The 72,089-nt window shown below is 39.1% G+C and overlaps 3 protein-coding genes across 4 annotated transcripts in view; 2 read left to right on the top strand and 1 right to left on the bottom strand.

The window, feature by feature from the left end:
• Positions 1-4,000, top strand: part of LOC143032759 (uncharacterized) — a 17,454-nt gene extending 13,454 nt beyond the window's left edge. For both annotated transcript variants that reach the window (XM_076197748.1, XM_076197749.1), the window contains 4 exons: positions 1-740; positions 1,052-1,199; positions 1,563-1,769; positions 1,922-4,000. The exon at positions 1-740 is cut by the window's left edge and continues 1,763 nt beyond it. In XM_076197748.1, the coding sequence (XP_076053863.1) occupies positions 1-740; positions 1,052-1,199; positions 1,563-1,769; positions 1,922-1,958 (1,132 nt within the window). In that variant the 3' untranslated portion in view covers positions 1,959-4,000. The remainder of the gene's footprint in view (positions 741-1,051; positions 1,200-1,562; positions 1,770-1,921) is intronic.
• Positions 4,001-30,396: 26,396 nt separating this feature from the next.
• On the top strand, positions 30,397-57,251 carry LOC143032758 (transcription and mRNA export factor ENY2-like). Its single transcript, XM_076197746.1, has 3 exons — positions 30,397-30,670; positions 51,912-51,999; positions 56,213-57,251. The coding sequence occupies exons 1-3, from the start codon at positions 30,542-30,544 to the stop codon at positions 56,284-56,286; spliced, it is 291 nt and encodes a 96-aa protein (XP_076053861.1). The 5' UTR covers positions 30,397-30,541; the 3' UTR covers positions 56,287-57,251.
• A 7,487-nt stretch (positions 57,252-64,738) lies between these two features.
• On the bottom strand, positions 64,739-67,784 carry LOC143032757 (uncharacterized). Its single transcript, XM_076197745.1, has 2 exons — positions 67,649-67,784; positions 64,739-65,635 (listed from the first exon to the last, which is right to left on the bottom strand). Exon 2 carries the CDS (start codon positions 65,601-65,603, stop codon positions 65,016-65,018), a length of 588 nt encoding a protein of 195 aa, XP_076053860.1. The 5' UTR covers positions 65,604-65,635; positions 67,649-67,784; the 3' UTR covers positions 64,739-65,015.
• Positions 67,785-72,089: the final 4,305 nt, after the last annotated feature.

Below are 72,089 nucleotides of genomic sequence, written 5' to 3'. Positions count from 1 at the left end.
TTTCCCTCATACTAGCCAGCTAGAGTATCGGGGAGCCCTTGGACTTTGTCAGCGACTGTCCAGTCTCCAGGGCGGGGGTCAAGAATCGTCCTTGAGAGAAATACTGCAGGCACAAGATGGCCGTCTATACAGGTTATGGGATATGTTGCTCATGGCTGTGTGGACATTCCAGCGAAGCGGTCTCCTGTCCGACTACGCTAAAGAGCTCGCGCAACTGGTGGAGAGTTCGCACGATGAGAAAGTGCTTCCTGAGTTCCGAGTAGACGCCTATTTGGAGGCGATGAGTCACAGTGGGATGCATTTGGCCTTCGTTAAACACCTGCAACGTGCGCTACCAAGCATCTTGTGGAACGTCAGCAGATACCATGAGATTTTGCTGGATGTGGAAAGTGAAGTTTTCCCAAAATACCTTAATATTACTTTAGGAAAATGCCCCCGGGATGTAATTGGTTTTGAAAAAGTTTTGAACAAGGTAAAAGACATCAGGTGTGATGTTGATCTCAACCTATATAATTGTTGTTTTAACTTTACCACCTGCTACGGGCAGGGCTGCAGTAAAATCATCAAGCACCTTACGACACCAGATAACGTTTGCAATTTCTGTTCTTGTATGGGGCCCTACAACTCGGACATCACCTTTCCGAAATCCATTAAGAAACTCGTTCTTCGTTTCTACACGCCACATGACATGATTGCCTTCAAGGACCAGGTGCAGAACTACCTCGAACTGAAACGACTAGGTGGGTGACAATAATCTTTTAGTATTGTCGATATCAAAAGATGAAAAATAGGAAATATGAGGCCGAAAAGTCCTTATAGTTGTAAAACTTGCATTTACATATTATACGATGTACTGTATCTGTTTTCCACCCTTGAAGTATGATACCTGAGAAAAACATACCGAAACATTAGAAGATAGTATATAGGAATATTTTAAACACTCCTATTCATCACGATTTTAGGTATCCCAGTCTAGTAAGTTTGTCCTATAAGAAATGAAAGTGCTCCTCGGTGAGTTCCATTACTCTTTAATAAATTAATTTTGCCACAGTTGTGATTGTTCCGGTCCGGTATGACGAAGATATGCCAGTTCCACCACTAACCAAAGAGTTTGAGACAATGTCTCTCATGATTGATGGTGTAGGGGAAGAAGACATCGACTGGACAATACAGTTTACTACAAACTTTCATGTCAGCAGGTAAGCGCTCGCCCATTCCAAAAGGGACTGGCACCACTTGAGTGATCTAGGTGTTAAAAAAATAATAATGATAGTAATAATACTGTACACACATATATAAGTAGCTCCGTGGGATAGTGATCCAAGCGCCACGGGCAGGCAGACCCGGATTTCGTGCTCAACCAGACGACCTAGGCTTCCCGCACCGCTTGGTGGGAGCTGAATTCGTTTCCCTTTACCATAATTAACTCGGAGGGAGATGAAATCGGGGTATGGCTGCCCGTGGCTCTTGGGTCACTCTCTCACGAGGCTACTCGTATGTGAATTTAGTGAGAGGCAGTTCCATTCTTGACTGTTCATGTGTTTGAGTCTTTTCTTTGACAGGAAATATAGACGTTTGTATCTGCGCAATACGACAGTGAGTGTCACTGGCTATGAGAGGATGGTGAGGACCTTAGCTGAGAGTGGCGTTAAGGTCCCGGTTCAAGTCTTGCTTGATGGAGATAATCTCGACAAAATTTCGTTTGAGGAGAGGGTACGGCTGAATTACCTCACCATCCGACTCCTGGGCTGCCCCAGCCTATCTTGGCTGTGAGTATAGAAGTGTTGATGACAAGCGTTTGAAGATACTGTTGTATTCCTTAAGGTTTGATTTCATTGAATCCCATAGGAGGTAAGGTTTTTTATCTGTACACGCGAATAATGACGTATGCTTCTGCTATTTTTTCAATTATCCATTTCAGAGGTGAAGTGGGAAGTGGGAAGTGGATTCGGATTTAGATAGCGTGCTCCAATCGTCTTATTCCACCAACCTCTCATCACTCGTAATTTTCACTAGTCAGGAAATGAAGGTACTTATGCCTACGGAGAGAGACAGACAACTCTTGTCGAAGCTGTCCAAGAAAGAGTTTCAGGAGATCGCAGATTCGCTTCTTGCGATGGTCAAAGACGACGTCGGTAAGGATTAGGTGTGAAAATAAGGAGTGCTATTGGAATGTGGGTAGGACAGAATGATAGAAGGATCTTGGACGTGTCAGCATTTTCATAGCCAGTAGTAGGGTAGTTAATATTAATCTAGTGTGTGATAACGAGACGTGCAGTGTGATTAATCGATCCCATTCCAGCACATTTAACGGTAAATGGTACTCTGTCACTACCACGTCTTGATTAATTAAATCGGTGGCTGAAAAGAGACGGTGATAGTGTGTAGGCCAAGAGCCATATTTTGTACAAGATGTGAAAGCTGAGTGTGACAAGTTACAGTTGCTTTAGTGCTATCCAAGACCGGGTCGACTCTCACAAACAACACTAGACCTCGATTGAACCTGTGCACTTCCGACACCAAGCGGGGAGGTGACCCAAAGACGGCATTAGGAAACCTTGTGATTTGGCCTGTCAGGGCGTGTTCGCCTGCACTGCCAGTCCATGTAACGGAATTCACGATCGTCGACACATACGTCGGTGATGACCCAAATTTTCACCTTTGCCTAAATACTATCTGCTCAGATTTCTTTGGCTTATTCAGCACTGTCAGGCTACGACAAGTTGTAAAACAAATATGTACTCAAAATCGGGAATTATGAGATATGGCTTGAAACTTAAACAAATATAGAAATAAAACTCGTAAATGTTCAGCAACATCAGAAGACTCGTTTTTAGTATTATGTATTTTAACAATGAAATGTGTAAAAAATTAATAATTGTCATACACCTTACAAAAAGTAGTATATCTTGTTTAACCCTATCAAGCCGTATTATTGGAATATTACAATTCAAGAGGTTACAAATTAAATGTGTTTTATCATTTATACAAACAACAAATAGTATTTTGAAGGGTTATATGATAACTCGCATGGAAGATAATCGTACGGAGAGTGACCCGGATTTTAGGGAGTATACATATATTTTTAGTTCAACCGATACTTTACTTTATCCATGTATAATTTATGGATTAAATTTACGTTTTATCATAAATATTCTACATATATAGTATTATAATCTAACGCATTTGCATACATGATTATGTATTGTACTTATAAATCATGATATTTTCATACATACGAGTAAGGTAACTTCAGAATAACATATTTCGCAAGTGGTCTACAAACTTTGTGCAATATTTTTTGTATTTTTCTATTTGTAAAGCAAAAGACTGTCCTTCTTTACAATGTGGAAGGCGAGCTCAAGTCTTAAAAGGTTAGTAGACATTATTTTTAATATTTTGATATAGCGCTTAAGAAAATGTTGGATAGAGATGTTGATCGTGGCTAGGATTGGTCCTGTTGGGTGCAGCCAGTTGTATGTGACTCCGCCCGTAAGTCCAGTACACACTGTTGTCGTGAACAATAGCTCTTAAAAGGCTGGAATAAGGATACTGGTCGTCAAGGACGGGATGGCGTTATCTCTAGAACAAGCGCAGGTAAGAATGATTACTACAGTCATGCAGAAGACGTGATGGCATGGTTGCAATGAAAAGTGGTTTCATGAGGCAAAGACGGAGGCTGCATCCGAAGCCCAGTTGAAACGACGTAAATCGATTTCGTTGTTTAATCATCTCTAAACTTAAAACCCTCTCCCCCTCGACAACGCAAGATAAAAAACACCCTGATATTGAATAATGCATCATCAATATAATTGTTGCAGGCCTATATGTACACGTCGAAAACATGGACGAAGGAAACTCGTCAATACTGTGGGATCAAAGATGTACGAGTACTATGATACATCAACTGTGTGGTGTGTTATGCATATTTTTCCTCTATATTTCTATGTTGTCAGTTTTCCTTGTCATGCTTGCAAATAAAAAAATGTTAAGAAGAACACCTGTTTTTCTGTTCAATTTACTTAAGAAGAGGAATTTTTACGGAAGAAAGAAAGGAATTTTGTAGACTTGAAGTGTATAATGAAATGATGATGTGGGGGTGGAGGAAAATTACAGAACTAACGAAACGAGTGTGTGCGCGTGCAGACCAACTTTGCAAGTGTGCAGTGTGAAATGCATAAATTCCCTATATATTTTCTTAGCTCATAGATTCCTTGTAAAGGATATATATATATATATATATATATATATATATATATATATATATATATATATATATATATCGGGAGGGCACTTATTGTAATCGCACATACATGAGTATGAACGAAACCTCCCACATACACACACACTACAACCAGATAAATAAAATCAGGTACACACACACACACACACACACACACACAAACTCATCTTCCTCCCTACAAAGGACCCGACACCCGCCTCCATTAAAGTTACCCTTTCCCTTCCAAAACATAAATCAACAACCATATTACTCACTGGAAGATCTGCTGTGACAACGATCCACCCCTCAACCCATGACCTTTGACCTATACTTACACCTGTACAACCCCACCAGCCCAAACAGTATCCCACTTTATCCTCCAGTACAACTGTTGAGGACTCGACTCAAACTGGGAAAACTTACTCCTCCACCAACTAGACCCAGCTTCCTCTATCCTTTGTAATGACGTTATTGCAACCCCACAAGACAGATTAACAATCTCTACTTCTCATTCTCTATTTCTCCTTAACACTGAACGACCCACAACCTTCCACCTTCAAACTCTTACATAAACCCCCATTGATCTCCCTCTGTGTACATCTGGCCTCCTTGACTTTGAATGGTCTGCAATACTAGACCTATACTATAGCAACCGCTTCACACTCCTTACATCCCTCACGAACTCTTCCCCCTTAATTCCAACATTCCCTCTCCTGCGCAACAGACTTTGCCTTCCGATACACATCGCAAAGAACATGAGAATGGAAGAGACTACAAGAGACCAGAAGTCCTACACTAGGCAGTTCCATGTCCATTACCACCCATCATCCCTATCCATAAAGCCATTTAATCTTCTCTTTTAAGAGAGCCAATCGTTTCGGCGCTCACTACCAAGCTGGTGACGAAGATGCAGAGGGAAGAACACCCTCAGAAACTACTTGAAGACTATCAAACCATGCCCACGGTCCTCTTTCGCCAGGAGGAATGAGGCTTTGAGACAGCACCGGTACGCTTGAGTTCAAAACATGCTCTTCTTGCCCATAACTGTCCTGTGACTTAGAGTGTCCCTCACTCCCTGCACACCTGCCTCCTGTCCTTGTAGCACTCTCGTTGCCGTGACACACATTTCACTTGAATGGTCCAGCTACACAACTCCTCACAATAAACTCACATTTCTTCACTCTCCTCTCAACCAATGATCACACTACAGCACCTTTCATTTTAGAACAACCAACACCAATCCTTGTACCTTGTCTCCACACTCATCTAAAAGACGAAACTTCTTTTCAAACTACGATTACCTTTTACCACACACATTCTCATGTGACCGCTATCCTCCCTATAGTTTTGAAATATTACAACTTCACATAGACGTGCACTTTGCTAGGTAACCCAGGCTTCTCGCCAAACACCATGAATTAGAAATATTTCTTAGTAACGCTTTGACAGTATCTAAGGCTGAGGTGCTGGGAGTATTGTCTACATGAAAAATACAGTGCACTCCCCACCTTTCTCTCATCATTCACTCTTCTTTTTCTCCGGGTGACACTTACCTGGATAAAGTCTTTCTGTACAGACATTAAGCACTGGAAGTCTTTCTGATAACTTCCATGATATAAGTTGGGAATGTACTGGACTTCCACATCCCTGAAACCAGAGATTCCTCGCACTCTGCCACCGTCATCACTCTGGACCGTTCTGTGGGGAAAAAAAAAATCTATCTATATGTTATCTCTGTATCGAAGGCTTGTTCCCCTTTTTATATCAAGGAGGAAGCCAAAGAAGGCATGCGCCCACCCCAGCCGTCCCCTTCCTGTTTGTCACCCATTTGTTTTCCTCGTGGATGAAAGGTCAAAAGCAATGCAGCAAGACACAGCACACCCACAGCAGGTCCAGCCGCCTCTTCATTACACGGCGACCTTATTTCATCGTCCCCTCGGGGGAGAAAATAGATTCTTATTAATTGGCAGTAAACCTGAATGGGAATTACATCTACTGGTCAGTTGAGGGTCAGTAATGGAAGACTGATACAACTTATGATCAACGAAAATGACCAAAAGTGTAACATTTCACAGATCATATGAATGTCTAATGATGTTTAGTTCTTTCTGTAGGTAACTCTATGATATGATTGCACGTGTACATATTCCAATGCATACAAATATGTGTGCCTACGAACGTCAAGTAAAAAGACGAAACATTATTAGGATACTAAAACAGAACAGATGCAATGGGTCATGGAACATGGAAGAAAAAACAGTATAGCTAGACAGCGTAAGTAAATCTAAAGTTAAGTTTGTTAGGAGGAAACACATGGATGAAATTCCATGAGCATGGTTTTGACCTGCATGTATATCACAATTAAGTAAATGCATGCATATACACGGGCACGCTGGAACAAAGAAGAGAAATAATTCGTGATATGCATCAGTTCTCTTGGGTATATTCCACGTTAATTAGGTTTAGATAACGAAATAGCTTCTTCACAAGAGGAATTTGGCACGTGTGCATCAGTAATATCGGACCTCAGAAAACAATTCTAATGATCAACAGGAGTCAGAAGGTGCAGGTTCTTTGGTAGGAAGCCAAGAAGTGTTTATTCTACACAAATAAAGTCGCCTTTCAAAGAGCTGCAGTGATCAAGTATGTGGACAGGAGACTTTTCAACCCACAGTGAGGTCATATAGGAAAATTACTCACGTGTTTATCAATGAGAAATGTAACTGTATTACATTCATTTGCTTCTCCAGGAAGCTTAACCCATTCAATGACGACGCAGTAGCCAAGACTGTTTCAATCTGTGACAAAGGTGACATGGATGTCACTCTTCCACTTATACTTTATCCTTTTACTCGAGTTAATAATAGGGTTACTTTCCTAAGTTCACAGGTAATATTGCCTTTGAACACCTCCTTTGTGATTTCTTCTCTGGCGATTTTTTTTTTTTTCATCCTTCCTGGAACAACTCGGATTCAGATTCCTTGTCAATCAACCATGTCTTAGTTATTCCTTTCATATAAAGATCTTAATTCATCATGCATGTCTGGACTTGTTCACACCTGGATTTCTTTCCAATAAAACCATCGCCAGTGAGTCCTTTGAATTAGTTGAAACGAGTTGGAAAACATATATGTATATAAATAAATATACATACATACATACATATACCAAGGCTTTTTCCCCCTTCCAAGGGAGGTAGCCAAAAAGGGAAAGGCATAAAAACACTCCCACCCATTTCATCCCTAAATACACTCCACACCCCTCCCACCCTTCCTCTCATCTGAGCACCTCCTGGATGACGGGTCATCCCTGCACCCTGCCCACCGCCCTGGGTCAGAAGCAGTGTCGCAAGACACAGCACATCCACAGCGAGGCCGCTTCATTTAATCGGCGACCCCCCCTCTCCGTCCCCCTTTGCATATAAGGCGAGGACGGGGAGAAATCCCTTCGGGCTGCGTCAAAATTTACTCACACATACTACCCCACCCCCCACCCATTCCTCCTCACGCAGTCACAACATCATCCATATACAACCCTTCTCCACTCACCTCTGTCTTCCGTCCTCTCCCTTCCTTCCTCAACAGACATTCCCCTCTTCCCCAAAGCCCCCTTCACCCCATCCATCCACCTCATCCTAGGACGTCCCCTCATGTTCACTCCCTCCACATCTGCCTTCCATACCTCTTTTACTAGTCTTTCTTCACTCATTCTTTCCATGTGTCCAAACCATCCTAATATTCTTTCATCAACCCTCTCTCCCAAATCCTTTTTCACCCCTGTTCTCCTCCTCACCTCCTCATTTCTCACTCTATCTAGCCTAGTAACCCCCACCATACTTCTCAGACACCTCATCTCAAACACATTCAAACTCCTTCTCTCTTCTTCTCTTATGTTCCACGTTTCTGCCCCATACAGTGCTGTTGGCACAATCACTCCTTCATACAGTCTCCTCTTCGCATCCATTCCCAAATGTCTATTCCTCATTACACTCTTTAAACCACCAAGGCATTTACTCGCTTCTCTCAATCTACATTCTACCTCCACCTTCACTCCACCTTTTCCTGCTACACTTGCACCCAAGTATCTAAAACTATCCACTTCCTCCAGTCGCTCTCCCTTAATGTTCACTTCCAGTCTACTGCCACTTTCACCCCTTGTACATCTCATCACCTTACTTTTACCCACATTTATCTTTAGCTTTCTTCTATCACATACTCTCCCAAACTCTGCCACCAGCTTCCTCAATTCCTCAATAAATAAATATAGGTATACAAATAATATAGAATAAATGGGAAGCATTACAGCGTCTTGTTTAGATGTTTTTCTAAACGAATTTTAAAGCTTTGAACTGCCTCTGCATTGCACTGCCTCTGCAGTAAGTTTATGCCATTCATTAACTACACGGCTGGCGAAGTTGTTTCTACTCACTTTAAAATGAAATAAATTTCCTGATATTTTGAGACCATTAATTCTTGTGTGATTCTCATTCAGTGCGAAACTTTTGTCACTTTTGAATCTTAATGACCTGTATCAAATCACCTCTGAGTCTACGCTTTTTTTTTTTAGACTAAATAGATTTATATTGGGAGATAGGGTTGATGAAAGAGTATTAGGATGGTTTGGACACATGGAAAGAATGAGTGAAGAAAGACTAGTAAAAGAGGTATGGAAGGCAGATGTGGAGGGAGTGAACATGAGGGGACGTCCTAGGATGAGGTGGATGGATGGGGTGAAGGGGGCTTTGGGGAAGAGGGGAATGTCTGTTGAGGAAGGACGGGAAAGGACAGAAGACAGGGGTGAATGGAGAATGGTTGTATATGGATGATATTGTGATGCATGAGGTGGAATGAGCAGGGGGGTGGGGGGTGAGGTAGTATGTGTGAGCAAAATTTGACGCAGCCTGAAGGGATTTCTCCCCGTCTTCTCCTTTTATGCATGGGGGGACGGAGAGGGGGGGGTCGCCGATTTAATGAAGCGACCTTGCTGTAGATGTGCTGTGTCTTGCGACACTGCTTATGACCCAGGGCAGTGGACAAGGTGCAGGGATGACCCGTCATCCAGGAGGTGCTAAGATAAGAGGGAGGGTGGAGGAGTGTGGAGTGTATTCAGGGGTGGAATGGGTGGGAGTTATTTATGCTTTTCCTTTTTGGCTACCTCCCTTGTAAAGGGGAAAAAGCCTTGGTATATGTATGTATGTATGTAGATTTATATATTTTCGTTGATTTGCGGATCGTTTATTATTTATATTAGGAATCTGTTTTGTGGCTCGCCGTTGTACTTTCTCCAATCTGTCAATGTCTTTAATGAAATTTGGTGACCATACGGAAACAGCATAATTCAAATGTGGACGAACTAATGATTTATATAGCTTATTAATTGATAAGAGATGGACTTTTGAAGCCAAAAAATCACGCACTCAGTCTTAGAATGTAGACCACAAATATGCATATGTATTAGAAAAAAATCATACAGGAGTGTGACAGATACAACACACACTTCAAGAACTGAAAATACAGTGATAAAGGCATTTCTCTTTGAGAGGAACTATGATCAACAACCGAAATTAGTAAGCAATGAATACAGACTGAAATAAGGTGTGAATAGTGTCAAGGCAAAGCAAGCGAATAAAACCCCGAGAAACAAGAAGAGCTAATCAAGTCGACCAATGATATCAAAACATCATTTCTTTTTATTAACCCCGACTAAGAATTCCCTTGTCATCGAATGAAGTCGATAACAAAACTGAGTAAGACTAAGCCTCCGTTGCAACGAATCGAACACAAACGTTGACGTGTATGAACCAAAAACTTACTGGGAATTACGAGCGCAGTCCTTATAACAAAATCGACTCCTACAGAATCTTCCATTTCGTTATGAATGCAAAGTGTAGGATGAGTTTTGTTGTTGTTGTTATTATACATAGACCGTAGACCGTAGACCAGCGCCTCTAACAATGTCAATCGTGCTACAGTCGTATGTTATCTTCTATTTCATGTTTGTCATGGGTGTTTCTGTGTGGGTTACTCCAATGTTTGACACAAATTACTCCGTTTACGATGCGCCAAGAATGGTGCACTAAAAATTATCGACACGACATTGTCTGGCATGCCTGTCAGTATAAGTTGTAATCAGTAAGTTGTAATCAGTAAGTTGTAATCAGTAAGTTGTAATCAGTAAAATCAATTGAAATTGTAGGACTGACATTTATATATGAAATATAGTTTAGAATTCACTCGTTTAATGAAATGGTTACATTTTATTTTAATTTTTAGAAATAAAGCGAAAAAATATGTCATTAGGCGTATTCGGTTGCAAATTGCAGTATATATATATATATATATATATATATATATATATATATATATATATATATATATATATATATATATATATGCATGCATTGTTAAAATCGACAGCGTTAGTGAGGTTGTTGATCTTCTTGTGAGTATTCTCCAGTTTTCTAACCAATATTCTGCCATTTAGAGGGTGGGCATATACCAAGTTGCCAAAATGATTCATTTATTTCAACGTTTCGTCTAACAAAGAGACATCTTCAGGAAATTCTGTAACATAGATAATAATGACGTACAGAAATATAGAAAACAACATGTAAATCTAACCAATTATACAAATATAGAAGCAAATATCAATAAATGCGCAAATTCACACAAAATAAACACTATACATGGGCTGATGGGGACCGTTACTTACAATAGTTAAAAGGTCCGATGAAATGACGAAGAAAACCCTTCGCTCGGTGACATATATACGCCCCTAGCCGGCTTGGGTGGAGGTGGAGGGCGGGAGAGGGGGCGGGGTGGTATCTCATTAATACGAGAAGAAGAGGGTTGGGGGAGGGGTTGGGGGGTTAGGGGGTTGCGGGGTCGCTTGGGGGGAGGATGGAAGGAGTGGGTAGGAGGAGGTGGAGGGGGGGGTTTCGGAGAGAGGTCATGCTAGGTAGTAGCTTGGTGCTGCTATACAAAGCGATGACAGAAGTCATGTTGCATTGGATATTAATGATAGGACTACATTCTCTGATAAACATAGCTTCTAGAAGCTTAAGTTTATGTACATCCCTATTACTTGCTATAATCCTAGTGTTTGAAACTAGGTATTCACGGGTGGCTGTTAGGTTATGGTATTTCTTTAAGTGATGTTTTATAGCCCCATTTTGTAAATGCATAGTAATTCTCCTGCTGAGACTACATCTAGTAAAACCAATATATGCTGTATGACGGGCTACACAGTTCCCGGTGCTACAGGTGAATTCATAAACACAATTAGTTTTAGACATAGTCTCAGTATTACTATTTAAGTTATTAGTTATAACCAATGAACTAGTTTTAGGGTTGGAGTAGTATACAACCACCCGGATTTCCTTATCTTTAGATACCGGATGACAGTTCTTAGTGATGATGTCTTTAATTATTTTTTCATCTTTTTTGTAACCCTTGTTGAAGATGTTATGGTAATATATATCAATGAATTGGGGCTTAGGGGATGTTTGTGGGGAAAGGTGGTCACACAACATTTTATTACAAATTACATCAAAATCACTATTAGGGAAACCATTATTCACCAGAATCTGGCGGATGTGCTGCAATTCTGTATGCAGAGCCTGCCAGGAAGAACACACTTTGATAGCCCTCCGGACATACGCTCTAATCACACTGGTTTTATAGCTAGTCGGGCACTCACTTTTGTAGTTCAAACACTTCTCAGAGTTCGTAGGTTTCCTGTACACCTTCGTTGTAAATTCCCCGGAAGAAGAGTCCACTAAAATATCGAGGAAAGGGAGTTTGCCATCCTTATTCATTTCAGTCGTGAAGCTAAGACCAGATTCCTCCTGGAGGCGCAGTCTCAATCCCTGGAGAAGGGCTTCTGACTGTGCGCACACAAAGATGTCGTCTATGTACCTGTAGTATAATGAAGGTTTGGTGACGTCATCTTTAAAGACTGCTTCCTCTACTGCCGACATGAACGCTTGGGCAAAGAGTACTCCCAGGGGGGAACCCATTGCTATCCCGTCGTGCTGGACGTACAACTTTCCCTCTGGACATTTAAAGGGGGCCTCGGTAGTGCAGATTTTCAGCATCTCTTCCATTATGTGCTTCGGGATGGTTGGAGGGGGGAAATCTGCGTGTTCATATACATATTCCAAAATGATGTTAATAGTCCTATGCACAGGGACATTTGAAAATAAACTAGCAGCATCCAACGATGCTATAATGCCATTAGGCTTATTATCTTTTAAGATGTCTATGAATTCATCCCTAGACTTTAAAGAATAAGTATTAGGGATATAAGGAGAAATTATTTCATGAAGAGTTTTAGCTACGCTGTAAGAGGGGGGTAGGAATTTGGGAAATAATAGGTCTGAGGGGGTTTCCTTCCTTATGGGTCTTAACATTACCATAAAAATAACCAGGAGAAAAATCTCCGACTAAGGGTACAAATTTGTTACCTCCTATCACGGCGTTAACAGTGGAAATAAGTTCATTAAGTCTAGATTTAATCTGAACAACAGGGTTACGAGAAATACGCTTAAACTTAGAATCATCTAGGAGGATGTCACGACATTTCTGAAAGTAAGTTTCCCTGTTGAGGATCACATAGCAGGAAGCTTTGTCTGCTCTTCTGATGACAATCCTCTCGTTGTTGCGCAGTTGTTCTGCGGCTTCCTTCAAGCGTGGGGGAAGTTGGCTCTGGTGGTGGCAAGGTCTAAGTAAACAGGTCTAATCGCTGGATGAGTTCTGCGCAGCTTCTGACGTCAATTGGATGCGTCCGTTTTCTCTTTGTGGAACATCGAAGAAAACTGTGAAACGCTAAGGAAGACTGGAATTATTATATTCCCCCCCTCCCATTATCTCTCTCTAGCTCATTGCTATTATCAGTGTGTATTTACCTAGTTGTATTTTATGGGAAGGGGAGCTATGCTCGTGAAGTCCCGTATTCATATCTCATTTTATCTAAACTGTTTTGAAATTCATGTATTGTTTCTACTTTCCATTGTGTTGTTCTTATCTATATTTTAACCTTAATGCTTTTACTGATATTTTCGATTTCCCCTGTGTCGTTAGCAGACCTCTTGTTTATATTTTTCTGCTGTCAGGGGGAGCTCGTTCGTCTCCCTCCTCATTTCCTTCCATTTCCCTCCCCTTCTCCCCTTTCTACACCATGAGCTTTCCCCTTCCCTACTAATACAAAAAGTTATTTCCTCGTAGTTGAAATTCACGAAAACTGCGGGTTTTTTTCCGGCGTTCCAATCTTCGCCGTCAAACCGACGATTGTGTGGGTTTGTGTTATATACCTGTCGCTGCTGGGACTCATAAAAAAAATTGTGATGCATTAGTATGTGCGCGTGGCCAAAAGGGATTTAAGAAATGCAATAGTAGTACCAAACCTCACATATGCAATTGAAACATGGCTTTGGAATAAGAGTCAGGTGTAGAGTGCATGCAGTGGAAATGAGTTAAGTGAGAAGTGCTTGTGGTGTAAGTAGAATGGATAGAATGAGTAATAAAAGTGTGCATGAGATTTTTCCAATGGGTCTCAAAGGCGAGGGGAAGAAATGTTGTGGTTGAAGACAAGGTCTTTTTTTTTTTTATATACAACCTTGGTTGAAGAGATAGAGATCGACGTTAAAGTGGTTTGGCCAAATGGAGTGAATGGAAGAGAGTAGGATGACCAAGAGGGTGTATGTGAGATAGAGGGGGGGGGGGATGTTAAAGGGTGACCTCCAGTAAAACGATGGAGGGATAGGGTGCAGGAGTATGTCAGTGACTGAGAGGTGTGAAAGATCATTGAGAGATCTTGAGCAGGCAAGGAGAGTGTGTTTGGATAGAGATGGAAGCTCTTCTGCCATGGTCATCTCATTGTGGGAGCTCCTGGGAGCAGGCGTCAAAGATGATGATAATGATTAGTGTGTGCTTGTACGTAAACATTCTCTCTCTCTTTCTCTCTCGCACACATACAATGGAATATCAAAACCGAAATGACAGGTAATAACTTTTATTTGACTACAAAGGATTACAAAGGCGGAGCATGCCAACAGGAGACCTTTTGGTCCATATCTAGGTCGGATGCGAAAAAAAATCATAATAATAAATTGATAAATAAAAACTATAATAATGTAAATAACAAATAAGATACATAAATAAATGCTATAGTTAGATGATAAACAAACAGGTAAATAGTAAATAATAATGAATTGAAATATAACTGATAATAAATGAAAATCAAAACAGACAAATGATAACAAAACAAAAACAAATGATATGAAATAAAGTATAATCATTACAGCATCTTGCTTAGGTGTTTATCTAAACAATTCTTAAAGCTTCAAACTGAACTACATTGCACTACCTCAGCAAGAAATTTATTCCATTCATTAACTACATGGTTGGCAAAGTTGTTTCTACCTACTTCCAAATTGAATCTATTTCCGGAGTTTGAGACCATTGTTTCTTGTCTGATTCTCATTCAATGTGAAAATTGTCACTTTTGATGTTGTCAATTCCCTTTAGAATGTTGAAGACCTGTATGAAGTCACCTCTGAGTCTACGCTTTTTTAGGGAAAACAGATTTATATGTTTTAGTCGATTTTCGTATGATTTATTTTTTATAATTGGAATCAGTTTTGTGGCTCACCGTTGTACTTTTTCCAGTCTGTCAATGTTTTTAATGAGATTCGGTGACCATATGGAAACAGCATATTCCAAATGTGGACGAACTAACAATTTATATAGCTTGTTAATGAATGATGGACTTTTGAAATCAAAAGATCGTGCAATCAGTCCTAGAATCTTATTTGCTTTCTCAGAGGCTGAAATACAGTACACTGCTTGGATAGATAGATAGACTTTATTTGGCAATGAATCAATGTACATGAAGTGCAAATAATGACGAGAACACCTAGTTCGAAATAATAAATGTAAATTGCCGAGATAACACAAAAAGCATGTACCCTTATTTCCATTGTGGTCCTCATCAGGTTATTATTCTACACTAAGTCACACGGACAACATACATAGGAGGTTGAGGGGACCAGAGACACTCATGAGTAATACCAGTCAGTACACATATGACACATAAACATTGTTATAGTTTTGCTAATATTACTGAAATGTTTGTACACATAGGAACATTGAGTCCAAAAATTTGAGCACCATCCAAAAGGAACATTGCATTAAGCAAAGGAACAACAAAATAATGTTAAACTGTAACAAAACAGTATGAGTGAGTACTATATTGGGGTAGTATCATTAATAATATACTGCATGAGTAATACCAGTCAGTACATATATGACACAAACATTGTTATAGTTTTGCTAATATTACTGAAATGTTTGTACACATAGGAACATTGAGTCCAAAAATTTGAGCACCATCCAAAAGGAACATCGCATTAACTGCAAAGGAACAACAAAATAATGTTAAACTGTAACAAAACAATATGAGTGAGTACTATATTGGGATAGTACCATTAATAATATACTGCATGAGTAATACCAGTCAGTACACATATGACACATAAACATTGTTATAGTTTTGCTAATATTACTGAAATGTTTGTACACATAGGAACATAGAGTCCAAAAATTTGAGCACCATCCAAAAGGAACATTGCATTAACTGCAAAGGAACAACAAAATAATGTTAAACTGTAACAAAACAATATGAGTGAGTACTATATTGGGATAGTACCATTAATAATATACTGCATGAGTAATACCAGTCAGTACACATATGACACAAACATTGTTATAGTTTGGCTAATATTACTGAAATGTTTGTACACATAGGAACACTGAGTCCAAAAATTTGAGCACCATCCAAAAGGAACATTGCATTAAGCAAAGGAACAACAAAATAATGTTAAACTGTACGAGTGAGTACTATATTGGGGTAGTACCATTAATAATATACTGCATGAGTAATACCAGTCAATACACACATGACACAAACATTGTTATAGTTTTGCTAATATTACTGAAATGTTTGTACACATAGGAACATTGAGTCCAAAAATTAGAGCACCATCCAAAAGGAACATTGCATTAAGCAAAGGAACAACAAAATAATGTTAAACTGTAACAAAACAGTATGAGTGAGTACTATATCGGGGTAGTACCATTAATGATATACTGCATTTTTCTACATCTGTATCAACATGTATGAGTGAGTACTATATCAGAGTAGGACCATTAATAATATACTACAATATTCTACATCTGTAACAACATGTAGTTATAGTGAATCCATCTAGAAGTTTTTCCATTTAAAACAACTCTGTTTTCCATCATTCAACCAATTTCTAGTCCTACATTCATTTTTTGTCCATTTGTTTGGGTTAACTCAACGCACAAAATATCATATGCATCCTGTTTCACTTTCTCTAAAACACTAGTTTAGAATATTTCCTTTTTTCACTCTTGTGAAGCCTTAGATTTCTATTTAGGTTACGCATTCTAAAAAACATGCGTGTCCTTACAAAAAAATGAATAACCTCTTGAGGCAATGTCACATATGTACAGATTTGCGCTGTTAATTTCTCTGTGGAGTTTGTTCCTGGTGTTAGTGATTTCTGGCCATGGTAACATAAGAACATGTGTTCCATTTTCTCAAGATCACACAAAAAACTCTCACTTGGTGTCATTAAACCACCAGACTTCCAACTAGCTATAGCATTCCATGAATTATTGTGTGATGTTACATGTGATCCAAGAAATTCATATTGTGGAAATTTGAAAGCAATGTATCCACCAAAATAGCACAATCCTTCTTTTTTCATTTCACTTCCCAAATATAAAAATGGAATGCTATCATCAGGAAAATCTAGATTTTTTCTCTCAGAAATGTATGGATCATCAATATCATCAATATGCAAGTTAGTTAATATCATTGCTGATAAGCTTAATTCATTTTGCAATGAATCAGTCACACTATTCTCCTGATCAGAATTGCTTATGTCTTTGGTGAATGAATCACTCATCATGGGTACATTATTTTCAGGTATTACGTTGTACTTGCTCCCCATCAATTTGCTATCTTTGCCAAGAAGATGGGCTCTTATTCTATATTTGAAAGCAAGAGGTGATGGATGATCATATGTAGAACCCATTTGCCTGATGTAGCCAAAGAAATGTTCCAGCCCATCTTGGTTTAGCCTGTATGTCAGTATGTATGTAAGACCATACTTTTCTTTGACCATTTCATATAAGTTCTGCAAAGACTGAGATGAGACAACTAGACCTCTCTGAAATTGATAAAGGTGATTTCTTCCAGTGATTTTGATACTCTTTGCAATGGTGATCATTTCCTCCAGTACACTGTCTTGATGAGCAAATTGAATACCATAAGCATTCCTAGAGGGCTTCCTATCATAAAGAAGTCTAGAGTTCATGACATCAAACCATGCATCTACAATTGAAATAAATTTGCTTGTCTCTTTCCAGTCTTTACTTTTCAGAAGCCCTTTACCTCCGAAATACTGTATGGTCTTTGCTGTTGTCTCAGATAAAAGTTGTGTTGCAAGCTTGACGTTCATTCTTTTTACACCCTGTACAGTGATGTGCCTTTCAGATAATTTATGAGCTGTTTTCAAATCACTGATACTTTTAAATATTATTTCCTTGACACAATCACTGGTAACACAGCTTCCATTTGCCAATGTGAAACCAGAATCTAAAAAATTGTTTCTTATTAATTTGACAAGATGAGGTGCATCAGCAAAGACATGGACATTCCGATTAGGGGCAGCTGGATTACAAAAAGAGGAGTTGTCCATACAAATACCTAAATCCTTCCATAACCTTATGTTTGTTGGACTAAGGTCACTGACCATTGCTAAAACAATGAAACCAGCCGCTTCTATATTCTGTATGATATCAAACAAAATTTCTTTGGTTAGACGGCAATCAAAATCATAATAGACAAGCTGCTTCCATTGTTTCACAAGGCCGCGAATCATGACACACATGGCTCTATTCTTAGGATCTATTAATGTATCTGTTTTCTTGTCAAATACCCACTCATATGCAACACTACATTCATCAAAGGACAAAACACATAGTCTGTCCTCTTCACGCATGTCCTTAGCCTCATGCTCTAGTAAATGAAACACTGCCTTCAAAATCCCAGGTTCTGTGTTAAATTTTGATGCCCATCTATTTAGTGTTGTTACAGATGGTAAGGGCAACTGCCACACTTCTTTGAGATACTTATAGGCTTTTGGGCTTAAATTTCTTAATGCAATGGACTTACTAATATCATCATCACTCCAACGTCTAATACAAGTTCCATTTAACAGATGCTCTACTTGAGATGGTGAAAAAAACTTACTAAGGTTATATTTAACCTTAGTATAAACATTTGTCACTTCTCCTCTGAGCACAATTCTTTCCTTACTCCATTCTTCCTTTTCTTTTAGCAATGCATCCCTCTCTTTCTTCACAGCCTCTAACTCTTGTTGCACAGCAATGATGTCACATAACTTTCCCAAGAGATCCTTGCCCTGAGATGACACTGGCTGGGCAGCAACTGCGTTGTTGGGGTTGCCTGCAAATTAACAATCATTAGGGACCATATACAGTCTCTCTCTCTCTCTGCCATCTAGCTAGCTATGTCTAAATTTCATAGTATTTGTACTGTGACATGTATTTCATCTCTATTAGTAATCATATTGCATTGTCAGGATCATCTGTAAAAAATATATATATATGGAGAGAGTGAGTGGTTTGAAGTAAAGGTGGGACTTCGTCAAGGATGCGTAATGTCGCCCTGGCTGTTCAACTTATACATGGATGGGGTGGTGCGAGAGGTGAATGCTAGGGTAGTGGGTCAGGGATTGGAGATGGTTAAAGAAAATGGAGAAAAGTGGGAGGTGAGCCAGCTGTTGTTTGCGGACGACACTGTGCTTGTGGCAGGGTCGGAGGAGGGATTGAGGAAGCTGGTGGCAGAGTTTGGGAGAGTATGTGATAGAAGAAAGCTAAAGATAAATATGGGTAAAAGTAAGGTGATGAGATGTACAAGGGGTGAAAGTGGCAGTAGACTGGAAGTGAACATTAAGGGAGAGCGACTGGAAGAAGTGGATAGTTTTAGATACTTGGGTGCAAGTGTAGCAGGAAAAGGTGGAGTGAAGGTGGAGGTAGAATGTTGATTGAGAGAAGTGAGTAAATGCCTTGGTGAATTAAAGAGTGTAATGAGGAATAGACATTTAGGAATGGATGCGAAGAGGAGACTGTATGAAGGAGTGATTGTGCCAACAGCACTGTATGGGGCAGAAACGTGGAACATAAGAGAAGAAGAGAGAAGGAGTTTGAATGTGTTTGAGATGAGGTGTCTGAGAAGTATGGTGGGGGTTACTAGGCTGGATAGAGTGAGAAATGAGGAGGTGAGGAGGAGAACAGGGGTGAAAAAGGAGCTGGGAGATAGGGTTGATGAAAGAATATTAGGATGGTTTGGACACATGGAAAGAATGAGTGAAGAAAGACTAGTAAAAGAGGTATGGAAGGCAGATGTGGAGGGAGTGAAAATGAGGGGACGTCCTAGGATGAGGTGGATGGATGAGGTGAAGGGGGCTTTGGGGAAGAGGGGAATGTCTGTTGAGGAAGGAAGGGAGAGGACGGAAGACAGAGGTGAGTGGAGAATGGTTGTATATGGATGATGTTGTGATTGCATGAGGAGGAATGGGCAGGGGGGTGGGGGGTGAGGTAGTATGTGTGAGTAAATTTTGACGCAGCCCGAAGGGATTTCTCCCCGTCTTCTCCTTATATGCAAGGGGGGACGGAGAGGGGGGGTTGCCGATTAAATGAAGCAGCCTTGCTGTGGATGTGCTGTGTCTTGCGACACTGCTTCTGACCCAGGGCGGTGGGCAAGGTGCAGGGATGACCCGTCATCCAGGAGGTGCTCAGATGAGAGGGAGGGTGGGAGGGGTGTGGAGTGTATTTAGGGATGAAATGGGTGGGAGTGTTTTTATGCCTTTCCCTTTTTGGCTACCTCTCTTGAAAGGGGGGAAAAACCTTGGTATATGTATGTATGTATGTTAACCCACTATCTGCCACGGTCATTCTTACTTAACCTTCCTGGCTCTCTCCACCTCTCTCTCTCTCTCTCTCTCTGTATTAGTAATCATATTGTATATCATAATTCATAACATATCATATTGTATATAATAAATACTAACATATAATGTATATTATAAATACTAACATGATGAGTTTACCAAATAACACAAGACATACCTTGAATTGGCATTGCTTGCAATGACTGCCTTGCTTCAGTTTCAGGGAGAAGTTCCAGCCTGCCAGGTTCGTTCTCCTTGTTGTGGGACACAGCAGTTGCACTGTCAGGATCATCTGTAAAAAATATATTTCAACCCTCTATCTGCCACAGTCAATCTTACTTAACCGTCCTGACTCTCCACCTCTCTCTCTCTTTCTCTGTATTAGTAATCATATTATATATCATAATTACTAACATATCATATTGTATATAATAAATACTAACATGTAATGTTTATCATAAATACTAACATGTAATGTTTATCATAAATACTAACTTGATGAGTTTACCAAATGATACAAGACATACCTTGAATTGGCATTGCTTGCAATGACTGCCTTGCTTCAGTTTCCGGGAAAAGTTCTAGCCTACTAGGTTCGTTCTCCTTGTTGTGGGACACAGCAGTTGCATTGTCAGGATCATCTGTAAAAAATATATATATTGTTAACCCTCCATCTGCCACGGTCATTCTTACTCAGTGCTTCCACATCAAAAATTTTTGTTACCCTAGACAGTTGTGTCAATTACCCTAAGTTATAACTTTAATATATATATATATATATATATATATATATATATGTATATGTGTGTGTGTGTGCATGCATGCGTGTATACATATGAGAGAGAAATGGTTGGGGAAGGGCAAATGAAGATGTGTTGGGAATAGATATCTCTCTCATTTGTCCGAAATAGTTTTTAAATATATACATGTATATATGTAAATATATATATATATATATATATATAATTATATTATTATCACATTCTTTTGCTGGCAAATAATAGAACTGCATATGTAAAGATCTAGGTATTTCTATAAAAATAACAAGTAAAATACTGAGCGTAATCCAGAAAATAAAGACAGAACTCCTGCTTCCAAATAGGTGCAACATGCTATTCTATGAAGTACTGGAGCTAGGTTCTCCCTTTAGAGCAGCAGATTCTTTGCAAGTAGCACTGCTTTTCATATTTCTAACAGCTTTAAGTAAACTTTCGTCAATAATTAAGGTATTTGTTTTTGCATTGTTGTTCTTCATGTGGTAAATTGCGTGCATGAGCCCACAGATTGTTTCATTTTTCAGACTGTTCCTCTAGGATGTTTTGGTTAAATTTAGTTTGCTAAAAAACCTTTCAACAGATGCATTTGAAAAGGGCAGCGACAGTAAATTACTGATCACATTTTTTAGATTGGGAAAGCATATAATTCCAGCTGCATTTCTTTTGCTGAAAACAGTGGCGGCACCAGGGTGGGGGGGGGCTTTAGCCCCCCCAAAATGTGGCCAGCCCCCCCAACTGAAATGAGCAAATTGAAAATTGAAAACGCTCATTGAAATAATTTTATTAAGTGGAATTTTTAATTGCCAGGGCTAAAGATTTGTAAGCCATCAGTGCTAGCCCTACCATTAACCCCCTCCCCTTTGAAATGAGGATAATATATGTGTATTATCATATTACTATTAGCCCCCCAAAAATTTGCTCAGCCCCCCCCAACTAAAAATTCCTGGCACTGCCGCTGGTTGAAAACCATGTTAAAAGGCCAAGGAGCTACTGGACAGAACATTATCATACCTGTCCATCACATATAATCGTTATTTTAAATATCAATGTCGAAAAAATAAAATATTCTAGATTGGTTGTTCTAAAGGAATGTGAATGTGTCTGATTGACCTAGATTCTCTATTTGTACCCCAAAATTTGCCCAATTACCCTGAAAGAAACATTACCCTAAACTCTACCCCAGCACAAGATCTAAATTTATTTATATCTTGCCCCAGCATAGGCTTGATTACCCTAAAATAGGGTAATTACCCTAAAAGTGGAAGCACTGTTTTTACTTAACTTTCCTGGCTCTGTAGATACGGTTTGCAAGGAAACACATGGGAGAAATAAGGGAAAAATGCAAGGGTAGTTTTGTCCTTTTAAGCCATGAAAATAATTACTAGAGCCCAGCACAAAATTACAGCCAAAGATGTCGGCATTGATGTAGTATATTTGACCAGCATTGTAAGAGTTGTCACACACACACACACAAACTAAGATTTATACTGTCCTCTCTCTCTCTCTCGTGCCAACATGATGATAATAATAACAATAGTGTTGAACTGCAATTTATTTGGCACTTATGAGAGCACCGAATATGACGAACTGCTATAACGGTCAATTTCCATGTTCGTGCTCTCGGTATTTCAAATCCCTCAAACCTCTCAACCCCCCCTCTTCCTCTCTCTCTCTCTGGTCTATATACAACCATTTGATTATCCATACACTAGGTAGTGGTAATTATTATCTTCTTACCTTCGAGTTTTGGTATCCTTCGTGTTGGAAGAGCATCATACTTCAAGACTTTGCGACGCTTAGGCACTGGTAGATCGAGAAGCTCGTATTTGAGTTGCCTTTTATAATCAGGGGATCCAAAATGAAGACTGCAGAGTCGTGCATTTTGAACATTAATAGTGTTCTTGTTTCCACACAGCTCAATCCATCTTTCACACACCTTCTTATTTGCAGGGAAACGATGAAAATGAACATTTGGCTTATTATCTCTTTGGTTTGAGCCACAACCCTTTATGGCACAATTAGCCATATTGTCAAGACCTATATATACCGGTATATATATAGATTTAAATTGCCAGAATATAACCAATTGCGTGGAGCGGTGCGAGCGGAGGCTACAACCTATTTGATGAACGTTTCAATTACAACTAACAGCGATGGTACGAACGAACCCCACTGTGCGCATCCAATTGACGTCATGGACACCCTGCGCCAACACCTTCGAAATTCGGTCGGAAGTGGTTAGACCTGTTTACTTAGACCTTGGGTGGTGGTGACGGCGTTTCGTACTTTCTGCCTGTAGTTGTTCCTGTAGATCTGGATTAACTGAAATAACACCTGTTTTTTGTAACTTACAAATGTTGTCAAAGAGAGTTGCTATTTCTACCTTCTTGTTAACCAGCTTAAATTTAGGCATAGGGGAACAATTAATTCCAAGGTTTAAGAATTCACATTGGGCTTCTGACAGGGGTTCATCGGAAAGATTGATGAAGCTATGTTTATCAGAGAATGTAGTCCTATCATTAATATCCAATGCAACATGACTTCTGTCATCGCTTTGTATAGCAGCACCAAGCTACTACCTAGCATGACCTCTCTCCGAAACCCCCCCCCTCCACCTCCTCCTACCCACTCCTTCCATCCTCCCCCCAACCGACCCCGCAACCCCCTAACCCCCCAACCCCTCCCCCAACCCTCTTCTTCTCATATTAATGAGATACCACCCCCGCCCCCTCTCCCGCCCTCCACCACCACCCAAGCCGGCTAGGGGCGTATATATGTCACCGAGCGAAGGGTTTTCTTCGTCATTTCATCGGACCTTTTAACTATTGTAAGTAACGGTCCCCATCAGCCCATGTATAGTGTTTATTTTGTGTGAATTTGCGCATTTATTGATATTTGCTTCTATATTTGTATAATTGGTTAGATTTACATGTTGTTTTCTATATTTCTGTACGTCATTATTATCTATGTTACAGAATTTCCTGAAGATGTCTCTTTGTTAGACGAAACGTTGAAATAAATGAATCATTTTGGCAACTTGGTATATGCCCACCCTCTAAATGGCAGAATATTGGTTAGAAAACTGGAGAATAGTCACAAGAAGATCAACAACCTCACTAACGCTGTCGATTTTAACAATGCATGCATACAAGAGAATCTGCTCCCCAGATATTCAAATATATATATATATATATATATATATATATATATATATATATATATATATATATATATGTGTGTGTGTGTGTGTGTGTGTGTGTGTGTGTGTGTGTGTGTGTGTGTGTGTGTACATACATACATATACCAAGGCTTTTTCCCCTTTACAAGAGAAGTAGCCAAAAAGGAAAAGGCATAAAATCATTCCCACCCATTCCATCCCTGAATAAACTCCACACCCCTCCGCCCTCCCTCTTATCTTAGCGCCTCCTGGATGATGGGTCATCCCTGCACCTTGTTCACTGCCCTGGATCAGAAGCAGTGTCGCCAGACATAGCACATCCACAGCAAGGCCGCTTCATTAAATCGGCGACCCCTCCCTGTCCGTCCCCCCGTGCATAAAAGGAGAAGACGGGGAGAAATCCCTTCGGGCTGCGTCAAATTTTGCTCACACATACTACCTCACCCCCATCCCCCCGCCCATTCCACCTCATGCATCGCAACATCATCCATATGCAACCATTCTCCATTCACCCCTGTCCTCTCCCGTCCTTCCTCAACAGACTTTCCCCTCTTCTCCAAATCCCCCTTCACTCCATCCATCTACCGCATCCTAGTACGTCCCCTCATGTTCATTTACTCCACATCTTCCTTCTATACCTCTTTTACTAGTCTTTCTTCACTCATTCTTTCCATGTGTCCAAACCATCCTAATACTTTTTCATCAACCCTATCTCCTAATTCCCTTTCCACCCCGGTTCTTCTCCTCACCTCCTCATTCCTCACTCTATCTAGCCTAGTAACCCCCATCATACTTCTCAGACACCTCATCTCAAACACATTTAAACTCCTTCTCTCCTCCTCTCTTATGTTCCATGTTTCTGTCCCATACAGTGCTGTTGGGACAATCACTCCATACAGTCTCCCCTCAGCATCCATTCCCAAATGTCTATTCCTCATTACACTTTTTAATCCACCAAGGCATTTACTCGCTTCTCTCAATCTACATTCTACCTACACCTTCACTCCACCTTTTCCTGCCACATGATATAGACCATGAACTGAAATCTACTGTTTCCAAATTTGCTGATGATACAAAATTGTGCGGAATGGCAAATCATCACTTAAACCAATTAGATATTCAAGAAAATTTAGATAAATTACAGCAATGGTCTGAAAAGTGGCTAATGAAATTTAACCCAAGTAAATGCAAGGTAATGCACATACGTAAAAATAACAGTAAGTACGATTACAAGTTATTTGGAAATTCGTTAACAAAAGTAGATAGTGAAAAAGATCTTGGCATAATTATCAGTAACGACCTCAAATCATCCAAGCAGTGTATTTCAGCCTCTGAGAAAGCAAATAAGATTCTAGGACTGATTGCGCGATCTTTTGATTTCAAAAGTCCATCACTCATTGACAAGCTATATAAATCGTCAGTTCGTCCACATTTGGAATATGCTGTTTCCGTATGGTCACCGAATCTCATTAACCCTTTCCATACGGTGCCGCATACGTAGGCGTCATGAGGAACAAGTGGATATGCGAGGTTGCCATATCGGAGTCTTGATTATACTTATTGTAGTTGCTCCTCCGTAATGACATACTCTCTAAATCTCTGTAATTACATTTTCTATGGTTATCAAAATTCACGGGTGAAAGAGAGAAGACATTGACAGACTGGAGGAATAGACTTTGTAACCATATAGCAAGTACTGAAACCATCTGTTCCTGAAGTTAGATAACTTTATGGATGGGTAATGAACATGGAACTGTCTAGTGTAGGCCTTATGGCCTCTTGTAGTCTTCTTCATTCTTATGCTCTTATAACTAACAACATCCTGGCTCCAAGTCTGTGATCTAAAACTACTATTCCACACAAGATGGGGAGCAGATAGACAACCACTGTGGAATTTATACCAGGGTCACATACAGAGGAAACTTAACTACAGATGTCAAACCTAATCCTTTGTTACACCCACGGCCTTCGGAATGCTATTACACTTGCTCCCCTGGCCTACACCTCAGCATGGGGACCTTTTTCAACACTCCACTAAAATGCTTGTAGACATACAATGGATACACATGCAATACTCCCCCACCCCAATATCCAGAGCGCCTTGGGTTGACACCACTGAAATACCTCTACCACATCAAGCAATGAATCTATTGCCCCAAGTTCCTTTTGCAGGCTGTCATGCACATATTATGAATCTACACAGATTAACAATATTCGTCAAAATATGCAGCACCATAATGAGTTCATGACTGTGCAAACAGATAACGAATCCATTAAACGCGCACACATTATGAACCTAAAAAATTTACAACTCTTCGTAATGTGTGCATATTAAATGAATTCGTTATGAGTCCAATCATGAATTCATTATTGGTGCTGCACATTTTATGAATACTCATAATATGTAAAGATTCCCGAAATGTACTTTAAATTCCTGGGCCTATGCTTATGGCCTAGGCTATTGCCTGCGCTGTTGGCGTAATGCCAAATATTACCATGCAGTTAACAATGCCTCATCCCTAGCCTGTGTAGTTTGTTGAAAGCCTGACTTCTTCGCCTTTTGGTCACTTTGGGGATCGATCCAAGTACTGGCTTGAGGGAAAATACCGTTGGGATCGCATCTGCCGTTAGACGAGGCCGTACAACTCCCGAATATCCAATAGTGATCCGAGCAAAGTTTAGAATGTGCACTGGGCACCCACAACGATCCTTCTTTTCTCCCGGCTCTATTCACCCTCCGCACCCTTCCAGCCTGTCAAGCTGCCTCACTGGTGGCTTGAAAGAAGCTCCGACCGCTACCTTATCCGTTTCTTACAATTTTATACTCGGATTTTTAGGATTTTACAATCAGCAGCTATTCATTATTCCATAATTTATTAATTCTTCTCACAGAAATTCAGTAGAATTAATGTTTAATAATGACATGTAGATAGCGATGTTTGGCTACTAATACATTCCTCTTCCGAAGATTCTTGAAGATATAGTCGAAGGCATTGTTTTCGAAATGCAGACGACTTATACAGATTTGAAAAAAGTGTTTTGTTACCTAAATTCAAGTTTTATAATAACAATAATTAGTAGGAATGGTCGGCAATGGTTCTTTATCTACTCTGCTTGGATTTTTGAAAGGGTATCTTCCGTTTTGCATTCTGACCAGCAGGGAAGTTGTTGGCATTTATGTATTCTCGTAAACGTACTTTGACGGCTATTATTAGGGAAAGGGCAAGCAAAACAGGGTCACCCTCTTTCCCAAGAATGTTGGCACTCGTCTTTAATTCCTTCCAGTCTTTTGAATATAATAGCGATATAGAAGCGTTTAGTTCACAGACATTCAGAAACTGAATAGTAATTGCTGCGTATCGGAATATATTTGTGTTAAAAGACGCGCAGTGATCACACGTGGGGATACAGGTGTTGTCCCATACTAGGTGTGGAGTTTGCTTGTGACAGCACGCTACCTCCGGGATATGAACCCACATCACAACAGTGTAAAGTTAATGTGGGATAGTGGTGGGCAGCTACCGGTAAAGTTACCGGTTTTATCGGTATCAGCCTTGACGGTAGCTTACCGGCAATAATTCTGCTACCGTTAAGGTTCCGTTAACCGATAAGCTATACCAAGGTCTAAGTAAACAGGTCTAACCGCTGGAGCAGTTCTGCGCAGCTTCTGACGTCATTTGGATGCGTCCATTTTCTCTTTGTGATACACTGAAGAAAACTGTGAAACGCCAAGGAAGACAGGAACTATAATATTTTATATATTATATATTCATATATATAGACAGGAACTATAATATTTTATATATATTTATATATATATTTTATATAATATTTGTCAGAATATAACTAATTGAGTGGAGCGGTGCGAGCGAAGGCGACGTCATTTTTGAACGACGGACCAGCTTCAACTGACAGCTATAGGACCCGCTAACCCCACTTTGAACAGCCAGGTGACGTTCACGGGCCCGCTGCGCCAACTCCCTCGAAATTCGGTCGGAAGTGGTTACACCTTATATTCTTAGATCTTGAGCTATACCAAACACTCGTGGAGCGGTAAGCACGTCTCGGCTTGGTGGTACTGAGTGACGGTAGTGGTGGACAGCTACCGATAGTTACGGGTTTTATCGGTAACAACCTTGATGGTAGCTTACCAGCAAAAAATCTGCTACCGTTTAGGCTCCGTTAACCGATAAGCTATCCCATAATACTCAGAGAACGGTAAGCACGTTTCGACTTGGTGGTACTGAGTGACAGTACTGACGGCCCTACGTAGGATGAAAATTAACATGAACGTATTCAACGTGCTAGGTCGTCCTGCTCCCTTCTCGGCCCACAGATGCACAGTACGAAATGTACGTATTCGAATATGAAAATTAACAGACGTGCTAGATCGTTTTGTTCGCATCTCGGCCCGCAGAGGTTCAGTGCAAAATGTACGTATTCGATTAGTCAGCCTATGTGATCTAGAAATGAAGAGGTGGTCAAACTGCTCGAAAACTTTTCAGTCTGCCTGGTTAAAGGATCCCCTGTTTAAAAAATGGTCAGCGGAAGTGAAAGAGGATGGAAATAAGGCACGTTGTAAAGTTTGTAGAACGGACATGAAAGCTCACAGAACGGGGAGATTGGAGAGACACTGTTTCCACACTTACCAGATCTTCATATTTAACTTTATATTTAATGTTTATTAATATATGCATATTTACATAAAGTACGCAGTTGCTCATGAAAGACACCATCTGCATGTTACAATCTATTTGTACTGTACTTGTATTGGAGTTAATCACAAACAAGTTCACAAATACACTTATCAGACTCGCACGAGTGATGACTGACAAGGATATATATATAAGCTATGGGTTGGGGCAGGGAATACAGTATACCACAACAGACTCACGGAAAGCAGAGACAAGAATAAGCGGGCAGAGACGATCAAAGATTCTGGTGGATTAACACTGTGCCCATTGAAGTGGCCTCTACGACGCAAGGTAAAGTGTTATTCAAAAATCATATTTTGTTAGTGATGCGCATGTAATTATTATTCGCGTAGTCTTAAGTAACTAATATTTGCGAGCCTTACCCTAGATTGGTGGAGGTGGCGCGCGCTGACGATTCCGGTGGGCATGTATCCAAATGGATACACAGAATAAAAAATTAAAATAAAATATATGCGTGTGTTTTTTGTCCATTTAAAGGTACTATAATATAAATATAGGTATCGTAGAGTCCTGCTAATTCAAAATTAACGTAATTCCAATATAAAAATGACAACTATGAACAATTGAAAAAAACTTTGACAGAAATTCAAAGGGTTGAAATTGTGTTCCTGAGTCTAATATAAGAGGAACTTGGTAAAAAAAAAAACATTATGAAAATGACCTACACATGTCAATTCATCTCGCACAAAACCTTTAAAACCTCAATTGTACAAAAAAACTTTGTCCTGACTAAATGAAAAATGAGTGATTTTGGAAATGAATTTTTATGTGTAATGTGTAAAAATGATGCATGTAATTATTTTTCTTTTATGAAATTGTGTTTCTATGTGAAAAATATATTCTTTGTATGAAATTGCACTTACATAGAGACTGAAGTGGAGTGTGAGAGGGGGAGGGGGGGATTGGTGCGTAGGCCTATGCACTGAGGGAGAGGAGGTAATGCTGTGACCTTACACGCACCCCCTCCCTACTCCCCGCCCACGAGAGTTGGAGTAACGACTCGGAGCGCAGGATTTTTATAGTGACGACGTTACAAAACTTGTGACTACACACCATAGTAGGATGAAATTTGTTTAGATTTAAATCATAAAGGCGACTCGAACTTGGGACGTCACTACTGCCTCACGAGTCTTTTACCGGTAAATTACCGGTAATTCCGGTAACGGCATTGTTGTTTACCGGTAATTCCGGTATTGAAATTAGCGGTATTTGCCCAGCACTAATGTGAGACATGGATTGTATTTTGGATGCTAGAAAAAAAAATAGCTGGAACCGTACTATCAGATTTATAATTCATGCGTATTAGAGCAGTGATGTATATTTTTCTATGTTTTATATAAATGTATATGTATATGCCTATCATTAGAAAAATAATAAGTTACACAGTATTTATATAAAACTTACTTTAGGAATAAATAAAACAAAAGCGTAACGTCAAAACAAAACTCATCTCCAAGTCAACGCGTCAACAAAGCATCGTTGCTAGTTACACCAGGAACTGTGTGGGAGCAGGGCTAAGCATATTTTTTGTTTTGTATTATACCTTCTGTTGCTAATAATCCTAGATAATCGATATAGTTCAAGATGGCTGACAGAGGAGCACAGTTCAAAACTTCTATCAACCAAAAATTGACGGAAACTGGGGAAAAGGAGCGATTAAAAGAAACCCTAAGGAAAAGATTGACAGACTGTGGTTGGCGTGATCAGCTTAAGGTAAGGTATTGTATTAATGATTTGTATAGCCTACCTGACTTATAAACAAGTTAAGCGGCTACTTAGGCCCTCGAGGCATAGTTAAGTGTAACAGTATTGCTGTAATATTTAGTTTTGATATGGAGGATTAGAAACTTGGTAAATTTAAAAATGCTTGCCAGTCTCAGAATGAGAATGCAATTATTATGTTCATCATTGGATAGCTCTCATCATTCTGAGTATTTTGAACCCCATAAAGAAATACCGCAAGTTAATAGCAACATCAGTAGCGATTTTTAAAAATTTAATGTTTTGTTCTGGCGCAGGCTGCTGTTTAGAGTTTGATTTGATTTTATTTTATTTGTATACAATCATACATACAATAAGTACAATACATATAAGACTCATATTATACATAGTAAATATAATTGTACATCCGAGGATGGCACAGAGAGTCAAAATACTTATTTCCACTGTGGTCCTCATAAAAAAACTAGGAAAAGATTGTCATAGTAAAAGCTAGGTTAGATAGATAGATAGATAGACTTTATTTGGCAATGAATCATGTACATGAAGTGCAAATAATGGCAAGAATACATAGATCGAGATAATAAATGTAAATTGCCGAGGATAACACAAAAAGTATGAACGCTTATTTCCATTGTGGTCCTCATCAGGTTATTAATCTACATTTAGTCACATGGACAAACATACATAGGGGGTTGAGGGGACCAGAGACACTCATGAGTAATACCAATCAGTACACATATGACACATAAACATTGTTATAGTTTTGCTAATATTACAGAAATGTTTGTACATATAGGAACATTGAGTAAAAAAATTAGAGCACCATCCAAAAGGAACATTGCATTAAGCAAAGGAACAACAAAGTAATGTTAAACTGTAACAAAACAGTATGAGTGAGTACTACATCGGAGTAGTACCATTAATAAATATACTGCATTTTTCTACATCTGTGTATGGGTGAGTACATTATCAGAGTAGGACCATTAATGATATACTACAATATTCTACATCTGTAACAACATGTAGTTATAGTGAGTCCTACACTGCAGCTAGGGTCACCTATTAATTAAATCTAACATTTAACCTGAATCTCAGGACGGAGTGGGCAATTTGTATGAGCACCAAGGAGTAGTACATTATAACCTGTAGCACCAGAGGTAGGGACCAGTACTTGAATGAGTAATACAACAAGGAGAATGAGGAAAAAGATCAGATCATAACTGTTCTCGGAACCTACCTGAGACATATACCATATCATGACTGGCAAAACAAAGGTGGAAACCAATTTGTAAACATCAAACATTGTTATGCTGAATTAAACTTCTGAAAAAGGTGGTAGGGGAGGTCAGAACAGTTATGAGTGAATGCAGATATGGTTGGTATTACTCATGGATTCAGGTATCCCTCACTAAGCTAGTAGTACACAGAATCAAGGCTGTTCTCTGTCCATAGTTGAGACATATAGTAACCCTTGACTTTTTTCTTGAAGGTAACCTTGCTATTTGTCTTCTTAATGGACACAGGTAGTGAGTTCCATAGTTGAGCACCTGTGAAGTGAAAACTATTTTTGGTGAAGGGACCTGCATGAGGTACAATAAGAGACTCTTGACTGTTCCGGGTTTGGTTTTCAGCCGATAACGTAAAATTACAGCTCACATATGAGGGAGCAGAATTATGAATGACATTGTAAACCTGGTTTAGTTTCAGCTGCTGGACGCAATATTTTACAGGTAACATTCCTACCTTGCTAAATTCTTCAATACCAATATGACTATGTTGAGGTAGGTTTAGTATGAATCTAATTATCTTATTCTGTGTAACCTGTAGCCGGGACTGGTTTTTTTTGCTCAGACTACTACACCAAGAGCTACAAGCGTAATCAAAGTGATGTTGTAACAAGGCTGAGACCAACAGCTTCTTTGTTTCCAGACCAAGATTTCTGGCTTTTCTGTACAAAAATTTGACTTTATGAGAACACTTGGAAACAATCTTATCTGTTATGGCATTCCCTGAGAGGGACTGATCTAAGAGTATTCCAAGATAGGTTACCTCTTGTTTTGATTCCAAGACATTAACCCCACATCTGACCTGTACATCGCTGCGTTTCCTGAGGTTGGGTTTGGATGCGAAGAGAATACTTTCCATTTTACCGAGGTGTAAGGACAGCCTATTATCTATGAGCCAGTCCTGGACCGATGACAGTTCGACACTCAGTTTCTCCTCTACTTCAACTGGGTCCCTACCTGAGACAATTAGAGCGGAGTCGTCTGCAAATAGTAGTGACTTACAGTTCACCGCACCTGGCATGTCGTTAATATATATCAGGAACAGTAGCGATCCTAGAATTGAACCTTGTGGTACACCACAAGTTATCTCTCTGTCATCTGAGCGGGTTAGGTTATAAGAAGTGTAAATTAGGTTATAAAAAGTGTAAATTAAACATATAAACTATTTTCCTCAGACAGAACAGTGTCTAAAAGATAACATTTAACTGATTTTTTAAAACTACTTTTAGAAACAATTGATTGAATGTTGATCGGTAAAGAGTTCCAAGCAATAGAGTAGTGCATTCGTTTCCAACCTAACTTGGTAATTATAAAGATATTTCCCAGATAAAAGAAAGGGATCTGTCTCTTCACTTTCTATTCGTTGCTTGAAGCATCAAGTCGGAGGTACTTTGTGAGGCTGATGATACGGGTCAGCCCATGGGGGATAGTGCCGTGTTGCCTGGGTGATAAAAGCATGGACGAGTGTTACCTCTTTGTGGGCATTGATGAATAATCTGGCCCTATACTGAATGGGGGATTTGCCTTGTATCCCAGGCAAAGCGCACCTTCATCCACTCCTTAAATATGTCTCAATATGTCTCATTGATTTGTGGGTGTGTTGCTCTACCACAGTCCCTTCCAATATATATATATATATATACATATATATATATATTATATATATATATATACATACATACATACACACACACTTCAATGAACGGACGGCTTAGAAGACGTTCTGAAGAAAATTGAAGTTTTGTGGATCCCAACGCAAAGAGAAGTGCCTATTGTATTTACAGGGTGGGGGGGGAAATTGCTCGTGGGGTAGTAGGAAAGTAGGGAAAGAGGAGAAGGGGAGGGATTGCTGAGGGAAATGGAAGGAAATGAGGAAGGAGTAGACTTGGCCCAGGCAGACAGGCGAAAGGTAAACAAAAGGCCCCCCGATCAGCTGAGCGACGATGAAATGTCTAATAAAAATGTAAAGATTAGAAGTATAGAGAAGAGCAATATAGTAGAAAGTGATGAGAATATTTTCCAGGGATTTAAAGGGGGGGAGACACAACCCCCCCCCCCCCCCCCCCCCCCCCCCCCCCCCCCCCCCCCCCCCCCCCCCCCCCCCCCCCCCCCCCCCCCCCCCCCCCCCCCCCCCCCCCCCCCCCCCCCCCCCCCCCCCCCCCCCCCGCGACTGACAAGACTAGAAGAGAAGGTCGATAAGATGATCGAGGACTTGGAACGTAGGTTCAGTCATGTTAACAACATTCTACAAAGTTGAAAAATTGGAAGAACTAGAGAAGGCGAACAAAAACTTAACTGATGAAATAGAAAACCTGAAAAGACAGTTAAAAGAAGTAAAGGTGGAGAATGAGGAATTGAAGAGGAATAGTAAAGAAAACAGAGAGGGATGGAAGTCGATAAAAGAAAACAGTAAAGTTGCATTTACTGATATAATTAAACAGCAAATGAGAGAACAAACTGAAGACTCAGTTATTAAAGTGATGAGACAGAAGGAGAATATAGTAAGAGACTTAGCTGACAAAAAGAAATGTATAATTATATTAGGAATGGAAGAGAAACATAACCCAGATAGAACCTCAAGAACCAATGAGGAAAATGAAAAGACCAGACCAATTAAGATTAAATTCAGGTCACAAACGACGGCAGAGAATATCTTATCCAAAACAGGGAAACTAGCAACAAGTGAACAATATAAAAAGGTATGGATAAAAAGGGAAATGAATAAAGAGGAAAGAGAGGAAGAAAAGCTGAAAAGACTTGAAGCTAAGAAAAAAAACGAGAGCAGAACGGAGTCAGAGAAAGAGAGATTCTATTGGAGAGTAGTGAATATGAAACTAAGGCAGTTCGACATACAAGAGAAAAACAAAAGGGAAACAGAGAACACAATGGAAGTGACAGAAAACTAAGAGTGTCTTACACAAATATAGATGGATTAATAACAGGATTGAATGAGCTGAATGATTATTTGAAAGAAAAAGAACCGGACATAATGGGAATTGTAGAAACAAAATTAAAAGGCCCACTACCACTCAACAGTGTAGGACATGATGCATATAATTATTGGATTAAAAACAGAGAGAAAAAGCAAGGGGGTGGAGTTATGTTCCTGACTAAAAAGGATATAAACGTGAAGGGTGTCATATATGGAAAGAATACAGTAGAGATGATTATGATAGAAGTGGAAGACAGAGATAAGAAGAGCAGAAAATTTGTGATAAATTATGTGCCTCCGAAAACAGCCTCATGGGAGGAGAGTGAACATAAAAGTATGTTAGAGGACACAAAGATAACATTAAATAAAATAATGGAAGATGGAGGAAGAATAGTTATAATGGGCAACTTTAATTGCAAAGAAATCTGCTGGGAAGAAATGACAGTAAAGGGTGGAGACGGCTCATGGGGAAATGCTCTACTTGAGATGATTACTGACCATACAATGACACAATGGATACAGGAAAACACCAGGTATAGAAATGAAGAAGAACCATTGAGACTAGACTTAATAATTACATCTGAACCTAGAATAGTGGACAAGATTGAATATAAAACACCAATAAGTAAAAGTGACCACATATTGATTGAACTGGAACTTAAAGGTCAGATATCAACAGATATACCATTCACCAAAAATAATCGAAAAAGTACTTTTTAAAAGCATACAAATAAAGTTTTTACCTATTACAGAAGAATTTATTCAGAAAATTCACTTTTAATTGCGCCTCGCATACCACTTTTCCGAAGTCTAGATATTCAGAATAACAATATTGTTTGTTTGGCAACTGTGACGTTACGAACGCGGAATTTCCCATTATGGAAGTCTTGATATCTGACCCAGTGCTGTCGCTATTCTACACTGAGCAATTCTACACGTTTTCTATTTAACAATAGTTAGAGAAAACTAGACTTTAACGAGTAACTTTGGTAAAAAAATATATTTATATCCAATTTCCTTTGAAATAGAAAATAACACTTGGTTAATTAATTTTTAAAGTTTTAATGACAATACGAAATAAAATTTACAATTTATTTATAGAACTATCTGCAAACTGCCAAATGAGCTTCCTTGGGTTTGAATTTTATACACCCCCCTTCTGCCTTCACTGCTTCAGACATCTTAATAAGAGCAGTGAGAGAAGGTATCTGTAGGGAATTTCGTATTTTTGTTTTAGTGTTCCCTACAACCGAAAATAACCTTTCGGCGTCAGCATTCGACGTGGGTAGTGCTAGGACCTGTAAAGCAAACAGTGCCAAATTATAAAATTTCTTCTGGCCTGTATGATCTTCATAATCCAGAAGTCTTAAATAAAATTCTTCCGCATTAAGGTGCTTGCATTCTTCTGGAAGATTTGCAAAATCCAGTTTACGCCATTCTTCATCTAAATTATTTACATTTCCTGTAAAAAGTCTAGGGATAGCTATTGTGAAGTCTACAAGCGTATTCATTTTGTCTCTTGTTTTTTTCCAGGACTTTCTTTGGTGATAGATAAGAAGCCATTCTCCACAATTCATTGTCAATTGGAAACCTTTTTTTTATTTGGACTGCCATTGTGATGAGGAAGTCGCGACACCTTAATTTTACGTCTGTTGTTAATGATGGATGCTTGGTTATACACGGATCTTGAAATATTTGGTGCATTTCTTGGCCCAAGTAAATTTGGTTTATTGGTAGAAATATAGTATTATCTGTTGGATCAATGTCAATTAAGTTGATTTTATGGAAAAATTCTGCTTTGCAGTAAGATCTTAAAATTGTACCGAGCAGTTCTGTTATAGATTCTTGCAGTAAGTGAATAGTTGGTTCAACACTTTGGAACAACAAATTTACTTTTAAAAATTGAGGCAGAATATAATTTAGAAAAGTAAAATAGCACTTTACCGATGGATCTCTCATGTGCTCTAAGATACTTTGTACTGAATGTAATCTTAGTTCACTTTCTTTTTCTATAAAATATAGTTTTAAGGCTTGCCACTGCTCTAAGATTCTAGCCACAGCTTGATATAGAGACAACCATCGTGTTTGGCATGGATGTAGGATTTTATGTGGCTTCACATTGCAAAATTCTTGAAACTCTTTTAGTTCATACCTTCTTTTTGCACTATGGGAGAAGAAGGAATATATATTTCTGACGAGATCTTCACATTTACGGGGCAGAACTTTAGCAGCTTCTGATGCTGCAAGGTGAATGGAGTGGCAGATGCACCGAAATATTGTGATCCCTTTTAAATTTTCCCTGAGGCGGCTTGTTAAGGAATTATTTTCTCCCATGATGTTTGATGCCCCGTCTGCTGCAAACCCTATAAAATTGGACCTTGGGATATTGCAATTGTCGAGAGATTCCATTAATATGTCATACAAGTTTTGTCCAGTTGATCCGACAGAACTGCTGCTATATAGGTTGAATAATGTATAGAAGGATGTGTTTATTTTGCGGTTGGTCAAGTCAAAGAATCTAACAAGAACAGCACATGTTTTAGTACAACTGAGGTCCGTTGTTTCGTCTATTATGACCGAGAACTTGTACATGCGAAGCTTCTTTAGTAGATCTTCATTCATCACATTTGCCATCGCTTTCATGATCTCGGTACATTTGGTCTTGTGCATGTTGATTCCCTGGGCTATTGCAGAATCCGGAAACATTATTTTCATTAAGTCCACTAGATGATCCACGAGAGAAAAGGGGAGATTATGCTCTGCGATGAAAGCCATCAGCAGAGCAACAGCAACCGCAACACCAGCACCAACCTAAAATTAATTTGATTTGTTATTTTGGATATATAGTTATGTATATTGTGAAGCGGCCCTGCTGTGGATGTGCCGTGTCTCGTCACGCTGCATCGGACCCATGTGGTGGGCGGGATACGGGTGTGGCCCTTTGTCCGCAGCAACAAGCTCAGATGAGAGGAGGGATGTGGATGTGTGTGTAGGGGGGAGGGAGGATGGGAAATGTCTCTGTTTTAGCTACCTCCCATGGATGGGGGATGAAGCCAAGGTATGTAGATAGATAGAATTATATATATATATATATATGTATATATATATGTATATATTTATATATATATATTTATATATATATATGTATATATATAATCTTTATCATACATAGATTCAACAATTAACAAATAATGAAATGTGGAATAATCCATAAACCCACCGAAGAATATCCAAGAGAAGGTGAAGGTTCTACATCGGGTAGAGGATCCTGGAATTTCTTTGCATTGTTGATGTGCATTTTCGTCTTCTTGTGCTTTGTTAAGGCGGTCAGATGAGCTCCGAACTCCCTCTTGCAGAAGTTGCAGCTGGCTCTCTCAGGGTCTTCTTTCACAGAAGACAGCCATGGCTGGAACGTCGGGTCAGCCATCCAGACATCCCGAAATTTTCTCTTGGGAGCCATATCAATCTAAAAAAAGAGTAATAATGAAAATTAACCATAATATCCACAAAATATAAGGATAAAAAATATGAAACAAAGATATTCTTAATGTATCAAAGTTAGAGTTGTCAGTGAAAAAGGAAGAACTTACTTGGTCAGTGGACGAGGATGTTGTGACATTCGTGGTGAAGTGTGGTGACGAAGAAAACAAAACCGCGCCAAAAAAATGAAACGTCCTCTATGTCGCCTAACATAAAATGTAATATTTTTTATTGAACAAGACAAGCCTACTAGATAAAAGACACACAACATATATCTATATATATTAGATTCGGTCCGCTACGATCTAATGCGCATTTCAATAAACTCAAATATTTTCAAATTATCATTACACATATACATATTTCTGTGTAAAATGTATTTAATAGTCTAAGGAAAATTTTGTTTTTAATAAATGTTCATGAAATTCACTAAAAAGTGAATAATAACAAGATTCTACATTTATTCTACATATTCCACGGATCGTCGACATTGCGTCATCAGTAGCTTTTGTTTTCTACAATAGCAGACGAATTCTACAAATCGACAGCACTGATCTGACCTTTATAGGTCAGATATCAAGACTTCCATAACTTTTTGTATTTACAGTTTAATGTACATAAAAAAACATACTGACAGTATTCTATATAGTTCCACCATCTACATCTTATCAAATTTGGCAAAAAACAGTTTAGTCTTCATTTCATTGCGTCGTCTCTTATTCGAAACATTCCGCCCGTGCGCTTCGGGAAAGGTTCGGGGAATTCCGCGTTCGTGACGTCACAGTTGCCAAACAAACAATATTGTTATTCTGAATATCTAGACTTCGGAAAAGTGGTATGCGAGGCGCAATTAAAAGTGAATTTTCTGAATAAATTCTTCTGTAATAGGTAAAAACTTTATTTGTATGCTTTTAAAAAGTACTTTTTCGAGCAATACAATGATTTTTAGCGAATGGTATATCTGTTGATATCTGACCTTTGATGAAGAAAAATATATGAAAAGAAATGAGCAATATAGAAAAGGAAGAATGATGTATGAAAAAACAAACTTTGATAAAATAAGAGAATTCTTTCAACAAGAAAACTGGGAAGAAATATACAAAGAAGAAACAACAGTGGAAGAGAAATGGAATATTTTGACAAAAATTTACAAAAAAGGAGTGGAAAAGTATGTCCCAAGACAAAAACAAGAAAAAGAATATGTAAAATGCTGGTACAATAAAAGTTGTAGGGAGTTAAAAGACAAAAGAGACAAAGCCTGGACCAGATGGAAAAAAGACAGAAGACCTGAAAAATGGAAAATATATACCGGTTATAGAAATGAATATGTACAAACATGCAGAGAGGAAAAGAGAAAATATGAAAAAGATGTCATAGAAAAGTGTAAAGATCAACCAAAACTATTCTACAGATTTGTAAACAATAAACTGAAAAACAAACAAGACTTGGAGAAATTAAGACAAGAGGGAGTTGAATACACTGAGGAAATAGAAATGGCGGAAATTATGAACAAACATTTTAAATCAGTGTTTACAAGGGAGAACATACAACCTGAAGAGATTGAATGGAAAGAGAAAGTCCCCCCTATGGAAGAAATAGAAGTAACAAAGAATGAAATATTGACACACTTGAGTAATCTTGATGTCAGAAAATCGCATGGACCAGATGATATAGCAAACTGGATTTTGAAAGAATGCAGGAATGAACTGGCAGACAAAATACATAGCATACTAAACAGTTCCTTGAAAGAAGGAAAAGTTCCAGAAGATTGGAAAAAAGCAAATATAGTACCTATATATAAAGGAGGAAATAAAGAAGAACCTACAAACTATAGACCAGTCTCTCTAACAAGTACAATAGCAAAAATTTGTGAAAGAATTATCAAAAGTAGATGGGTAAAATATTTAGAAAAAAAACAGTGTTAAATCCAAGGCAATTTGGATTCAGACAAGGACGATCATGCGTCACCAATTTAATATGTTTCTATTCAAGGCTAATAGATATAATACAAGAAAGAGATGGATGGGCGGACTGTGCATTTCTAGACCTAAAGAAAGCTTTTGACAAAGTTCCACATAAGAAGTTGCTTAAGAAATTAGAAACTGAAGGAGGAATACAGGGCAAACTACTAAATTGGATGGAAGACTTTTTGCAAGAAAGAAAAATGAGAGTAGTGATAAGAAACCAGCACTCAAAATGGGATGAAGTAATAAGCGAGGTTCCGCAGGGAACAGTTCTGGCCCCAATAATGTTTGCTATATATATTAATGATATGGATAAAGGAATAGAAAGCTATATGAGCTTCTTTGCAGATGATGCAAAACTACTGAAAAGAGTGAAAACTGAAGAAGATTGTGAATCACTACAGAGAGATCTAAATATAGTACAGGAATGGAGTAGGAAGTGGGAGATGGAGTTCAATACAAAAAAGTGTAGTATAATGGAATTTGGAAAAAGCAAAAACAGAATAACAGGAGCATATAAATTGGGAGAAGAAGGAATAAAAAGAGTAGAAAATGAGAAGGACCTGGGAGTCATTGTTATGAATATGTCACCTGAGAAACATATAAATAAGATTTTTGGAGAAACTTATAATCTAATAAGAACAATCAAAGTTGCATTTACATACCTGGATGAAGAAATGGTGAAGAAAATCCTAATCACCCTGATAAGACCAAGATTGAAATATGCAGCAACGATATGGTCACCAAGTACAAAAAAATGTATAAAAAAACTTGAAAGAATACAAAGAGCAATTACAAAACTGGCACCAACACTCTCAAAACTATCATATGAAGAGAGACTAGAAAAACTTGAACTACAGACACTAGAGCAAAGAAGAGAGAGAGGAGATTTGATAGCTATTTACAGAATCATGAAAGGCATAGAAATTACTGACAGAGAGAATCTGATAAAATGGGATGACAGAGATACAAGAGGACACGGAAAGAAAATAAAAAAAGACAGCTATAGAAGAGACTTGAAAAAGAACAGCTTTCCTCACAGAGTAATAAACAGTTGGAACAAGTTAGATGAGAAAGTGGTGTGTGCAAAAACAATACATGAATTTAAAAATAGTTTAGATAAAATGAGATATGAAGACGGGACCCCACGAGCATAGCTCCCCTGCCCGTAAAATACAACTAGGTAAATACACAGAATAAAAAAAAATCACTACTGACATTACTATTGATTTGCAGCATGTTGGTACGAGTCAAATTCTCATGTGCAGCATTAGCTGCCATACATATGATTCATCACACTACTCACATAATGAAATATAAAGTCACTGATGTATTTCTCATTCTCTTTTACTATGAGTAATGATAAACACAGAAAACATGATCAAACCAGTTCACAGAATCTAGTGGTAACTCATGTACAACTACAAAAAAAATATATAATCAAGATGCCGACACTGGCATCCTAATGTACATATTGCACCTCATGATGCCTACATAGGCGTTCTCGTACCAAAGTGGTTAAGGGGTTCAAAATACCTGTGATTCACCTTGGTCTTTGGATCACATGTTGGACTCGTGATCGATAGCTATTTCCCTCCTGGAAGAGAGCTCAGAGCTCATATGACCGATCTATGGGTAATGCTATGACCTTACGTGCACACACACCCCCAACTCCCCGCCCACGAGAGTTGGAGTAACGACTCGAAGTACAGCGATACTGAAATAATTTCAGCCCTGGGCAGGATTTGAACCAGGTGCCATCAGCACCCCCATGCTGACAGTCTGAGACTCTACCAACCGCGCCACCGAGTCGTGTGTGTCTTCACCAGTATGTTGCTACTTTGGAAAAAATATTTATATTTGTCATTGGACCATCTTACATGGTATCTTATCTAGTGGCTCCTCCCAGGCAAAGGAGAGGTAAGCTCAGAATTAGCATAGATATTCCAGTTAGACGTGGAAGAAAAAGATGAAGAGCATAATGGAATTTGGAAAAAGTGAAAATAGAGTATCGGTACAGTATAAAATTGGAAACAAAGAAGTCAAAAAAGTCAATTAAGAAAGGGACCTAGGGGTAATTATCTCAAGCAACTTGACACCTGATGAACATGTTAATAAGTTATTCGGAGAGACTTATAACATATTGAGATCAATTAAAGTGGCCTTTGACTACATAGATGAGGAGATGGTTAAAAAAAAATAGTCGTTACACTGATAAGACCTAAACGAGAATATGCTGCAACACTATAGGCACCTAGCACAAAGAAGAACATAAGAAAATTAGAAAGAATCCAAAAAGCAGTGACAAAAATGGCACCAACACTGTCAAATCTGACATACAAACAAAGATTGGAGAAATTACATCAGTCAACACTGCAACAGAAAAGAGAAAGAGGTGATTTGTTGACCATTTTCAGAATTATGAAAGGGATGGAAATTCTTGATAGAGACGACTTATTAAAGTGGGACAGAAGAGAAACAAGAGGACACGAAATGAAACTAAAGGAAGAGACCTGAAAAAAATAGCTTCCCACACAGAGTGATAAAAGTCTGGAACAAACTGAACAGAGAAACAGTGAATGCCAAAATTATACATGATTTTAAGAATAAACTGGATATGGAAAGATACGAAAATTGGTCACTACGAGCATAGCTCTCGTCCAGTAAAATACAACTAGGTAAATACATAGCTGTGACTGAATCTGTTTGCAATTTAGGGACTGTTGGGGCAAGTTATAGTCACTTCTGGGAATCGGAGAGGAGTGCAGGATTCAAACTCACAAATAATTAAATGCATATTTCCATAGGGTTGCCAAGTGAATTTAATTTTTCTCTAAATCTATACATACATGCAAGTGCACATGCATACACAGAGCTCTGAGCTCTCATTTGGGAGGGTAATAGCAGTCAGTCTTGAGTCCAACATGTGATCCATGACTGTGTTGTATCACACACATGTGCAATGTGGAATTGATTATGATAAAATTTGAAAACAGTGACATGAAAAGTAGAAAATTTGTAGTAGTATATGTGCCCCCAAAAACATTCTTGGGCAGAGAGTGACCACTCTAAAATGCTAGAAGTCACAAAGCATCCATGAAATGAATTGCTAAAAAAAAAAGGAGGAAACATAATAATCATAGATGACTTTAACTCTAGAGAAATATGCTGGGCAGAGAAGACAGTGAGAGGTGGAGAGGACCTATGGGGAAATATACCACTGGATATGACCATTGAATATACAATGATTCAGTAGGTAAAGGAGAATACCAGATGTAGAAACTGAAGAACCATTGAAATTCGACTTAATATTTACAACAGAGCCTGAAATGGAATACAAAACACCAGTTGGGAAGAGTGACCACATATTAATTGAGTTTGAACTAAAAGGGAAAATTTATTTGGGAAGAAATGAGAAACCGAAAAAGTAGACTAATGTAAAACAAAATGGGTTTTGAGAAACTCAGAAAAATCTTTCAAAAAGTGAATTGGGAAAATTTCTTTAAGAAACAAAAAAGAAAAATTGAATATATTTAAAGAAGCAGGAAAGGATGTACATTAATTGTTGGTATAACAAAAAATGTAGTGAGGCAAAAGATAAAAGAGACAAAGCTTGGAAAAAATGGAGAAAGGAAAAAAACAGGTAAGTGGCAAATATATATCAAACTGAGAAAGGAATACTAGAATACGCAGGGATAAAAAAAGAAAACTATGAAAAAGACGTAATAGATAAATGTAAGGATCAACCTAGATTGTTCTACACGTATGTGAATGGTAAATTGAAAAATAAACAAGAAATAGTAAAACTGCATGAAGGAAATAAGGAAGATAGATGTAGAAATGGCGGAGGTGATGAACAAGCATTTTGAGTCTATTCACAATAGAAAATGCACATAATTGGGAAGAAGAAAAGATAGAAAGATCCCCCCAATGAAAGAAATCAATGTAACAAAAAAATGAAAAAATAAATAAAATAAAGGACCAAATGATAAACCTTTATGTCAGATGTAATAGCAAATTGGATACTAAAAGAATGTATAGATGAGCTAGAGGACAAAATATATAAAATAATAGATTGTTCACTCAAGGAAGGAAAGGTACTACAAGATTGGAAAAATGCAAATATTGTACTAATATATAAAGGAGGAGATAAGGAAGACCCAGCAAACTATAGGCTGGTGTTTCTTACAAGCACAATAGCTAAAATATGCGGAAAAGTTATCAAAAGTAGATGGATTAATCAGAAGAAAATAAGATACTGAATCCAAAATAATTTGGCTTTAGACAAGGAAGATCTTGTGCCATCAACTTGATTTCTTTTTATTCAAGGCTAATAGACATAATACAAGAAAGGAACGGATGGATGGATTGTGCTTTTCTAGATTTACAAAAGGCATTTGATAAGGTACCACACAAAAAATTAATAAGGAAACTGAAAACAGGTGTACAGGGAAAATTAATGAAAAGTATAGAAGATTTCTTGAACGGAAGAAAAATGAGGGTGGTAGTTAGAGACAACAACATAACCTGGGAAGAAGTGATAAGTGGAGTCCCACAAGGTTCAGTATTAACTCTGATAATGTTTGCCATATGGATGAAGGTGCTGAATGTTATATGAACTTCTTTGCAGATGATGGAATACTTTTAAAGAAAATAAGTACAGAGAAAGACTGAATTACAGTACTTCAGAGAGATTTGGAAATGGAGCCAAAAGTGGGAAGTGAACTTCAACATCAAGAAATGCAGTATAATGGAGTTTGGTAAAAGTAAGAATAGAATATCAGGGCAATATTGGGTTGATACAAAAGAAGTAAAATGTTAGTTTGGAAAAGGACCTAGGAGTAATTATTAGCAAAGACATGTCATTGTGCCATTGGACAAGCATATAAACAAAATAGTTGGAGAAACCTACAATTTACTAAGAACAATAGAGGTGGCCTTTTGCTACATGAATGAAGAAATGGTAAAGAAAATATTAGTCATGCTGATAAGACCAAGATTGGAGTACACTGTAAAACTATGGACACCTAACACAAAAAAGAATATAAAGAAATTAGAAAAAAATCCAAAGAGCAACTACAAAAATGGCACCAGCACTTTCAAAATTGACTGACAAACAAAGATTGTCCAAACTGGAACTAACAACCCTGGAACAAAGAAGAGAAAGAGAAGATCTATTAACCATCTACAGAATTATGAAAGGGATGGAAGTCCTTGATAGAGATGATTTATTACATACATACATACATATACCAAGGCTTTTTCCCCCTTCCAAGGGAGGTAGCCAAAAAGGGAAAGGCATAAAAACACTCCCACCCATTTCATCCCTAAATACACTCCACACCCCTCCCACCCTTCCTCTCATCTGAGCACCTCCTGGATGACGGGTCATCCCTGCACCCTGCCCACCGCCCTGGGTCAGAAGCAGTGTCGCAGGACACAGTACATCCACAGCAAGGCCACTTCATTTAATCGGCGACCCCCCCTCTCCGTCCCCCTTTGCATATAAGGAGAGGACGGGGAGAAATCCCTTCGGGCTGCGTCAAAATTTACTCACACATACTACCCCACCCCCCACCCCCCCGCCCATTCCTCCTCATGCAGTCACAACATCATCCATATACAACCATTCTCCACTCACCTCTGTCTTCCGTCCTCTCCCTTCCTTCCTCAACAGACATTCCCCTCTTCCCCAAAGCCCCCTTCACCCCATCCATCCACCTCATCCTAGGACGTCCCCTCATGTTCACTCCCTCCACATCTGCCTTCCATACCTCTTTTACTAGTCTTTCTTCACTCATTCTTTCCATGTGTCCAAACCATCCTAATATTCTTTCATCAACCCTCTCTCCCAAATCCTTTTTCACCCCTGTTCTCCTCCTCACCTCCTCATTTCTCACTCTATCTAGCCTAGTAACCCCCACCATACTTCTCAGACACCTCATCTCAAACACATTCAAACTCCTTCTCTCTTCTTCTCTTATGTTCCACGTTTCTGCCCCATACAGTGCTGTTGGCACAATCACTCCTTCATACAGTCTCCTCTTCGCATCCATTCCCAAATGTCTATTTCTCATTACACTCTTTAAACCACCAAGGCATTTACTCGCTTCTCTCAATCTACATTCTACCTCCACCTTCACTCCACCTTTACCTGCTACACTTGCACCCAAGTATCTAAAACTATCCACTTCCTCCAGTCGCTCTCCCTTAATGTTCACTTCCAGTCTACTGCCACTTTCACCCCTTGTACATCTCATCACCTTACTTTTACCCACATTTATCTTTAGCTTTCTTCTATCACATACTCTCCCAAACTCTGCCTCCAGCTTCCTCAATCCCTCCTCTGACCCTGCCACAAGCGCAGTGTCATCCGCAAACAACAGCTGGCTCACCTCCCACTTTTCTCCATTCTCTTTAACCATCTCCAATCCCTGACTCACTACCCTAGCATTCACCTCTCGCACCACCCCATCCACGTACAAGTTGAACAGCCAGGGCGACATAACGCATCCTTGACGAAGTCCCACCTTTACTTCAAACCACCCACTCTCTCCATTTCCAATCCTAACACATGCTCCACTACTCACATAAAAACTCTTGACAGCTCCCAAAAGCTTTCCTCCTATCCCATAAATCTGCATAACCTCCCACAGTGCCTTTCTGTCTACCCTATCACAAGCCCTTTCCAGATCCACAAAAGCCCAAAAAACATCCCTCCCCCTTCCCACAGCTTTCCCACATATCTGTCCCACCACAAAGATCCGATCTACACAACCTCTACCCGTCCCAAATCCACACTGCTCCTCACCAATTACTCCTTCTGTTCCTCTCCTAATCCTCTCAATTAAGATTCTCCCATAAGCCTTCCCTACTACACTCAACAGGCTAATCCCTCTGAAATTACTACATTCACACTTGTCCCCTTTTCCCTTGTAAAGAGGAACTATACAGGCACTACTCCAGTCCTCCAGTACTCTACCCTCTCTCCAGCAAACATTAAATAATCTCACCAACCAGTCCACCATCACTGAACCTCCCTTTTTCAGACATTCTGCATGACATCCATCCAGACCAGGTGCCTTACCTGCTTTCATCATCTTTACAACTGCCTTCACCTCATCCTTCCTTATTTCTCCTCCATTCTCCTCACTCATCACTCTCATTTTCTTCGTATTTCCCACTGCAGCTATCTTTCCTTCCCTATCCTCCTTCACATTCAGCAACTCCCTAAAATATTCTGCCCATCTTCCCCTCACTGCCATCTCTTCCATTATCAACTCTCCATCTGTACCTTTTACCTTTTCTTCCCTACTTGATTCGCCTCCTCTTCCTCTCTTAATTTATTTCCAAAACATCTTTTTATTACTTTCAAAATTTTCTGTCATACTCTTACCCCATTTCACATCTGCTCTCCTCTTTGCCTCCTTTACCTTTTGCTTTACTTCTCTTTTCTTTTCTTTGTACGTCTCATATGACTCCCCTGTCCTCTTTTGTAACCAATCTGTGAATGCTCGCTTCTTCTCTTCTACAACCTTCTTTGTTTCCTCATCCCACCATTCACTACCCTTTCTTCTATTTCCCCCTGTCCTTCTTGTTCCACACACCATCCTTGCACACTTTAAGACTCCCTCCTTGAACCATCCCCATTCCTCCTCCACACCCATCTCTGCTCTATCCTTTACTCCCTCCCACTCCTCCTTCAGCTTCTTTTCGTACTCCTTCTCCTTTTCCTTTTCATTCAAGGAGTTCACTCTAAGAACCTCCCTACCTTTTGTCCCTTTCCTCCTTCTCCATCTATCCTCCACTCTCAACTTACCTTCCACCAAAAAATGATCTGATATTCCCCCACCCTCTCCCCTTAGCACATGTACATCCTTAACTCTTCCTATCATAATCCTATTTACCACTACATAATCCATAAGCGCTCTATCTACCACCCTTCCCTCCACCACCCTCTCCCATGTGTACTTATGCTTGACTTTCTTCCGAAACACTGTATTTGCTATCATCAACTCTCTTTCTAGACACATTTCCACCATCAACTCTCCACTACGATTCTTTCCTGGAACTCCACACTTCCCAACCACTCCATCGATTGGACCATTTCCCACTCTAGCATTAAGATCTCCCAGTACTATTACATTGACATTTCTTCCTAAACCCTCTATGCACTCATTTATATCTATCCAAAAGGCCTCCCTTTCTTCCATGCTCTTCTCACTGCCCGGCCCATATGCACTTACAAAGACCCACATCTCCTTTCCCAGTTTCACCTTCATCCACATTATCCTTGAGGAAACCTCCTTCCACTCCACTATCCCTTTACCTATCTCCTCACTTACTAGAATAGCCACCCCTTCCCTCCCTCGCCCTCTCTTCACTCCTGATAACCTCCCACATACACTCACCCTTCCCTTTCAACTTAGTTTCACTCAAAGCCAACACATCCAACTTTCTTCTCACAAACATACTACCTATCTCTTCCCTTTTACTCTCATCTGTACCACATCCACGCACATTAAAAGACCCAAACCTTAGGGTGCTGGCCCGAGGCCCGCCAGCACCCCTTATGCCTTTTCTTTTTGATTTAGGAAATTGCCCCTTGGGGCTACAGGGAGAAGGATGCCTAGTCCCTCTCCCCGTCCCTTTCTTCTCGCCTCTTACGATCCAAGTGGGAAAACTTGGTGGCAGTATTCTTTTCCCCCACCACAAGTGGGATAAAAGAGGACAACCATATATAGAATTATGAAAGGGATGGAAGTCCTTGATAGAGATGATTTATTAAAGTGGGATAAAAGAGGACATGAAAGAAAAGAAACTTAAAAAGGATTGTTATAGAAGAGATCTGAAAAATAATAGCTTCCCACACAGAGTGGTGGATATATGGAACAAATTGAATGAGGAAACGGTGAGTGCAAAAACTATACAAGAATTTAAGAACAAACTTGATGCTGAAAGATACAAAAATGGGTCACTACGAGCATAGCTCTCTTTCCGTAAAATACATCTAGGGAAATAAGTACACACACACACACACACTACTTGGGTGAGGAAATGATTAAAAAAAAATATTAGTTACGCTGATAAGACCAAAACTGGAGTATGCAGCAACACTATGGACACCCAGTACTAAAAAGAATATAAAGAAATTAGAAAGAATACAAAGAGCAATGACAAAATTGGCACCAACTCTCTCCAAATTTACATACAAACAAAGATTGTCCAAATTGGAATTACCAACTCTGGAACAAAGAAGAGAAAGAGATCATGAAAGGAATGGAAATCCTAGATATGAATGATTTATTAAAATAGGACAATGGAAAAACAAGAGGACATGAAAAGAAACTAAAAAAAGATAACCAGAAGAGATATGAAAAAAAAAATAGCTTCCCACATAGATTACTGGATACCTGGAATAATTTAGATAAAGAAAAAGTGTATGCAAACACTATTCAAGATATAAAGAAAAAACTTGATGCTGAAAGATACAAAGACGGGTCACCACGAGCATAGCTCCCTTCCTGTATAATACAACTAGGTAAATACACACACACAAATATAGATATGGTAATTGGAAATCAAGGATATTAATGAAGTTGGAACTGTACATGAATTTGAGGCTAGATATGATAATTTGGAGAAGAAGACAGGACTCAGTGAGCCATGCTCCTTTCCTGTATACTACAGCAAGGTAAATACAGACAGCCTAGCTTTAGATCTGAAAGGGCATGTGCGTCAAACCTTTTGTGTTGTACTTGAGAGTGACTGATGTGTTGCAAGAGAGTGCCGGGTGGGCTGTGTGCACCTTGATCTAGAGTAGGTTTTGGATAAAGTACCTTAGTCACCTTATGTGGACATAAGAGGTGATGAGAGACTTTTCACAGGTCATGAGACCAAATGGAAGAGGTCAAATATAAAGTATGAAGGAATACAGTTTCCCATAAGGATACATAAATGGTTGGAATAGGAGAGAAAGTGATGTAGTTCAAACTGGGAAAATACATGAATATAGTTCTAAGTATGGTAACTGGAGAATAAGGATATATAATCCAAGCTGGAACTATACATGAATTTAAAGCTACATGTGATCATTGGAGAGTAAAAGACAAGACCCCATAGGTGTTATAATGTATGCTACACTTCTCTATTCCACAAACTTTTGTATCTCATCTGTAACATACAGTGGCAGAATTCTTTTTTCACAGGGGAATCAGGAAAAGGTCATAAGAAGTGGTAGAGGACAGTTTCATAGGAACATCATAAAGGGGGATAGTATTAGTACATATCATTCTGTAAGGATACACCAACATAGTACCTAAAATACCAGTGCAAGGTATGAATATCTAAGTCTAAATAAAAATATTCTAAAAAAAAACGCTGTGGAAGTCGGGGACAGGTGGTGTTATGGTGACACTTTGTCCTAAAAATATTCTTGAAAAAGCGTTTGGGTAAGTCGGGGTCAGGTGGTATTATTCTTCTTCTTCTTCTTCACCTTCTTCTTCTTCTTCCTCCTCGCGTTCTTCTTCGCATTCTACTTTACGTTCTTCTTCACATTCTACTTTGCGTTCTTCTTCGTGTTGGGGTTCCGCCCCGAGGCCGAGGCTGAAGGGGAAAACGAGGGAGTAGAGCGCAGAAAGCTGTGGCCATAGGCTGCTGTTTGTGCAGCCAAGCATCCAGCGAAGCCAGGGAGGGCGAAGCCTGCAGTTTGTTAGTACAACAAAAAAATAACCAAATTAGTTGAATTGTACCGTATTCTGGCACATACATATACCAAAGGCTTTTTCCCCTGTACAAAGGAAGTAGCCAAAAAACAAAGGCATGAAATCCACTCCCATCCACCCACTTCCCTCCCTCTTATCTTGGCTCCTCCTGGATGAGGGATCATCCCTGCATTTCACCTGAAGGGAGGACACAATCACTATTTGTCTGAACAGTCATTGAGGCACCTATCACAGCAGAAGATACATGGTGACCGACTAGCACATAGCCAATGTCTGCTGCATGAAAAGTAACATTTATGGAATAGAAAATATATATGTATTTATAGTTCAAATAATACTATATGTGAATTGAAAAAATAATTTATTTAGCTGATTTGATATTGTGAACTGTATTTTCAATCACAAAATTTATTTCTGAGCATTTTGCACTTTTACACCTGGAGTGGCTAGCATTGTCTCGAGTCCTGTCTCAAGCTCTTACCATACTCTCAAATCAAGTTGGAAATAAAAAATTCATCAGATCTGAATTGCAACTGCTCGCTTGATTCTCATGCAGGTGTGACAGAAACAATCCAGCCCTCACACAACAAAAACTATATTTTCTGAAAAAAAATGTTTGGGAGGACTTGAGGACCATGTTTAGCAGATGTAGGGCTATAGGTTTCTTGTCAAAAGAAACTCAAGGTAACAACTGCTTGAGTGGGTAAAGGTAAAGTCATCATACTTCCAAATAGAATTTTTACAACCTATCACTTAACTGTTGAACCCAGATTTATTGCAGCTTCTTCAAATTTTCGTTATATTCTAAATTTCCTTTAATATAATTCTGAATGTTTCTAATTTCAGGAGCACACAAAAGAAATTGTGAGAAAACAAGGCCTTCATAATGTGACTGTCAATGAACTTGTAACTGAGATAACACCAAGAGGACGAGGTTAGTGACTGTCAGTATTGAATGTGTATGTTTTATATATGTGTTGTATACACATTACACACACACACACACACATGTATAGATATCTCTTCCCAGATATGGTAATTTTGAACTAATCAGATTGGGTTATACGGTATGTTAAGTTGCGTGTGTTTTAACCGTCATGGGGAGAAGGGAAAGGTCTAATTAAAAGTTAGTTAACTTGTATGACTGTATAAAACACACCATGGTCATTTTGAAACCAGCATGTTTTGGAAGAATCTCTCTCTCTCTCTTTCTCTTTCAATCTGTCATATTTCAACATGTAGATATAGAATAACATCACACTACTATTGGGAGGAAAAGGATTTTGCTGTGTTCACAAGCATGTTGTAAATGGAATTAAATGGGATGGAGAGAAGGAACTAGAGGTTTTCCATATTGTATTTTCTGCCTGCAGTCATATTCTTAAAAAAAAAAATCCTAACAAATAATATGCCAAGCACACTGAAACTTATGGCATGTTTATGTTTCAACAATTGCCTCCTAAAACCCATCTCCAAAATATGGAAAAAAATAAGAATCCAGTAAAACACTTATTTCTGATATCATCTCTCATGACAATTGGAACATAGGTCTCTCATATTATTCCATCAGACAGGATTCTGAACTAGCTGTAGCACCACAGATATCTTAATGGAAATGGACAGTAATCTGTATTGCATTTGCCAATGAACAACATGTCTGATTTTTTCTTTTTCTTCCTATTAATTTGAGCAGTGCACACCTTCATATCCTAATTCTTAACTCATAGAACATTGCAAATAGGCATATGAACAATCCTACCCTCACCACATATCTGACAAAGAGTTCCCCAAGGAAGCATCTTGAACATTCATCTTTTCTCATGAACATAACTGCTCGCCTGTATGGTGATGACTTAGCCCTGTTCTGTGTTGAAACCCACCCTACTCATACCATCCACCTGTTCCAAAATGTCATAACCCAAATTAACCAGTGGGCAGAAGACCATGGATATTATTTCTTTACCTCATGATAAGTCACCATGCGTTTCTGTTGTTGTTGTCATTCCTTAGACTGTCTGGCTGAGTGGTCTCTTCTTCCAGAGGAATGCCATGGCTGGGACAGGGTTTTCAAACAAATCTTTTATAGAGTGTATATTGTGTTGTTGGCATGCATGTTTGTGTCCACTGCAATCTTTCATAATGTGTTGTTTAGTATGGCGTGAAGTGTTACATGCTGGACAGTTATCTGTGATGCAATCATCCAGCCTCTTCTGGTAACTTGGAAGGGCTGGATGGTAACTGTATTTCTGTAGATAAGGTTTCTGTAATGATATGCCATCAGTACAACTAGGAAATACTACCCTCTCATTGGTAGAACAAACCCAATTACTGAACCCAATTCCTGAAACTGCTATATCACTCAAGATGGGTAGCAGATAGACACTCGTTGTGGGACTTATACCAGGCTCTCATGCAGAAGAAATTTGTCAATGATTGTCAAGCCATTTATGCATTCCTTTGGCCTACACCTCAGCACAGGTGCCTTTTGCAGTACTTTACTAAAAAGGACATCCCTGGGTATCCACCACACCTTAATATCACTAAAATATCTCTATCAAAGGGAACCACCATATGAGTATAGAACCTCAGTATGACATTTTGCTTTTTAGAACTTTATCAAGTGTATAGTCACAGGAGGGTGCAGGTGGGGGTGGGGAGGAAGGTCATTGGAGCCTAGGAACAGTTAAGAAGGATGGAGGAAATAAGGCGAGGGATCATTTGTCTGCAGTTGCTGGACAAATGTACCAAAGAGGAAATAAAGTGATGAGGGTGACTAGGGATCATTTTCCAAGATTTTGTTTATCATTGGAAGCAAAGAAATTAAATGGGATGAAATGTTAAACATGCCTCTATTTTGTTAGGTCATGTTAGGTCCCTAGATGATGGCTGATTCCAAACATTTTCTCCAGATTTTTTCAAGCTCATGGGTCTTTTTTTTCTTCTTCTTCTCTCTCCAGTCCGTTTGGTGGTTGCTACTGTTCCAGTGTGTAATATGAGCATTGGTCGTGCCATTGTGTCAGATATTATACCGATGTTCTTAAATCCGGGTTTTCAGGTTGCATGCTGTTTCCTCAATGTAGAACTTGTTATACCTTGAGCACAGAATCCTGTAGACACGGGCTTTGTTATTAGGTTTCCATTGGAAAATAACCCTAAAACAGTATGAACAGAGTAGACCTGGCCACAGAATCAAATTTCCCTATACACAATCACCACACAGAACACATCATTCTGCAGTGCCCCATACTAGCGATCAGTTGACAACAACAAAGCATTTCTTCCCTGGGAACCTTGGGTCTCCTGCAAAAGGGACTTGGGGCAATAGATTGATTGATTGATGTGGTAGAGGTATTTTAGTGGTGTCAATCAAAGCATTCTGGATATTGGGGGGGGGGATTGCATGTGTGTCCATTTTATGTTTACAAGCATTTTAGTGGAGTGTTGAAAAAGGTCCCCATGCTGAGGTGTAGGCCAGGGGAGCAAGTGTACTAGCATTCTGAAGGTCGTGGGTGTAACAAAGGAGTAGGTTTGACATCTGTAGTTAAGTTTCCTCTGTAAGAGAACCTGGTATAAATTCCACAGTGGTTGTCTGTCTGCTCCCATCTTGTGTGGAATAGTAGTTTTAGATCACAGACTTGGAGCCAGGATGTTGTTAGTTATAAGAGCATAAGAATGAAGGACACTACAAGAGACCATAAGGCCTACACTAGACAGTTCCATGTTCATTACCCATCCATAAAGTTATCTAACTTCAGCAACAGATGGTTTCAGTACTTGCTACATGGTTACAAAGTCTATTCCATTTGTTGACCACTATTGTTAAACCAGTTCTTGCCTATTTCCTTCTTCAATCTAAATTTGTCCAATTTAACCCCTTCCATACGGTGCCGCACACGTAGGCGTCATGGGGAGCGAGTGTATTCGCGAGGCTGCCATATCGGCGTCTTGATTATATATATTGTAGTCGCCCCTCCATAATGACATTCTTTCTAATTCTTTTGTAATCGCATTTTCTATGGTTATCAGAATTCACGGGTGAAGAGAGAACGATCAATATAAGCGGTGACTATATTTTATGATGCGAGTATTATTACGACACGTCGTACGGCTGGCATTGGCTGCTGCCACCGAGATCTAAGTCCATGACGCCTACGTGTGCGGCACCGTATGGAAGGGGTTAAATCATTTACTGTGAGTCCTACCCTGTTGTCTTGATATGGTGACCTTGTCTGAACTACCCTTGTTAAAGCCCTTGACCCATTTAAACACCTTTGTTAGATCACCCTGCACTCTACATCTTTCCAGATCGTGTAAATTAAGGTGCATAAGCCTGCCTTCATAAGGTCAATTTCTGACCCCATGTAACAGAGAGCAAAACTGTACCGCGTCAGTGATGGATCTAACCAACACCAGATAGAGTTTGATAACTACGTCTGCACTTTTATTTGTAATCGTCCTAGCAATGAATCCAAATGGTCTGTTAGCTCTATTCCTGATGCTAATGCACTGTTTCAAGGATTTAAGATCAGAACTCACTAGCACTCTCAAGGGTCTCTTGCGTTCAGTTTTCCCTAAAAAGGTGATATCGGAGGAGAGGAGTTTAGGCAAGTCTGTTGTCGAAAAGTAGGCTCGGAATTCAGTTCTCTTCTAACACTGGGAGAGTAATTGTTCCTAGTTGTATTGATGATTATTTTTACAGTGATCTCCTTTACAGAAGTGACTGATTTTGAAGTGGAGAAACTAAATCTATGGTCATCTATCCATGGGTTGACAACGAGACTATTAGCTAAATTATGAATATCCCAAACTAAAGTGACATGAAATATAAGCTTGACAACCTTGACCTGGTCAAATGGACATTGTATAGAGATTGCCCCTCATCCATAAGGATCTAAGATGAAAGAGGAGAACAAATGGGTGTTAGATGGGTTAAGAGTGGGTGCATACCTTGGCTGGCTATCTCACTTAAAACAGGAAAGGGTCTTTTAGCATACAGTATGTACTTATGCATGTATTAATTACTATTATTATTATTATTAATATTATTATCATTTAAAATGGGGAAAGGGCCTCTTTGCATTAATATCATCATCATTATCATCTCATTATCACCACAACCACATTCTAATATGTTCTTTCTTTTACAGATCTTGTTCCAGACATAGTGAAACGTGAACTTCTAGCAGAAATAAAGAAAATTTTAGCAAGTCAAGCACAATGAGGACCGTATCTCCAAGACTGGCTCATTGCTCAGTCTAGACAACTATGAATTAAACAAGAAAATCCCCATTGATACTTACATAACCTCCAGCCCACACATCATTGATCTGAGAGTAAGAATCAACAAGATTTATTTAGTTTAATGTCACAAACTCCCACTCTCGGAGAAGGTGATGTCACCTCACAACTTGTACAAACTAAAGTATGAAGAATGATAACAGGATGCAGCAAAACTCCTAACAGTACACCTGCACACACAAACCATAATCCTCTCCATGGAATATGACATGAAAGTGGGAGTTACAGTTTCAGGCAAGCGCCCTGAACCCCACTCACCCATCTCATTACATCACAAGCGCAATCGACTGAAAACAGGAGAAAGCAACTATACCTACAGAATACTACTGAAATATATACAACTTGTGCCACACATTACATTCATACAAAAACATACGATTAGATCATAAAACAAGCTCTTTAAGACTGACCACCAAACACCCAGTTCTATAAAAAATCCCCCACCCCCCTACAGACATCAGCCTCATAGAAAAATCTCTCCCAGCCGAAGCAAGAACCACAGAGGCACACTTGAATTCAGGTCACCATCCAGCTTTAAGTAACAGCACAGAATAGGTCTGGCTACAGAAACAAACTGCCCTAAATGTATCCATCACTCGGAGGACACTGAGCACGTCATTCTACACTGCCCCACCCTAACTACACCAATAACAAAACAAAATTATTTCTGTGGGTGACTTATGTGTCAGTCTAATGGCTGCTGCCTATTGCCTTGGAGTAATGGATCTTCTGCAGGAAAGACTTGGGGGCAAGATTGATTGATTGATGCCTTTCATATTATGTAACTGAAAGGAAACTTGATACAACTTTTTCACAATTTTTTATGTATGTATTGAAAAATTACCAGTGTACTTCTTTTTGATCACAACATATAATGTCTTGAGAGTCTTAATGTTTTTTATTACCCCCACCTCATGTAGATAAAATATTTTTGAGAACTACACTAATTAGACATATATGACATGGTATCCAACATTTAAGGAAATAAACAAAGAATGTATGGAAAGAAATATAGTCAAGTGGTAAGGACCATAGAGGCATTGGAAAGAGAAGTAGTAGGAAAAATGTGTGGATGGAAAGATGCATCGTATCAAGAACTGAAAGAGAAAAAACTTGAATTAATAAAGATCAGAAAGATAGTACCACTGGTAATGGATAATTCAGTTTAGAGAATATTTAATATGTAGTCAGATGAGATAGGCATGGCAGGAGGCAAGAGTTACGGAAAATTAAATTTAAATTGGTCCAAGGACAGTGAGATAGTAAGACAAGGATATTGGTAGATGATAAGAGCTGCAACAGAGGAAGAAATTATTTAAAAAAATTAGATTGTTGAAGATGTTAAGACACTGCAGAGGGATATGGAGCGCCTGGATACATGGAGTGAAAAATGGCTGTTAACATTTAACAGACAAATGTAAATCTATGCATATTGGTCACTGGAATCAACAGGCAGAGTATTGACTTAGGGGTTAGTACTAAATAAAACAACACAAGAGAAGGACCCCTTCAACTGGTTCTTTACTCTAAATACAAGCAACCTAAGGGGTTACTCACTTAAGTTGTCTAAGTGCACACACTGGAAAATGAATTTGAAAGGCAATTGGTTTGCCGTGAGAGTGGTAATCATTTGGAATGCACTCCCAGAGAGTGTAATGACTGCACCCTCTTTAGCCTCTCAAAACTCACTACGACAGACACATTAGATTGATCCAATAACTGGCTAACAAGTCCTAGAGATGGGGATCACGACAAGAAGTTTACTTCTTCTTTCCTCACTGTTTCTTGAGTAGGTAAGCAGTATACAGTGCAGCATTAGAGGTATGCTGACAGAGTCCCATCACTCATTTCCATTGGGCAATCTTAATTTCAAATTCCCAAGTGTTGCCACTTTCAGAGGTCAGGAGTAAAAATGCTTTGGTGCTGTGTAGCAGTAGGTGACAGCATAGTAAGGACATTGTACATTAACTTGCCATGATTCAAAATGTGAATAGTTATTGTCCTTGCCCTCTGTAAGAGTCTGTGATGTTGAACTAAACCAACTTTGAATTTGCTCATGAACATGAAGATATAAGAGTAAAAGAGACTGCAAGAGACCATAAGGCCTACACTATGCAGTTCAATGTTCCTTACTACCTGTCATCCCTATCCATAAAGTTATTTAATCTTATCTTAAAGCAACTTTTGGCGCTCGGTTACGAAATGCTATTTATTCTTCCATAGCATTCCACAAATTGGTGCATTCGTAGGGAAAACTATCTATATATCAAGGGATTTTCCTCACTTATACATGAGGTAGCCAAGTCAAAAGGCATCCAAACACACCCTTGTTTCCCCTTTATTCTACTCCTCGTATGGAAACCTATTTCATAATATCCTTTGAACAATGTCTTTGGCTAATGGGGCAGGTGACAGTCACTGTTGGGAATTGTAGATAAGTGTGGGTTTGAAACTCGCATGTAAGCAACATGCTTTTGATTACATCATTAACGCATACCACAAACTAAAAGAAAATTGATTACTCCACTCCCATATCTGAAAACTGCTATCTTATCACTTCTCCGGTTTATTATTTTCATGTACATTCTGTCAACAAGGCTAAGGAATGTTTCAATTGCTGCTCCTTGTAATATTCTTTATTTAGTACATCTTTGAGAGAGAACCACACTATTGCAGTTGTGGTGAATCAGTTCTTATTTACTTATTTGACTTTAATGTGTGGAAGGCAGATGTGGATGGAGTGAACATGAGGGGACGTCCTAGGATGGGGTGAAGGGGGCTTTGGGGAAGAGGGGAATGTCTGTTGAGGAAGGAAGGGAGAGGACAGAAGACGGGTGAATGGAGAATGGTTGTATATGGATGATGTTGTGATTGCATGAGGTGGAATGGGCAGGTGGATGGGGGGTGAGGTAGTATGTGTGAGCAAAATTTAACGCAGCCCGAAGGGATTTCTCCCTCTCCTCTCATTTTATGCAATGGGGGGACGGAGAGGGGGGGTCGTCGATTTAATGAAGCGACCTTGCTGTGGATGTGCTGTGTCTTGCGACACTGCTTCTGAGTTCTGACCCAGGGCAGTGGACAAGGTGCAGGGATGACCCGTCATCCAGGAGGTGCTAAGATAAGAGGGAGGGTGGAGGGGTGTGGAGTGTATTCAGGGATGGAATGGGTGGGAATGATTTTACGCCTTTTTCTTTTTGGCTACCCCCCTTGTAAGGGGGGAAAAAGCCTTGGTTTATGTATGTATGTATGACTTTAATGTGGTGAAATCTGCTGTTTTGTTTCAAGCAGTTGATAACTTTCCTGCAATCCTTTTTTCAGTGACAAATATTTCATTGTGATAAATAAAGGAGGTAATGGGTCAGGTAGGTACAGCCAGCAACAGTAGAGTTGTCGCTTTTGTAAGCCGGGCTCGGATCGGCAATGCCCTTCTTACCCTGAAAGTGGCTGGCCAATACAAAGGAATTGGCGCCAATGTGCTTGGACTCGCAAATGAGTTAATTCATTTGTAATACAGAATCACAATCCACCATGTTCAACGTGTGAAGTACACATTAAATATTAGACCTACAGTAAATACAATGTAAAATTAAATGGCGAGTGTTTACAGCTCAAGGTCCCTGCTACGCAGTGCTGCCAACTGTGGCAACATGGCTGCCACTACGCATTTGAAAAGTTCCCGTTTTTCTGTGTCCCCCTGTACATTTATGACTGAGAGGGTGAGAGAGAGGTGGCAGGGGAGAGATAGACACAGAGAGAAAGAGAGAGAGAGAGAGATGATGGGTGGGAGGAAGTGAGGCCGAGAGACAGAGAGAAGTATAGTTTTTTTTTTCTTTTTTTTTATCATTTGTCTGTCTGATTTTCATTTATCATTAGTTATATGTCAATTTATTATTTACTATTTACCTGTTTGTTTATTATTTTAACTAAACCTATGCATTTATTTATGTACTATATTTGTTATTTACATTATTATAATTTTTATCTATTATCTTATTATTAATATGATTTTTTTTTTTTTTTTGCATCCGACCTAGATATGGATCAAAAGGTCTCCTGTCGGCATGCTCCGCCTTTGTAATCCTTTGTAAGAAAGTAGAGAGATTTGCGGGCGGGAGAGAGAGAGACGACGACAGGACGCGAAGAAATAAACTCTCAAACACACATCTAAATATGTAGTCTACAAACACACCAAGAGAGACGCGACACATGAATACTTAATCGTAAATACTGATAACACACAGACACGCACACTTTCAACGAACGGACGGCTTGACGAACGCTCTGAAGAAAAGTGCAGATTGTGGATACCAACGCAAAGAGAAGTGCCTTTTTGTATTTGCAGGGGGGGGGGGAATTGCTCGTGAGGTAGTGGGAAAGTAAGGAAAGAGGAGAGGGGGAGGGATTACTGGGGAAATGGAAGGTAATGAGGAGGTGGAGGAAATGGCCCTGACGGGCCGCCGGGTAGACAAAAGACCCCAAGACGAGTTGGATGATGACGACATGTCTAATAGGAATGTGAAGATTAGAGGTATAGATAGGAGCAATATAGCAGAAAGTGATGAGAATATTTTCAAGGGATTTAAAGAGAGTGGGGGGGACTCAAACCCCCCCCGACTGACAAGACTAGAGATGAAGGTTGATAAGGTGATCGAGGACTTGGAGAGTAGGTTAGGTCATATGAACACCATTTTAAAAAGGGTTGAAAGATTGGAAGAACTGGAAAAGGCGAATAAAAACTTAACTGATGAAATAGAAGAACTAAAAAGACAGTTAAGAGAGGTAAAGGGGAGAATGAGGAATTGAAGAAGAATAGTAAAGAAAACAGAGAAACAATAGCTAAAGAAAGTAAAAATTGGAAGCAAACCCAAGAAGGAAATAAGATTTCATTCACTGACATAGTCAAACAGCAATTGAAAGAACATACTGAAGACTCAGTTATTAAAGTGATGAGACAAAAGGAGAATATAGTAAGGGATTTAGCAGACAAGAAGAAATGTATAATTATATTAGGAATGGAAGAGAAACACAACACAGATAGAACCACAAGAATCAAAGAGGAAAATGAAAAAGTAAGCCAATTACTAGAATCAGTTCAGGAAGATGAACCAGGAATTATGAAACAAATCGAAGAGAAATTTAGACTCGGAAAGTATAGCACAGACAAGACCAGACCAATTAAGATTAAATTCAAGTCACAAACAACGGCAGAGAATATCTTATCCAAAACAGGGAAACTAGCAACAAGTGAACAACACAAAAAGATATGGATAAAAAGAGAAATGAATAAAGAGGAAAGAGAGGAAGAAAAGCAGAAAAGACTGGAAGCTAAGACAAAAAACGAGAACAGAACGGAGTCAGAGAAAGAGAGATTCTATTGGAGAGTAGTGAACATGAAACTAAGGAAGTTCGACATACAAAAGAAAAACATAAGGGAAACAGAGAACACAATGGAAGTGGCAGAAAACTAAGAGTGTCTTACACAAATATAGATGGATTAATAACAGGATTGAATGAGCTGAATGATTATTTGAAAGAAAAAGAACCGGACATAATGGGAATTGTAGAAACAAAATTAAAAGGCCCACTACCACCCAACAGTGTAGGACATGATGCATACAATTATTGGATTAGAAACAGAGAGAAAAAGCAAGGGGGTGGAGTTATGTTCCTGACTAAGAAGGATATAAACGTGAAAGGTGTCATATATGGAAAGAATACAGTAGAGATGATTATGATAGAAGTGGAAGACAGAGATAAGAAGAGCAGAAAATTTGTGATCAATTATGTGCCTCCGAAAACAGCCTCATGGGAGGAGAGTGAATATAAAAGTATGTTAGAGGACACAAAGATAGCATTAACTAAAATAATGGAAGACGGAGGAAGAATAGTTATGATGGGCGACTTTAATTGCAAAGAAATCTGCTGGGAAGAAATGACAGCAAAGAGTGGTGATGACTCATGGGGAAATGCTCTACTTGAGATGATTACTGACCATTCAATGACACAATGGATACAAGAGAACACTAGGTATAGAAATGAAGAAGAACCATCGAGGCTAGACTTAATAATTACATCTGAACCTAGAATAGTGGACAAGATTGAATATAAAACACCAATAGGTAAAAGTGACCACATATTGATTGAACTGGAACTTAATGAAGAAAAATATATGAAAAGAAATGAACAATATAGAAAAGGAAGAATGATGTACGAAAAAACAAACTTTGATAAAATAAGAGAATTCTTCCAACAAGAAAACTGGGAAGAAATATACAAAGAAGAAACATCAGTGGAAGAGAAATGGAATATTTTGACAAAAATTTACAAAGAAGGAGTGGAAAAGTATGTCCCAAGACAAAAACAAGAAAAAGAATATGTAAAATGCTGGTACAACAAAAGTTGTAGGGAGTTAAAAGACAAAAGAGACAAAGCCTGGACCGGATGGAAAAAAGACAGAAGACCTGAAAAATGGAAAATATATACTGGTTATAGAAATGAATATGTACAAAAGTGCAGAGAGGAAAAAAGAAAATATGAAAAAGATGTTATAGAAAAGTGTAAAGATCAACCAAAACTATTCTACAGATTTGTAAACAATAAACTGAAAAACAAACAAGACTTGGAGAAATTAAGACAAGGAGGAGTTGAATACACTGAGGAAATGGAAATGGCAGAAATTATGAACAAACATTTTAAATCAGTATTTACAAGGGAAAATATACAACCTGAAGAGATTGAGTGGAAGGAAAAAGTCCCCCCTATGGAAGAAATAGAAGTAACGAAGAATGAAATATTGACACACTTGGGTAATTTTGATGTCAGAAAATCGCATGGGCCAGATGAAATAGCAAACTGGATTCTGAAAGAATGTAGGAATGAACTGGCAGACAAAATACATAGCATAATAAGCAGTTCCTTAAAAGAAGGAAAAGTTCCAGAAGATTGGAAAAAGACAAAGTACCACATAAGAAGTTGCTTAAGAAATTAGAATATGAAGGAGGAATACAAGGTAAATTGCTAAATTGGATGGAAGACTTTTTGCAAGAAAGAAAAATGAGAGTAGTGATAAGAGATCAGCACTCAAAATGGAATGAAGTAATAAGCGGTGTCCCGCAGGGAACAGTTCTGGCCCCAATAATGTTTGCTATATATATTAATGATATGGATGAAGGAATTGAAAGCTATATGAGCTTCTTTGCAGATGATGCAAAACTACTGAAAAGAGTGAAAACTGAAGAAGATTGTGAGATGGAGTTCAATACAAAAAAGTGTAGTATAATGGAATTTGGAAAAAGCAAAAACAGAATAGCAGGATCATATAATTTGGGAGAAGAAGGAATAAAAAAAGTAGAAAATGAGAAGGACCTGGGAGTCATTGTTATGAATAATATGTCACCTGAGAAACATATAAATAAGATTTTTGGAGAAACTTATAATTTAATAAGAACAATCAAAGTGGCATTTACATACCTGGATGAAGAAATGGTGAGGAAAATCCTAATCACCCTGATAAGACCAAGATTGGAATATGCAGCAACGATATGGTCACCAAGTACAAAAAAAATGTATAAAAAAACTTGAAAGGATACAAAGAGCAATTACAAAACTGGCACCAACACTCTCAAAACTATCATATGAAGAGAGACTACAAAAACTTAAACTACAGACACTAGAGCAAAGAAGAGAGAGAGGAGATTTGATAGCTATTTACAGAATCATGAAAGGCATAGAAATTACTGATAGAGAGAATCTGATAAAATGGGATGACAGAAATACAAGAGGACACGGAAAGAAAATAAAAAAAGACAGCTATAGAAGAGATTTGAAAAAGAACAGCTTTCCTCACAGAGCAATAGACAGTTGGAACAAGTTAGATGAGAAAGTGGTGTGTGCAAAAACAATACATGAATTTAAAAATAGTTTAGATAAAATGAGATATGAAGACGGGACCCCCTGGAATAGTTTCAGTATCGCTGCGCTGTGAATCGTTATTCCAACTCTCGTGGACGGGGAGTTGAGTGTGTGTGTGTGTGTGTGCAAGGTCACAGCATTAACCATTGATCGGTCATATATGAGCTCTGAGCTATCTTCTGGGAGGGAAATAGCTGTCGATCACGAGTCCAACACGTGATCCAAGACCATGGTGGCGAATCGCATGCATACAAACGACTTCCGGTCAAAAACGCGCGCACGAATGCAAACACACATTCGCAGACATATACACACGTGCATACATGCAGACATTCACACATACACACACTGGTACAAGTGTCACTAAATGCCCTGTTGTTGTTGCTGAGTGCAGCTGTGCCCCACCACTCTGAGTCGAAACCGCAAACATCAAAAGGGTAAATGAAAATATCAAGTAATTCTTTTTATTATTTTTCTTAGTTTAACGTACATAGTTCTGCCGACGATATGCATTTATATATAAACTCCCACATATGTAAATGTTATATTGATTAATAAAATAGAATTAAGATGGCATAAAAATGTATTTAAGGAAATTCCTGTTTAATTTTTTCATTTGTCATTCGGCCTCATAACGATCGATCTTGAACTCGCATCCCTGGTTGTCGCCTTTCGTATCATTGACACCACAAGTCGTCTCCCTCGTCGCCGGATGGGAGGTGATCTCAGAGTCTCTTCTCGCTACGTCGGACGATCTCCCTGGCGTCCTCGTCCGTGGCCTCGATCAGAAGCTCGAGGATGAGTCTTTGTTTGTTGAAGCCCTCTCCCTTGTACCTGGGCAGTCTTTACGGACTGTGTGAAGGAGAACCTTGTTGGACGCCCAGGGGTTGAAAGGATGGTCGTTGCTGAGTGGGAGGAGACGGGGCCCCTCGATGGTGGCCGTCGGGGCGTACTTCCTGAACAGTTCACCGTAGTCAGTGTTGGCGAGGAGGACCCGGCAGAGAGTGACGGTTGGGTAGCAGATGTTCTCGATGTGGTAGACTCTTTTCCACCGGTCGAGGACCCAGTGGATGTCGAGTGAGAACTCGATGTTGCCGTATTTGCTGTTGGCGTCGGGGTGCTCCTGGGGGCAGAACCAGAGGACCCGGAGTTTCTTACACGGGTGGCCCTTCGGGAAGGCTCTATGTATGGAAATTCGAGAACTCTGCGCTCAATTTTCCCGTCTATGCAGAAGAACATCTCAGTCGGGTGGGCCTCCTCCACTTTTCTCTCCTTTCGTTTCGACTGGTTGTCTTTGCCGGACGGTCGCCGAGGCCTGAAGCCTGACATCGTCTCGGAGTTGGTGATAGGACGGCTGTTATCTGCAATTACACAAGAGAAACCTATTTCAAAGGGTTACACGTTGCTAGAGAGGTTTAATCAGAGGACACCCACGTAGCACAATCGTCTACAACTTTGCACTCACGATCACCAACTAACCTCTCGGGTTAACAAGATCTGCAAGACGATCTTGATCAACAATGGTTTACACGAAGAGTTGAAAATATGTATTGGACAATGTGACACAGATGCGCACAGATTGCAAGCAGCGAAGCATCTGAAATCGTACTCTCCTAGGCTCCTGCTCATATAGGTGTTAAACGTTTGCAGAGGCAAAACGATTCGGTTCTGGGAAATGTGTGGGGCGGGAACGATATCTGGACATTTCACGAGGGGCGTGGTTTCGGCAAGGACGTTCGAGTGGGCGCGGAAAGTTTAAAACTGTCTTCTCAGAGGGGAATATTTGCCCAAGTAATCCATCAAGAAAGAGGTTATATTCATAAGTGTGTAAAGTCACTATTTGAGATGGCATGAGGGACATTTTGAAATTGAGATATTAAAGATTTGGACAGACGATACGAGTGTTGTCGTCGTTTTCTGAACGAAAGGCGAAACAATCCTGTCGTTCGCTTGTTGCACTGAATGCAACTCAATGCTCCTCCCCTTTGATGACGCCATAGCTAGATATTTAGGAAACGCCACCGATTTGTTAATATTCACAAGCGTGAAGTCATTATTTAAGATGGTATAAGAGATATTTGAAACTGAGAAGGTAAAGATCAAGACAGACGATACAAATCATTGGGGTTTGGTGATATCTACTAAACGTCAACCTATGACGTCATCAAAGGGGAGGAGCATCGATTTGCATGCACTCACAGCAACACGCGAACGACAGGATCGTCTCGCCTTTCTTTTGGAAAACGAAGACAAATCTTTATCGTCTGTCTTAATCTTTACTTTCTTATATTCAAATGTCTCTCATGTCACCTCAAATAATGACTTTACACTTACATTCCTTGACTTTAATTTAAGTTTTTGACAAATATATTTAATGAGACTGTATATGTATATAACTTTTCGACTTAACGTCTTCTTCAGATGTACTATGAACTACCTAGGTCAGACCACCCGGTCGTGCGGGATCGGTAGTTGTAGGAGGGGAAGAGAGTCTGTATGAAAATGAAAATATATTTGTGTATAAAAGTGGGCTATTGCCACGCTGGTTATAATAATAATGATGATAGTGACAATAATAGTAGTAATAATAATAATAACTATTATTATTATTATCATTATTATGAAGCTGTATGTACACCCGCTTAGAGGCAACAAAGCTCCTTGCACATCGCAAACAAAAACACGACTACATACACAAACATCTACATAAACTTGTTTTCTATTAAAGTTCTTATTATTTGTAACTTTCCTACTACACCTCATTTCAATTTACTTATCACCAAAATGATTTCAAACATTTTCTGTCTCTCCCTACGACTAAGCCTCATACTCCCTTTCTATCTTTGTTGGTTGAGGTTAAGATGAATAGATATCCCTAAAGTAACCTCCCGGTTACATGCATTGATTTCAACCTCCAACTCCAAGTCTACTGCCTCCCCTCCTAACTCACGACCCCACGAAACAAGTATCCCCGAAATCGCTCAGTGGCAATACCCCTCTTTTATACACAAATAGATTTTCATTTTCATTTTCTACTTCTTTCCTACTCCCTCAAACAACTTATGCATATATATATATATATATATATATATATATATATATATATATATATATATATATATATATATGTATTATATATATATATATATATATATATATATATATATATATATATATATATATATATATATATATATATTAAGGAAATGGGGTTGTACCAGAGGACTCGAGGAGTGTTTGTATAGTTGTGGTTTACAAAGGAAAGAGAAGTGAATGTGAATGTTGGAGTTTCTTGACTGTTGGAAAAACACATGGGATGGTGTTAACTGAGAGGATTGGGGCGGAACAGACGGAGCTATAGGAAATCAACTTACCGTCCTCGTGTTTCCTCAACAGAACGTCCTCCGTTTCCTCCTCCTCCACTGTTCTCTCCTCCTTTGGCTTCGACTGGTTGTCTTTGCCGGACGGGCGGCGGGGCCTGCAGCCTCTGAGTTGGTGATAGGACGGCTGTTATCTGTAACCACACAAGAGAAACCTATGTTTCAAAGGGCCACACGTTGCTAGAGAGGTTTAATCGGAGAAAACATACGTAGGGCACTCGGCTACAACTTTGCACTTATGATCACTAACTAACCTCTCGGGGACAGCAAGACGATCTTGATCAACAATGGTTTACACGAAAAGTTAAAAATATGTATTGGACAATGTGACACAGATGCGCACAGACTACAAGCAGCGAAGCATCTGAAATCGTACACTCGTCTCCTGCTTACATAGGTGTGTTTACAGAGGCAAAACGATTCGGTTCTGGGAAATGTGTGGGCGGGAACGACATCTGGACGTTTCACTTGGGGCGCGGTTTCGGCAAGGACGTTCGAGTGGGCGCGGAAAGTTAAAAACTGTCCTCTCAAAGGGGAATATTTGCCCAAGTAATCCGTCAAGAAAGAGGTTATATTCATAAGTGTGTAAAGTCATTGTCTGAGATGGCATGAGGGACATTTTGAAATTGAGAAATTAAAGATTAGGACAGCCGATACGAGTGTTGTCGTCGTTTTCTGACCGAAAGGCGAAACGATCCTGTCGTTCGCTTGTTGCACTGAATGCTCCTCCCCTTTGATGACGCCATGGCTTGACGTTTAGTAAACGCCACCGATTTGTTTATATTCACAAGCGTGAAGTCATTATTTGAGATGGTATAAGATATATTTAAAACTGAGAAGGTAAAGATCAAGACAGACGATACAAATCATTTGAGTTTGGTGATATCTACTAAACGTCAACCTATGACGTCATCAAAGGGGAGGAGCATCGAGTTGCATGCACTCACAGCAACACGCGAACGACAGGATCGTCTCGCCTTTCTTTTAGAAAACAAAGACAAAACCTGTATCGTCTGTCTTAATCTTTATTTTCTTATATTCAAATGTCTCTCATGCCATCTCAAATAGTGACTTTACACTTATGATAAGTAAATCAATGGCATTTGGTCGTGTCTACTAAACGTCAAGCTATGACATCATCAAGCTTTTACATTCCTTGACTTTAAGTTTTTGCCAAATACATATTTAATCAGACTGTATATACAGTTTAAGATAGATGATACAATTTTTGTCGTTTTCTAAACGAGAGGCGAGACGATCGTGTCTTTCACTTCTTTCATTGAGTGGACGTCATGGTGATGACGTCATTGTTGATGACGTCATTGTTTGTTGACGTCATACTTGACGTCACGATGATGTCACGATCGTGTATTTCACTTCTTTCACTGAGTGGACGTCATGGATGATGACGTCATGGTTTGACGTTTAGTAGACGCAACCAAACGCCACCGATTTGTTGACGTCATGGTAATTGTTTGGTAAGCATGCCCGACTTCTCTTTTAGTAAGTTTAAGAGTAATTTGTTTCTTTGGAGGTGCAAGTGAAGGAATTCTTCGATAACTGAACTAGTGAACAGAGATGGTGCAATTTGCCCACTAGAAGCGGGGAATGTGATGTATCGTTGTGTGGTAGCTGTTTGCGAGCTACAGGTTCATGGTACGAGAGCCAGCGCGTTTGACAGGGGTGCAGGATCTTATGTGGCTTGACATTGGAAAAAAGTTGAAAAATCTTTGACTCGTGCTTCCTTTTGGCACTATGAGAAAAGAAGGAATATATATCTCTTAGCAGATCTTCACATTTACTAGGAAGTTGTTTAGCTGCCTCTGATGCTGCAAGGTGGATGGAATGACATATACAGCGAAATACTGTTATACCAGGCAAACAATCTTTGAGGCGACTGGTTAAAGTGTTATTTTCTCCCATTATGTTTGAGGCACCGTCCGCTGCAAATCCAATAAAATTACTCCTTGGGATATTATGACTATCTAGTGTCTCCATTAACTTTTCATATAAGTTCTCCACTGTTGATCCCACAGAACTAATGCTATAAAGGTTGATCAAAGAGAAGAAACACATGTTTATTTTGTGGCTAGTCAAGTCAAAATACCTTACGACTGCAGCACACGTTTTGGTGCAATTGACATCGGTTGTCTCATCTATTATGATTGAGAATTTGTATATCCTCAGCTTCTTCACGAGATTATCTGTGATGACGTTGGCCAGTGACTTCATGGTCTCGGTACATTTTGTCTTATGCATGTGAATCCCCTGGGCAATTGCAGAGTCAGGAGATATAACTTTCATTAACTCCACCATATGGTCAATGATCGAGAATGAAAGATTGTGCTCTGCAATGAATGCCATCAGGAGAGCCACAGCTACAGCAACGCTGGCACCAACCTGAATAAGATTTCAACTATGTTATACACGTATTTTTGACTCATGAGATGTATAGTTTTTGAGTTAACATTTATCCTTAAACTTGCTCTCTATTCATATTAAATAAATAAGTAAATGGGAAATTATATATAACCCTACAGGAGAAGATGAAATCTCCTGCTTGGGTAGATCTTCGAATTTTTGCGCATTGAGGATATGCATCTTTTGTCTCCTTGTGCCTTGTTATGGCTGCCAAATGAGCCCCAAACTGTCTCTTGCAGAATAAACAGCTTGCCTTCTCAGGGTCTTCTATTACGGAAGACAACCATGGTTGGAAACCAGGGTCAGCCATCTAGACATCTCTAAATTTCCTCTTAGGAGCCATATCAATCTAAAAATTACGTCAAAATAATAATAAACTACAATACCCACATAATATAGAGATTACGTCTAAAATGAACATGTTTTAATGCAACAAAGGTAGAGTTATTATTGAAAAGAAAACAAAGACTTACCTGGTCAGTGGACGTGTGTGTAATGACAGCCATGGTAGAGAATGGTGACGAAGAAAACAAAACCCCGCCAAAATATGACGTCATGTTTAATACGCCATCTATGTCACGATAAATTGTTATATTCTTGAAATCTTAAAAAAAAAGATCAGAGAAAATATGTATCTAAATATTAAATTCCGTTCACTTCGAACTGATGCGGATAGTAAAGAACTCAATCATCTTTACGTTTTCATTGTATATATATATATATATATATATATATATATATAGTAATAATGCCTTTAATAGTCTATATTAATATTTACTATAAATTATTTTTCATTAAATTCATTAGAATACAGAAGAAGAATAACATTCTACATTTATTCTACATTTTCTACGAATTATCGACACAGCGTCATCAGTAGCTTTTGTTTTCCACAATAGCAGACGAATTCTACAATTCGACAGCACAGGACTCATGCTATAGTAGCACCAGATAGTTCATATTCCGTTGATTCTAACGCAAAAATCGTATTATATTACGGTAAAATATTCAGGGCTCCTTTGACCTTTTTTTTATAATAATTATTTTGTCAACCTTAACCTTGTTGGGTGGCATGTTCAGACTAGAATTGCCGCCCCAGGGCATATACCCCCCCTAACCCCCCAATGTGAGGGCCCTGCTTATTGTATAATACAGCGTCCACAGTGTGGAGCCAGCAACGTCTACTAGACCGGGTATATACTCGTACGTTGGGCGGCCACAAATGAAAATGACATTAGAGGAATTTTCTATTTGTTAATTTCAACGTTTGGTAACTCAAGTGGCGCTTGTTGGAATTATACTTTTAGATGTCCACTTATATAGTTAACGAATGTGAAAGTGAGAGGTAGGGGGAGAGAGTTATGGTAGGTTGGGGGAGAGCTAGGCAGTAAAATATGGCGGGGAGAGGGATATGTGTGCGTATATATATATATATATATATATATATATATATATATATATATATATATATATATATATATATATATATGCGTGTGTATTTACCTAGTTGTATTTTACGGGAAGGGGAGCTATGCTCGTGGGGTCCCGTCTTCATATCTCATTTTATCTAAACTATTTTTAAATTCATGTGTTGTTTTTGCACACACCACTTTCTCATCTAACTTGTTCCAACTGTCTATTACTCTGTGAGGAAAGCTCTTCTTTTTCACATATCTTCCATAGCTGTCTTTTTTTATTTTCTTTCCGTGTCCTCTTGTATTTCTATCATCCCATTTTATCAGATTCTCTCTATCAGTAATTTCTATGCCTTTCATGATTCTGTAAATAGCTATCAAATCTCCTCTCTCTCTTCTTTGCTCTAGTGTCTGTAGTTCAAGTTTTGCTAGTCTCTCTTTATATGATAGTTTTGAGTGTTGGTGCCAGTTTTGTAATTGCTCTTTGTATTCTTTCAAGTTTTTTTTTATACATTTTTTTGTGCTTGGTGACCAAATCGTTGCTGCATATTCCAATCTTGGTCTTATCAGGGCGATTAGAATTTTCTTCACCATTTGTA

Source organism: Oratosquilla oratoria, chromosome 14 (genome assembly GCF_046742065.1).
Source record: "Oratosquilla oratoria isolate Oo_2021 chromosome 14, ASM4674206v1, whole genome shotgun sequence".
Classification (NCBI taxonomy): domain Eukaryota; kingdom Metazoa; phylum Arthropoda; class Malacostraca; order Stomatopoda; family Squillidae; genus Oratosquilla; species Oratosquilla oratoria.
Note: the sequence above shows the minus strand (reverse complement) of the source record. Positions and strands in the feature narration are given on the sequence as shown.

Excerpts from the sequence above, each read along its gene's own strand:
- LOC143032758 (XM_076197746.1), top strand. The coding sequence starts at position 30,542 with ATGGCTGACAGAGGAGCACAGTTCAAAACTTCTATCAACCAAAAATTG. Across the intron at positions 30,671-51,911 it reads GTTGGCGTGATCAGCTTAAG|GAGCACACAAAAGAAATTGT; the intron begins GTAAGGTATTGT and ends TTCTAATTTCAG. Across the intron at positions 52,000-56,212 it reads GATAACACCAAGAGGACGAG|ATCTTGTTCCAGACATAGTG; the intron begins GTTAGTGACTGT and ends TTTCTTTTACAG.
- LOC143032757 (XM_076197745.1), bottom strand. The coding sequence starts at position 65,603 with ATGTCAGGCTTCAGGCCTCGGCGACCGTCCGGCAAAGACAACCAGTCG.